Source organism: Corvus hawaiiensis, chromosome 5 (assembly GCF_020740725.1).
Source record: "Corvus hawaiiensis isolate bCorHaw1 chromosome 5, bCorHaw1.pri.cur, whole genome shotgun sequence".
NCBI classification, from domain to species: domain Eukaryota; kingdom Metazoa; phylum Chordata; class Aves; order Passeriformes; family Corvidae; genus Corvus; species Corvus hawaiiensis.
Window position 1 is genome coordinate 68,551,707 of NC_063217.1, and position 72,089 is coordinate 68,623,795.

The 72,089-nt window shown below is 37.0% G+C and overlaps 1 long non-coding RNA gene across 1 annotated transcript; it reads right to left on the reverse strand.

The window, feature by feature from the left end:
* Positions 1-8,353: 8,353 nt before the first annotated feature.
* On the reverse strand, positions 8,354-52,123 carry LOC125326722. The gene is made up of 2 exons (XR_007203962.1): positions 51,838-52,123; positions 8,354-15,872 (listed from the first exon to the last, which is right to left on the reverse strand). It is a non-coding gene; the product is annotated as an uncharacterized LOC125326722 (long non-coding RNA).
* Positions 52,124-72,089: the final 19,966 nt, after the last annotated feature.

Genomic DNA, 72,089 nt, shown 5'->3' on the forward strand with positions numbered 1-72,089 from the left:
CTAGTAATTTATGCATACTTCATATATGTGCATGCTTAGTAATTGCGGGAGAGTCATACATAAAGAGAACACAGAAAAGTCTATCCTAAATAAATATTGGTTTAGAAGACAAAAATCAGTGTTTTAAAAAGAAGAAAAAAACCCAGAAGAACAGGAAAAGAAAAAAAAAAAAAGAAGACATGGCTGTAATGACCTTTTTTCATAAATCACACCCTTTGCAAATGAAGTGATAACTGAACAATAATTGGTTTTGTAATATCTACACCTCAGCTGTAGGTAGCTGATCCATGCTGTGAATGAGACTGCAATTGTAAATCAGATTCTAGTTTCTAGCTACCAATAAATCAGATAATTTACAAACATTTAAGCCTCACGTTTTTGTTTTACACATGTACATGACCATATTCCACTTTTAGCTTCAGTAGATCATTTGCAAATGAATTTTAGGCTGATGATGGAGCTTCATAAGACAAACATTTGCAATAAATTAAATTACATTAAAGTATTTTTATTCATCCCCTTTGCCATCGTTTTTGTTTTACAAATTTTCTCAGTGCATTTGCATTCCTAAGATTAATAAAATTAATATTTTTTGAAAATTGCAGTGTCCCTGTAATTACCTTGGATACAAATTGCACACATTTCCTTACCTTCATTAAGCTGGTAGTCATATGTGGCTCAGAAGATTAGTAATTAAGTTGTTAATGGACAGTTTACTCTACTTTTCCAGTCTGCTTTTGAATTTTTTTTACCAGCCCCTCAGCTTGTTGAAGCAGTTGTAGCCTTGCATACTGATATATCCCTTCTTCCCTGGCTGAAGGAATCTCCTACATAGAGTTTCAGAAAACTCACAGACTTATAAATCAGCATCAAATTGCACAGAAATTAGTTTATTTCAAGGAAAAGCTTTCTTTATAACTAAATGTTGCTGCCTATAGTAACGAAAACTGTAAATCTGTAAATCATAGTGTAGCCATTAACAGTTAATGAACTACAAGAACACTTTTATTCCCTACTGTTTTAACGTAAAAGGATATGTAGAATAAGTAAAGATTCAGTCTAGATTCCTAGCAGGTAGTCCACAAGTTCTTAACTTTACCAGTAGTTTTGAGAGAGGGATGTGGGAAGTCAGAAAAAGGTAAAAGCAAATTGTAAATGCTACTTGTGTTCTTCCCTCAAACCAGGGATCAAAAATAATTTGTGTATTTCTCCAGTAGATCATATAACATAATAAGAGCCAAAGACACAGCAGGTTTTGACTTCACACTTTAGTGACCAAATCCAGATTTTTCCTGCTCAGTTCAAGGCTTCTTTTGAAGACAGCTAAATAAAAACATCTCCAAAGCATAGAAAGACAAAAGAAGAATACTGGTCTACTTATGGGAAATCTATCCATACATCCAGTGCCTTCAAATTGTTTTCTGGACCAACAAAGGAACAGAAAAAAAGCATGTCAGGATAAAAAAAATAAAAACAAAAACAAAACATGTCAGAACATTGTAAAAACTAATTTATGTATTGTACACTAATCCAGAAAGGAAAGCAAAACTTGGACTTTTTAAAGTCTCTGGTTAAATTTAAATTAAATATCTTATATGCAAGTCTGTAAAAATCCAAATGAAGTAGTCACTGTATCTGGCCATAAGAAGTCTTTCAGATATATCAGATTAATTGTTTGTAAGTGTGGATTATCTGGTGTATAGGCAACATGGAGGTCATTTTTACTGGATGACCTGTCAAGATGCTGAAACATTCGCTCTTCTCAGTGTGAGCTTCAGTTTGCTGCTTTTTCAGCCATTCTGAGGGTCTGCTCCTTCAACACCACGAGGATGCACTCCAGGAACAAGGATCTAGATGCCAAAGTGAACACTGAGGGAGTTAGAGGCTTTTTACTTCTTAAAAGCATTAGGCTTTCAAGCATTGATCTGAACCCAGGCTAGAGCTGAAACTACCAGAACATGACAACTGTTCCAGGGTGGTCTTGTTCCTTCAAACACATCCTGCCCAGCCATCAGAACAAACTCAGCACCAACAGAACAGACATATTTCTGTCTTCAGCTGTGTCTTCAGCAAAAAAGCTTCACAACAACTTATTTGTCGGTGCTCTCATTTATCATCCTCGCCTCAAACCAAAGGACATGGCACAATGCAAGAAGAGTGACCTCATTGCTTATGTGTTGGGCTTGTACAACCAAGAAGAGCAGGGGCCAGACAGGCCTCCAGCCTCTGCTTTAATGTGTGCATGCCAGAGATGGGGAGAAGAATGGGGCAGGACTTTCTGCTCACAAGTGATTATTGGATATCCCACTAGACATCACATATTTTCTCTCTACACCCTCTCTGACAGTGATTAGATGCATAAAACATTCTAAGTCATTTCAAATATCCTGCAAAATCATATTCTTTTGATCTCTAGTGAGCTATTAGTTAAGTATGCCCTGCCTACATCCCTGACAGATCAGTAAAGGATGCAAAGAGCCAAGCATTTTGAATGGTGTAAGGCTTTGCTTTTGTTTTGACAGTCGGGATCCAAAACAGCTAAAGCTATTGAAGCTTTAGAATTTTATCAAATGCAAATTGTCAGCTTTGGTACATAGAAGGTTAACACTGTACTTCTCAGCCCTGGAGTGATACATGAAAATATACAGTCAGTGACTTCAGGAAACCCATCTAAACCCTGCATGTACATTTTTCACTTCACCAACTACTCTGGTGGTAGCCAGTAGATCTAATTTCATCAAGCTTGTGCTCCTGACAGCAGTCACATCAAATTAAAGAATCTTCCAGACTTAGCTGGCACCTTCATCTAAGCCTTTATATCAAATAATATGCCTGTTGCCTTCATCATGCATTCCTTAATTATGTGAAAATCAGCAGACTGCGGCTTGTGCCAGCAAAGAAAACGAGGAAAGAAGAGTGTTCTTTCCAATGCACATGGCTGGACACCCTTCAGAGACATCTCATTTGATTGGTAGTAACAATATTCCACTGATGTTCTTTTTCTATATCTATAACTTAAGGCCCTTTTCCTAAAGAATTAGCTTAAGCATGCACATATTAAAACCTGCATAATTTTTTTTTTCTTGGTGACAGAGATGCTGTGAATTTTGGTTCTGGTTTTTAAACAGATGCTACTTGGTGGATAAGTATAATGTGCCCCTAGGCCGGCTATATTTTGCTGGTAAAAAAGATTAGGAGGATGGGTGAAGATTGCTTACTACTGAAGCATGCTGTGTGTAAATCTCATGGGAAACTCACAAAATATCCTATCCTAGTCCCAAACAAAGATGTTCTAATTCCTTGGAATCAAATACAAACCCCAAAGGGGATCAAGGCCCACACAGCAAACTAGGTGATCCATCAACAACCTAATTACATTCCATTGACCCAGAAGAATTTCTAGAAGCAACAGATACCTCTGGATGCTGGAACAGCATCTATCAATTGCTGGCCTCTGGGTCTTGTCATTACCTGACATCTCCACTGCTAAAACCATCCCTAGGAATCCTCTCCTTTCTATAACCTGATTATTAAATTGGATGCTGGTACCTAACAAACTTCTCCATGCTAAATTCCAGCAGAATGCATCATAAAAGGGGTTTTGTTCCTTGTAACATCCTGCCTCTCATTACCAATGCAAAATATTTTAAAATGAGCTTCTTTGGAAATCACATTCTGATACTAGCCATGCATTTCAGGAAACCTGGCCAGAGGGAATGTCTGAGGACTCTTGTCTGCCTTAGTTATGAAAGAACCAAACCTCAGTAACTTCACCAATAAGAAAGGACAATAATTAAATATTTTTTTAAAATGGAAAAAAAGAAAACTGTGAATAGACCAGTTGACTGGTCTATATTAAATGTATTATGGATCCTCTTCTTTTGTTTACCTGATATCTCAGTGGGACAGGGATCTGTTCTATGTGCCCACAATATACTATCAATTACAAAAAAAGTAATCAAATTCATGAATGAAAAACATGATTTACAAACGTCTCTTACTAACAGCTGAGCACAACTGCTCTTTTCAATGATGCCCACTGGTGCACTGAGAACAGCTGAAAAAGTAAACAAGAAAACTGCACTGGAAAAATAAAAAGAAACTACGATTGGGATTATCTGTTTCTCACAGTCTGATGGCTCTTCAGGAGGAGAGAAGCAGACGGTGTTACTGGCAAGAAATTAATATTAAAATATAAAATAAAAAGTATGTCAGGTCAAGTCCCTCATCTGTGAAGCCCTGTGAGTGTAAACTGCAAAAAGCATTCAATTGTTACAACTGTATTGAACTGTACTCTATGTATTTCTTTTTGTTTATTGCCTCATGCCACAAATATTCCCTGATTCCAAATCTCAGCCACATGCAGGAAAATATATTTCTGCTGCAATTTAAATGGACTAATAAAAAGCAACATTCAGCCACTTGGATCTGAAATATTCATGAGACACTCAGGGAACAATGAAACTGAAGTGCTTCAGCTCTCCTAAAGGAACGAGAGTCATGAACACACAGGAGTAACTAGGAAGTGTCCTACTGTGCCTTCAAACTTTGCTCTTTATTTTTCCTTCTACCTTCTACTGCTCTTGGTTCAAATCAAGCAGGTTCATTCCCATTTAGTAGACACCACTCCTGACTACCCAGGTGGCTCACATCCATTTACTGAAATTTTAGCCTGTGTTAAGTTACTATGAAAGCAAAATATCAGACTGCTCTGCCTACCTGAGTGAACTCCTTTGCTGCAGTATAGTCATACAGCCAGATGATGTAATTATGAGAGTGTGTGCATCTTCACGTGAGCCCAAATAAATATTGAAATTGATTTTAAAATTTCCTGAACTCGAATCCTCAGTCTCAGAGAAAACTTCATATCCCTTGCTTGTTATAATTACTAACTTTGCTGAGAACTTTGCTGAGACATTTGTATTAGATGACTGTTTCCTACTTCAATGAAACATATGACCCAAATAAGAAAAACAGTTTCCTAATTAAAATTTCAAGCAGCAAAACTAAATTATCTTACAACATTGTTTAGAAATCCGGGTCAGTGCTATTCTTGCCAGGAATTAAATGGGTCTAGAAATAATGTGCAATGGGGCCAGCTATTTTAAACCACTGCAGCTCTGTGCCTCAGACCCTTACGACTGACACCCATAGCTAAAGAGGATGTAATCTGTGCCTCTTCAGTATCTGCAGCTCTGGGCAAGCAGAAAGTAATTTTACATGATTCTGTTTATAATTCTTTATTCTTAGCAACTATCTAGCTATCTGTAGTGGCAAATATAACTGTCACCTTTCTCTTCAATAGCTGCCCTTTTTCAGAAGGGAAGATGGAGCATTCCAGCAACAGCACAGAACAGGTCTCTGTTTCGCCCATTTCACAGACGTCTTCATCTATCCCATAATTTTTCTCTCAGCCTTATAGACAGGAAGGTAACTAAAACCTGAATAAAAAATAAAGCAGGTAATCAGCCTGCTAAGTCTGGAAATAAGAAATATTTTAGAGAACTTTTCAAGGAGCCTTTGATCTATTCTGACCATTTCAGATGATGTTCAAACTGCCAGGATTACTTTTAATGTCTACACTACAACTTTCCCTTCCTTTTGGTGTAACAGCAAGCACTGCCTACCTGCAAATTTCCTTTACACATCCTGTAAGGGCAAAGGCTGCTCTGGCTTCAGCCAGCCTAGTCTCTTCCAGCTCCCCAAAGCTGTTTGTCAGCAGCTTTCTGCACCACCTCTGTGCATAACCATCCCTCTTGAAGTCCCAGTCAGGGCTTCTGCATCAACACCTAAACAATGTTTAAAGCCAGGAAATATTAACATATTTCAAAACCATATCTCTAAACCCAAGATTGACTTCAAATTGTTTAAATTCTTGCCCACTAAAAGATATTTCGATAAGAAGAATAAAAATATTTTATGTGAATTATGCTCAATTCAACTGTTCTTTTTTCTGAATACAAGAAAATAAATAGTCTTGGGTGGGGGAAATGTCGAAGCTTTTCCTCTAGAAAACTAATTTTTCTATTGACTTGTTAAATGACAATTTTTGACATGTTCTTTAATGCTGATGACCATTTTTTGACAGTGTAAAATATCTCTTTGCAATTTCCTACTGTTTTCAAACCTTAAGTAATCCTCACATAGTATGTACTTTTGAGAGAAGACCCATGGATGCAGGATACAAGTATCAACTGAGGATCCAGAAACTGAAGAACTAAACACTAGCTTCCCCAGATTTATGTGCAACTTACTTTTGTATCAAGCTGTCACATGCTTACAGCAGTACAGTTAACAGGATCTTAATGTTTTTGCACCAAAGAAGCTTCAGTAAATTCCTGGTTTTCATCCAGCTCACCCCACGAGCCCTCCATTTGCACAGCCTTAATGATGAACTTTTAAACCTCTTTAGGGGGCATCCAAATTTCCAGATTATAAGCTTTAAGATAGTTTTTGGCTGGTACATTGTTGCAATCTTTTGCTAGATTTATCCTGTCTATTTTCTGAAGTGTTTAGGAATACCTCTGAGATGCCGAGTTTTTCAAAGACATGAGAATATGCTGTCCTCTCCACTGAATGATGGCTTCAAGGTTAAGCCATACAATACTTTTTGTTCCCACTTCCACAAGTATTTGAGGCGTAATATGAGAGAAGAACCATCATCTGTTTACCTTCTAGTCATAAAAAACTGTAAGTATGTTTAGTGTCTTCATTCACATAAGCACTAACAAGAGTTTGCTTTTGTTTTTTAGCAAAACATTTACTGGAAAATAGTTTAAAAATGAAGAGGACTTCAAGTTATCATACAGCAAAAAAACAAAGAGCAACCTAAACAAGTTTTTATTTCTGTTTTCTGAAGGTATTCTATGTAACAGAAAAGTAAGATATATTGTTTTATCTTTGTAAATCAACCATTAGTTTTGTCTATTGAAGTTATTAAGCTGCAGTGTTGTTTGATTCCAAATGTGAAAAATAATTATTGTGTTTTCATGCCTATTAACAGAATTCTGAATCCAGCTCAGTTAAGTCTCCTCAACTTTGTGGTTACTATTAACAAACACAGGAATTTCTATCAGAATTTTTACTTAAGGAATGGCATAACTGAAACAAGACATATAATTGAAGTGTGAACTTTAAAAATCTTATAATTTATTTGAACTATGTAGAAACTGATAAAACACTATTTATAAAAATAGTGTAAGAAGGTACAAATAAATGAGAGAAAATTAAATCAAAATATAGTACTGTACTTTTGACAACTTTGATAATAATGCTTATCATCCTCTAAAATATCAACCTCTAAATATCTGTTCTGCAATGTAATTTTTTTAGTTTGTTATTTTGGTTGAAGAACTGCTCAAAGCATTGGATTGCAATGCATAAACCTCTTGCTATGAAGAAATTAATGACAAATTACTTTCTTAATCTCTCCTTTGAAGAACTGCCAGCCAGCAGCAGTTAAATATTAAGCATTTATCTATTGAGTTATTGGAGCTTTGGATTTGAATCTGTACTATAGATGGTACCTTTATCTTCTAAGGTACCTTTTTGCTATTTTCCTAAAGAGAAAGTCCATTCTTCACAGCATTTGTGGAATAGCAAAACAGCTGTTCTGTATGGAAGAAGACCTAGTTTTTCTGACTCATAATGGCAAATCAATTAAATCTTGATTAATGTTTGGCTCAGTGTCACATAAATTTGTCTAAGTGCTGATGCTACATAAGTTAAGATGGCTGGATGCCAAATCTCTCAAAACACGGCACTCAGTGCATCCCATGCATCCCTTTCAAAACACAGGTTTGCTTCCTCTCGATGCCAAAAATTGCTAACACAGAATGAAGACTTAGAAATCCTGTGTCTTTTGTTTATTATCAAACATAGCTAAAAATTCAACCAGAAATATGATCACAATGCAAATTGCACGTTTCAATAATATACTTTTGAGTTTACACTCTATTTTCTACCCCTTCTATTTGTGTGATAACAGAAAGAATACTAAACAAAGTGGAAGATTGATAAAGCTGTCACATTCTTTCAAAATAAGAATTCTTGATACATCTCAAATACTTTGATTAAAAATTCCATAAGTTTGAGTCATTCAGATCGATTGTCTGACTTAAGTCATCTCTGCAAGCAATCTATCTTTATACTCAGGCAAAGAATGGATAATGCTGTGGTGAGCTTCCTTTCAAGAAAGTAATAAACTGACTTCTGATTATTTGCAGTGCCAACCAGAAAGCGTGTAATCATATAAATATGTGGTTCTAAATAATTTGCATGAGTGCCAGACACGCAGGGGGAGACATTGTGCTAGACATGCAGAAAAAGAAAATAAATTACAGTACACAGCAAATTACATGTTAAGAATTTAATTGTCATCTTGATAATTCTGTGATAAGTAATCCTTCTTAACATGGACAAAGTATATACAACACCTTTAAATGTACACTTCCCATCTTCTGATCACAAGTGTGAAGTACCATCTCATATATTTAACTAACCATGGCTGCAGTAATATGTCCAAAAGCCCACTGATGTAGAAGAAGCATTTCTATAATTATGAAGTCATTAAAAAGCAACTAAATATAGTAAGCAATAAATACACAGGCAATTTGTGACGTTAAAACAAAACCAACCCAAACTAATTGACAAGGAGTCACCAGATCTCTTTTGATGTATTTAATCAATATTGATTGTGCAGTTTAATATCCATTGTGGTCAATAGCTCCACCCTGTGCTCTACAGAAATATGAAGCTCAGTATTTGATGTCACATGTACTATTCAGTATTTATGGCAAAGCCACCTGCGTCACCTCTATCATTTAGCCCTGGGCAAGATCCAGTTACAGACAAATGCAAACTGTAATTAGAATGGCAAGTCAAGCTTACACTTGCACAATGGCAGGTACCTATAAAGTGACCAGATTTCTCAATTATTTCAGATTACTTTTCTCAAAATGTCTAAGAATTTTCATCAGTGTCTGCATTTAGATTTTAATTAGATATGCAGCAGGCAATTAGACATTTATTTCAAATGCTGTTAGAATTGTTTGCTGGCTCTCTTCTCAAAAGGCCAAAATAGCTGACAATGGCTAATGACTACATATTTCACGTGAAAAAGGATATGCAGACATAATTACTGCTGCAATCTCATCAAGCAGCCAAGTCTAATTAAGTGTCAAACTAGAGTTACAGAAGGGTTATGAAACTTTCCCTCAAAAATGACAACTTTGAGGGAAAGTTGTGTCAGCTGTGGTGACACATAGACAATAAAACAACCTCAAGAGCAAGAGAAACATGACTTTTATGTAGGTTTTTGAGTAATGTTACAGAAAAGACCCTGTTCTTTCCATCATTCACAATGCATTAGTGAATTTAAAACAAAATTGCAATATTCAACCTGTAGCCAGGAAACAAAACTTATTGTAATATTCCCACTTTCATTAACAAGTACTTAAAGCTGTCAATAACTTTTTAAATTGTTTTTCACTCCAAATCAAATCTAGGAGGCTCTCATAAGCCTTATCTCTTTCCCACTTGTAATTATTTACATTTTTAATTATTAGTATATCCTACTAATGAGTATGTTAACTATTATTAAATTGATGCTTAAAATATTAATGTTCTGTATTCAGTTTGTAGGCACAAACAAACCATATGAAAGACAGTAGTGTGTTAAGACTTTCAAAAACAAAGATGGGAAGGAAATAATATTATTGGCCTATGAACCTGCTAGTTTTCAAACATCTTTTCTCATTCTACATTGCTCTCAGACAGAGCTTTCAATTTCTCATAAAATCTTGACAGACTAATAAGCCCAGTTTTTATCTAGCCGTAGTAAAGTCTGGTTCTTAAGAACAGAAGATGTAAAGATGACACATTTTATATTCTGTTTATCATCCTGCACATATACACAGATATTCTTCATAATTTCTTCTTTAATGCAGCAATGACTTTTCCTCATTTGAGACACATCCCCCAGAAATAAAAGGAAACCAGTATGGCTTTAGCACATCCCATTATTTCTAGAAGTGGCTGCCCAACTTAAGATAGAACAAGGATTCTTCTTTTACTTCTTCCACAGAGATCTGTCATTTTCTTGATATTTGTGTTGAATAATACTGATCCTGTTCTAATTTAAAAATGTAATTGTGTTTCAAGTCAATTCCTGCTACACTACTTATCATGTAGAGCAACACAGCTATGCTAATGCTTGCTGTGGTAACAATGCAGAATTTGCTCAGATTTTACTATTAGGAGACACTAAACTCTTCATGTGTGGCATGCTAATCTTGTTCTAATTCCTCAGCCATCTCTTTTGAACCTTCCTCCCTTCCTCACCCTAAATAAGGTGACAATCCCATGCCACTGAATGTTATTACAGTTCCTAGAAATGTTCAGTATATATTTTATCTTGCTCAAGGAGTCCTCCTAATAATATATGTACATGGAATATCTTAAAATGATTGGCAGCCAGTCACCTTTTCCTCAGTCAAGATAGCTATTTAGTATTTTAATATCTTCCATTAAAAATGCAAGAAAGAATGCAGAAGTTTAACACTGCCTCTAACCCAATCACAGTTCTGATTTTCCTTCCTATTCAAGCAGTGGTGTCTATGCTATGTTCTCATCAAACACCATTCAGGCAAGGGGATGAAATACCAGGCTTACTTAAAGGAATTACAAATAAAGCTTTTGGGTTTTTCAGTAAGATTGTTTGTTTATTGGTTTGTTTGGAGGGTTTGGTCATTTGCCATTAGTTTGTGATTTTTGCTTGGTCATGCCGTCAGTTGGAATGGGAAGACACGACAGAATCACTGGCATAAGGCAACCCACTCCTACTGGTGACTTGAATGCAGGTATTTGAGATTTGCACTTTTCACATAATAACTTTGCTGCCCTCACAGATTACTCCTTGCCTGCAAAAGAGGATAGGCTGTTAAGCTTTTTTATTTTTTTCCTTTTAAAAAAAACTTAAAATCACTTGGGCTTTTTATTCAAAACAGCTCATTCGAAGTACAGTCAGTGCTACACAGTATTGAAAACAATCCTTAATCACAGAGTCTGACTTGAAGAATCAATGTATGCATCCTACAATAGCCTGATTATCTGCTGAGATAAGGGCATGCATCATCTCATCCTCTCCACTTATTGAAAAGGGCATCCATGTGCTTGAGCTGAAGCAGGGAAGTCAGAGATGTGAGCCAGATGATGCCCCAAAATCTTGTATCAGCAAAGAGAGAGATTGAGTGAAGGACTTAAAAAGAGAAGAGTGCAAGGTGAGGTAATACTCACTGTTTATGCATGTATATTGAATAAATTTATTTGCTTTCCTAAAACTTTTATTCAAAAAAGAGAGTGTGAGCAGATTTTGAGAAAAATTCAGGAGAGGATGTGAAATTCCTGAGCTGATGTTGGGCTGTAAAATACACTACTTCACAGAAAAAGACAGTTTAGTTACCACTGAAATTAAACAATATCCAATAAAAGCCAAAGAAAACTTATCGCTAAGCATAAGTACTGTTTATATCCTGCATTATGGCTTCTCTTTTCCTGTATGCAATTTTATTTTACTATGGATGCCATTCATTTAATTTTGGGATATCACTCACCTGAGTAGACTAAATTCTAGGAGCTCTGGAGAATATGAGAGCACACGCACGCTCATTCTCACACATGAGAACAGAATTTGTCTGTAAAATCGCAAAACTGCAGCAAAGAATTTACTTTCTAAATGGTTTCTCAGGCCTTTGTCTCGGTGGAGCTTTCTCCATTCAAGCAAGCCTATAATGCTGGCCACAGAAATACTGTGAAATAGCTCTTTGAAATAAAAATAAATTGGAAAGAAAACAAGCTATTGAAGTGACACTCATATTTCAAAGGCATTGTCTTTGTGGATGAGAAAAAAATTTTGAGAATTTTCCAGTCATTTTAAAAACTCCAGTGATCTAAAAGAAAAATAAAATATTCCAGATAATTATATCTCTCAATTATCCTAAAAATCAATCTCTACATTTTCTAAAATGTTTATCATAATATAATTTTCAGAACCACACAGGTAACGTATGAAATTCACTTGCAGGAGGGGCTTTTAAAAGGACCATAAAAAAAAACAGGCAACTAATGTTTCTCATTGTCTCTGTATATGACAAATAGACTGCTTAAACTATATTGCAGTAAAAGTCTTGCTAGAGTGAAATTTTAATACTGTCAAATCATTGCAATTGTTCCTTATATTTGGTGCAACACTCAGCACCCTTGCTGTCACCGGCTGTTCCACAGGTATTTAAGAAAAACAAAATCCAAAATCATGAAGACTGTTTTTCCTATTATAGAGGGTATTATTAAAAAAAGTGAATCTCCAGTTTTAAATTCATATTTTAGGGGCTTTAAGTAGCAAAGTACAAAACTCAGATATAACTATGTTGTTTCAAAGACCAAAAGGCATCTCTACACAAATGCTATTTTGAGCAATGCATATTGGAATTGAGTTAAATATTAACCCACTACTAGTCTCTGAGAGTCAAAATTATTATCTGTAATACTTTGTAAGCAATGCAGGAATGTTAAGCATAAGAATCAACTATAATGCAGCCAGAAGACGGCCCTTTCAAATAATGTTAAAGAATGAAAGGTTTCAACATAAAATAGAAAAGATGTACTGAATATAAACATTTTGTACCTCATGGTCAGCAGATATTCATGGCAACTGTAAAAAGTAATAATGTTCAATATGCTATGAGAAGCAGACATCCTCAAAGAGACTGTTTTCCTCTTATGTGCCACGCCCGTATTCCATACACGTAATTTTTACACCTAGGAACCCCTTAGTTCAAAATTCCATGAAATCTTTTTTTAGAAACAAAATGATTTTTTTGTAAATTTAGGTTCTTGTTATGGCTATCAAATACTGTCAGTCAAATTTAGCTTACAAAGCACCAGACGGCTGCTGGTTGTACAAATTTGGATGTCAAATTTAAAATCTGCCTTGTCCTTGTTATCTATTTACAGCAGACAAAGGTCTCAATACAAAAGAGATTAATAAATTTGGGGGCTAGTGAGGGGATCAAGTGTCATAGTAGAAATACAATATTTATTTTAGAAAATTCAGCTACTATTCAGGGTCTCTGCAAATGTATTAAAAGTTTTGCTCCACTAATATGATACACTAGATGATAAAGTTTTCATCTTTCTTCATACACAGTCTCACACCTGTAGAGAAACTTCTCCAAGTTCACAATTAATAAACAAAAATTTACTTTAATAAATTTATTCTTAAGGATTCTGTGATAGAGTTCCATTTAGAGTGTCTCTTTCACAGAGAGGATTGCTTCATTTTTTATCTCACCTGAATACAAAGACAGTTATTCATGAAGGAAGGAATACCAGTGTCACTTGACTTTATTACAAAAAGAATTAAATAGATCAAAGCCTATGCTACTAATAAAAACCAGGTTTGCCAGATGTACTTTATAAAAAATTATTTTTTTCCTAAAGATGGGGGTTTGCCAATTTTATAAAATTACGGCCAGATGTGAGAAACTATATAAATGCAACAGACCTTGATTTAAAAAAGTAGAAAACATAGCAAAAAAACCTGAGGTCTCTGCTTGTCTGGTAGTATCTGGTGACATACTAAATCAATAAGAAATGTATACATCTGAGAGGTCTGGGATCAGAGGAATGAAGGGGGTTTAAAGGGAATTATTAAAATTTGTGACATTTATATTACTGCTAGGAATCTTAACTCAGCCTTTGAAAACATTTCAGTATTTGGCAAAAACCAGGCCCTGGAATAGAGCAATACATTCTCTTCTGTCATTTGGTGTCTCTCCAATTACCAAGCTTCAATCCACTTCTCAGAGGAGTAAGAAACATGAAAGACAGCTTTGTGAATGACTGATTAACACAGAAAAGATCATTTCTCCAAGATTATATTGTATTCCTAACAAGACCAAAAGTGTGCACTAAATTATTATTATGATAATTAACTTTGGCAGACTTTGTCTTATTGTTAAAAAGCAGTAATAAGGTACCTTAAAAGGCAGAATAATTACACTTAACTGCTGTAATTAGTAAGTTAATTTTCAGGTGAAGATTATTCATAACATAGGAATTATGCAACTGCTGCCATTTAAATTCTTACTGCAATGCCTTCATATAATTTAAATCAAGAATTGTTAGCATTTCTGAACCTTTACTTCAATAAGGTAAGAGAAAAAAAATCCATTCAGGAAGGAGACCATTTCATTTCTGTGTCAATGGACTGGAACGTCTGAAACTGAATATCAAAATATGCATATATAATCCAAATGAGAGAAAAGGAAGGAGAAGAGAACAAAGTTAATATTTTCACACACAACTTTAGTGATATTAGTTTTCTCCTTTTCTACCAGGTGCCATTCCAAAATCTTTCTTCGCTTTCACTAGTTTTTGTATTTCACTCCAGGATCAAAAAAAAAAAAAAACCAAAAAACCCCAAAATTTCACAGAGAAATTTCATCTTCTGTTCTGTTCATAGAGAATTTGTGCCAAAATCTGTGATTTCATATAATTTAAAGTGAATTTTGTTACTTTCCTTAAGATCTATTTTCCTGATGACCTACACTGCTGTTTCTGGGTGATCTTCAGAAAACGAAAAAATGAGTGATTTCAGTCATGTTTTCTAATAAATGGTTCATTGGAGTAATACATATATATTGTACAAAACACTCCTAGACTGCTTGCATTTTACTACCAATACTCCAAGATGACTCCTACATGACAGCACACAGCTCTCATGTCCTTATTACACAGGAAGTCATATAGGTCATCATTTTTACGAAGATGAATACACAAATCCCATAAAGCGGCAGTGAGAAACAGAAAAGGCCTTGACACCGTACGAGCACTGCTCAGCAACAGCTAAAACACTGGTGTGTTGTCAACACTGTTCTGGTCACAAATTCCACAGAGGAAAGTAAGGACATGGGCAACACTCAGAAGGTATTTTAAAGAGTTTGATATTGTCTGGTAGCTGATTGTACGATGGGGCTTCCTCAGCATATGTCACCTTTTCGTCCTCCTCCTCTGCTCATAGCCCAAAATTTTCTCCTTCACACCAGTTCTTGATGACTTCCAAGATCCCTGGGAGATTGAGGTTTCCTATTCAAGCTTGCTGTGTGAGCAGTATAACCCGCTTACCCCACACACCATCAGTGGCACGATGTGTGGAAGGGACTTCCCCTTTGAACACCCAGCCCAGCACTGGTAGCCAGGGTGCCAGAACCAGCTGTGCTTCAGTGCCAATCACTTCTGAAGCAACTTGAACCCTTCACAAGATGTCAGGATCTCTTTTTCAGTTGGGGTGTAACGGGCTTCAGATCCTTTGTATCCCCAAATTCAGAATCTCAGGGTCATCCTCAGGTTTCTCTGGGTACTCTTTGCCAGAGGCTCCAGGAAGGCCCGTTCTCACTGGCTGCAAGTAGAGCATATTTTTCACACCTTGTCATAACTCGACTGCTCCAAGGGCTACTCTACGAACAATCTCCCATTTAATTTATTCAAAAGCTTGTTGTTCAGGACCCCGCTTAAAATCATTTTTCTTCCAGGTCACTTGATAGAGGGGGCTTACAATATGACTGTAACCTGGAATACGCATCCTCCAAAATCCCACAGTGCCTAGGAAAGCCTGTGTTTCCTTCTTGCTGGTTGGCAGGCACATCAATGTATTGCAAGTGTTGTGGAGCCTCACCCTCTTCCAATGCAGTCTGGATCAGTCCATGGCAACCAGTGGGGTTGTTTCCACCCCTGGGGCAGTCCATTCCTGGTGTACTTCCAGGTGTACTGCCTACCCATCCAGGTAAAAGCAAACTGTGGCCTGAACTCTGCTGCTAAAAGAATGGAGAAAAAAACACATTAGCAATTGACCATGGTGCACCTCGTACAAACTTCCTCCACAGTACTTCTTTCACCTCTTTTATCACTTTATCAGGGCACTTTGGTCGTTCAGGGGTGAACTTCCAAACCACTGGAGCAGAATAATCCTTCAAAAACTGGCCCAATTTCTCCAGCCTTCCATGCCACTCATGGCTATCCAACCTCAGGGTAGACCTCTGAATAACCTCCCAAGAAACCTCTGTCTTGACTCTAAACCTGGCAGACTTAGCAACAAGAACATGCTTTGCTTAACATCCAAAGGGAATTCAAAATCCTCAAAAGCTGTTGTAACAGGCCTGAAGGAGGAAAAGGGAATAAAAAGCTGGGGAAAAGCATCCCCCTGTTTCCCCCACAGACTGGGTACTGCTATTAATGGACTCCTGAAAGCAGTGCCCCAGGTAAGGGTATGAGAGCAACACTGAATTCACATCCCAAATGACCCTCATTGCCCTTGATGTTATCATGTCATAAGGTGATATCTCACAGTGCAGCAACAAAGCAATCCTGATCCCTCTCCCTGCTTCGAAAAAGAGCACCAGAATGGGCACACAGCACTTATATGGAAACATACACTGGGCTGGTGCCACAACCATCTGACAGACCAAGTAACATTGTGATCAGTGGCTCTGGATATACTACAACAAATGCTCAGACAGAATTTGCTTCTGATGAGCCTGGGGTTTTAATGACGGACTTCTGTCCATCATAAAGAAGTCCATATTCTGGGACCTAACATGGAATCGCAGAAAGGTACAGGGAACATTTACTATACAAAGTTGCTCAGAGCCCCATCCAACCTGGCCTTGAACACCTTCAGTGATACTCTGATCTTGTTGTCAAGTCACCTCAACAACTGGACATAGGCAGTTTCCAGAAGAAATATAAAACTACCTCTGAGCCATAGGTACAGAATTTAATTCATGCAGAAAAAGACACTGCATTATTTTCCTGGAACACTTTTTGTGTGTGCAAACCATAATACTCAGCTGTATTGACTCAGGTATTCTAAGCTTACTGTCCTCATTATAACATTAGCACTTAATTATAACATGTTTCATCTCAGACTACATATGGACAGGTTTGCTAAAAACTTGCATTACTGGGGATTAGCCATGCAGAGAAGAAAAAGACAATATTGTGCAGATATGTGACAGAAGCTTGATTATCAAAGAAGGATTCAGGTTGTGTTTTCTGCTCTCTGCCTCAGCTGAAAGGCCAATTTTCTCAGTGGCCTGACCCCTTTCTAAGATTCATCGTCTATGCCTGGTATTCTATAATCCGTTTGTGTTATTTTTATTACTGAATTCCCCAGTTAAGGCTCTGACTCTTCAAGAACAAAATCTCAACATATATACCAGGAAATGAGTACTTATTCAGTTCCTACTTACAGGAGCAGACAAGGAGGCTTCACGCTAATGTCTCAGCACTCCTTTTGGCTTTAAAATGAACAGTTAAATTCTCAGTGTTCAACCCTAAAAAAATCTAGCTTCCAGATCTTGTGATCCCACCTGAATCTATCACTGATAAGCAGAGTTACTGATATGATAACTCCCTTTATTTAAACATTTCTTACTTCATTAAACATCCTTAAGAATCAATAAATACTTTGAGAGATAAAATAAACCGTTACATGATAAATGAAGCAGGTTCTTATAAATATGATAAAAGTTTAAAAGCCATAAAGGGTTCTCTACAGGTGCTAATTTTACTACTTGAATGAAATTAATAAGACTCTCCATAAAACAGCAGGAGATCTTTAGATTACATGAGTAATCAGCAAGAAAATTTACTGTGGATTCATGAAGCACTAAGTGTTTGTGTAATGTATGCAAAAGTGGTACTTTATTCTCTGCAGTGAACAATTCTGAGTCCTTATAATAGAAAAATATTTAATAGCTTGAAAACTCTTGAGGCATAGTTTTAAAAAGTTGTTCAACTGTGATTAATTCAACTCATGACAAACTAGTAATGAAAGGTCTGCCTTATTTTAATATTCAGTAGGAGCCATTATTTAAAAAACTCCTTAAGGTTAAACAATGGATATAGAGACAACTGGAAATCCAACCTGATGTGTAGGAATGGAAGAGATAGGAGAGTGAGATTTGCACATTCAGTAGTGCATTAATCTGAAAAGCTAAACTAACTTTTCACCTTGGCTGCTCTATGGATAATGTATTTATTTACATGACTACTTGTTCCTGCAAACTTCATGTTTTATGAACCATTTCAGATGAAGAATTTCCAGAAGTAGTCCCATAGAGGAAATTCTGTCGCATTTGTGCTATCAAATTCTCAGTAAATTATGCCCTCCAAGGAAGAATATAGCCAAGCTTTAGTAATTTTTTCAAAAATCTTTTATTACAATGTACCATGGAATCATAAGTTTGTATTCAATACCTTACATTTAATATTTACTGATTGCTGCAATTAATTGCTTTTGGTTTGTAGCTTTGGGCTTAATTAAGTGGACCAAAAGTGTCGATACACTGCAGCTGTTCAACTGACTGACAAATGAACTAAATAATGCTTTACCATGACTGGTTATTAATGTTCTATCAATGAAACAGGCAAGGGGAATGCATGGGTCAGGGAAGTAGTAATAATAATAAAATACAGAGCCTTTAATGTTTAGATCAGCTGCTCAGCACAGATTAACAGTAGCTAAAATGACTGTAATCTAAGGACCTCAATTCATTCATGTTTTATTATGTGTCGTGTGAAATGAGATTACTGATAAAAATACAGTGCTTAAAGACATCTCTTGTTCTGAACAGAGGTGAGCTAACTCTGCTCAATGTTGGAGCTGATTGAAAGGCACATGGCTGTGTCAGTACAGCGCTAAAACAAAGTAAACACATCCTGCAGACAAGGCCACAATACCAGCTGGAGTGTGAGAATGTGTTCCCCATGGCTTTTGAACTGAATCTGTGTTATATTCCACAGGCCTATAGTTTGGGCAATGGCAACATACAGTGTCGATACATCCACTGACAGTTCAGGAAAGGGTCTTTGCATCAACTAATTTGGGGACTGATCTACACTGTGACCTTCGTAACTGTTCACCTCTTTACAGGACTCTAACCCAATAATCTAAATAGGCTCATTTCTGCACTTGTCAAGTAGAAAGTATAAAAAATAGGAAAACATGTATTTTTAGAGCTTTGGCACTTCTCAGGAATATTATGTTAAAGCTTATGCAAAGAAAGATGCTATGTTTGTTGAGGTCAATTGGTACATCTTCTTTGATAGCAACATAGCTTTGGAGAAGTGAGAAAACCTGGTCCAGAATGTGACTTAAGATCCAGTTTCCCTGCTTAAAATAAAAGTTGCATGTTAACAGATGTTATCAATTCTAACTTAGTAACTTCTTGTATCTGTTATATGCAGATTCTTCTAGTCATCATTTAAAAGTCTGGACACATACAGTTTCTAAGATCTAAATGGTTAACTTACCCTAAACCACAGATGTTCACAAATGGTGCATCATTAACTAAAAGGCTTAGAGTGAAACTTGTCAGTATTGCAGGTTATCCATGAAGCTGCTGCCAATCTTTTTGGGCATCAATGTGCTACTAGACCATCTTTTCCCAGGCTTTCAAGGTTTACCCTTTCCTACGTGCAAGAGAATTTGCCATTTATCAGCTTCCTTTCAAACTTCCATGCCTCTGCCCTTATCAAAAGACAGTATTCAGCTACAAATGTTCCTAAAACACTTAATTTTGAAAAAGCTGATGGATTTGGCTCTCAAAGTATGACAATTTCACACAACCATAGAATATGCTGAGTTGGAAGGGACCCACAAGGACCATCGAGTCCAACTCCTGGCCCTGCACAGGACACCCCAGCATTCCCACCATGTACCCGAGAGTGTTGTCCAAATGCTTCTTGAACTCTGTCAGGCTTGGTGCTGTGACCACTTCCTTGGGGAGCCTGCTCCTGTAGCCAACCACCCACTGCGTATAAAACCTTTTCATGATATCCAATCTAAAACCCCCTTACACAACTTCAGGCCATTCCCTCGGGTGCTGTCACTGTCACCACAGAGAAGAGATCAGTGCCTGCCCCTGCACTTCCCCTCACAAGGAAGTTGTAACTGCAATGAGGTCTCCCCTCAGTCTCCTCCAGGCTGAACAGACACAGTGACCTCAGCCACTCCTCATACGGCTTCCCCTCAAGGCCCTTGCTCAGAACTTTATCAATCTTTTTTACCAAGGATTAGTGTTTCCATGACTCTTCCCTCCAAATACCTTACCAAGCTGAATATCTGCTCTTGTAATTACTTCAGCCTTTATTCCCCTCCCTCTACACACCAACACCCATGCATGTACCGATCTCTGTATTTATACATCTATAGGTATTTATACATCTATAGGTTTACTGGGTCTTATCTGATGCAGATCTCCTGTATGGAGATGGCCTTCGGCCATTTTCTCCCTGACTGGGGGCAAATCAGTCTCACTAACACTTCAGTTTACTATTTAATGACAAATAATAATCTTGTGCTCTGGGCAAATAAAAGCAGACCATCTTCAACAATAAAGCACCATGCATGCATTATATAACATGTATAAAAATGGGTTACAGAGAAAGAGACGATTTAATAATTTGAAAAATATTTGTATTTTGGAGGAATATTTATGTTTTTCATATTCTCTGCAAATACAAATACAAGACATGAATCATGCCCTTTAACATATTTCTCTGAGTGTTCTGAGATTAGATCAGATGGAACATTTCATCAGAATCCTTGAAATGATGCAAACAAATATGAACATCTGCATTTTAAATATTAACTGCTAAAGCACCATGAAAACCTCAGTGCTGGCAGATTTGCTCTGATTCCTCTGGCAAAGCATGGGCTCATATTTTTTACCTTAAAAGCATTCTGCACAAGAGATGAATGTGGAATTTAGCTTTCACAGCTGACATACATATAGCAAAAAGCCTTACCATAATTATATTTAATCCTGATAAAGAACACAGTAATTCCTATGCTACACTATTTATATATGATTTAAAGAGACTATTCAGTAGACCCAAATTCAAATAATTATATCCACCCTCTATCTTTGAATCCTATCAATGTTATTTCAGCATCTGCTCTCTGTAAATTCTAGCCAACTTGAACAACTATGGATCTAAGTTTCAAGGTACAGTATCCTATATCTACTTGTTTTTTCTGCAGAAATGACTTTACCTACAAACATACACAGAAACTTTTCATCCTGATGGGCTAGTTCCACCCTTTAGTAGCCTCTTGCTGTATGACCGATCTTTGTAATTTAACTTATTTGGTCACTTCTTTATTCAGGCATTTAGGAAAGAAAGAAAGAAAGAAAGAAAGAAACAAACAAACAAATAACACAGGATGTTGCATAATAAATAATCCCATTTAATCACAAAGTCCAAAATATTTATGTATAAGGCATGGCCAGCTGTCTGCATTTTTCTGCTTTGTAGACTACTCTCAAGTTTTCAGCAATGTCTACACTGGGCAACGTAGAACTAGCACAAGGATCCCTGTGTTTGGGTTGTCAGACTAGTAAATCTGGAAATGATATGCATACAGTGCTCTGCCTAAAGTGCTCACTCTGAAAAAATGCCTGGGACAATAAAAAAAAGAGACCGCCAAATGGTATGTACAGTGCCTCTGAGGAAGATAAAGACTTTAAAAGCAACAATAACCAGAAAAGTATGCAGACAAAATCTAAATAGTCACATAAAGTAAGATCTGGAACAGAATTTGTAGCTTGGCAGAGTTGCAACTTCAGTTTCTTCCTTTCTACATATAACAATGTATTCCTTCCATCATATATCATTCCCTACACTTGTCTAAATGATGTGGTCTAATTAAAAACAGCACAAGCCCTAAAGAAAAGAAAACAGGCCTAAGGACTGAGGGTTTTATAAGCAGCCCAAGATTCCAGTCTACAAAATCCCCAAGGCCACTTTGAAAATCTCAACCTAAATGTTTAGCTGAGTTACTATCTGCTTTTCTTTCAAACTGCAAATCCCAGTTGTTCTCACAATTTCCTACTGTGCACCATGCTTATCCATGAAACATAAGCTGTGGTTAGGATGAAACCTTTGCCCTGCATTTTCTCCATGGATACAAACTGTCTGTCAATATACTACAGCACTGCTACCATTCCCCTCACATTCCATTTACCAATACCTGCACTTCAGGATTTAGGAGGCTTCAGAAACCATCTTTCTTAAGGATTTTCAGCAATGTAAAAAGCATTGTTGGTCGATTTGAAGTTTTTAATATGATGCAAAAGGATGTGAGGTGAATGCAAATACAAAGCGCTGTGGAAAGGAAGCAGGCATTCCAGATAAAAGTACTTAAGATTAATTTAACATGCACAGGATTTCCCAATTAAAACTTTCACATTAGCACTGCATTTTAAACAGTTAATCTCCTAACGAGACATCCCCAGCAATAAGAAGTGAATTGCAGGACTGAATAAGGCCCTGAGGCCTGTATCTGGAAAAGGCTGCGCTTTGTAAATGCTGGATTTATGCTGCTGTCACAAATTCTGCAATGAAAGAGCTGCACTGCCACCTACTGCCAAGATGTCTTTTCCCAGAAACCGCCACTAAAAGTGAGAAACCCTCTGTGCTTCTGCACAAAAGGCTAACCAAAGAAAATTATGCAACTCAATTTTTCATGCAAACCAATTTTAGGCTTTTTTTTTTTAACTCCAGTAGCTGGAAAGGCAGATCGTTTACTTTTCTGTTCCTTTTCTTCATAATATGGTGAAAACCAAGGAATGCTGTGCTGAACAATGTGGGAGAGTCTATGCAAAAGTCTGGTTTTCCCTCTCCTATTCCCAGATCTCAACTGTCACACCTTTGAATCCTGCCTGAGCTGCAGTCATCTCAGCTAATGATACCCCGACTGATTCATGCAAAAGAGTTACACTGAGGTTGATTTCTTCCCTTCCTTTAGGAGCCAAAGACAATACCTCTGTGATGCACCCCATCTCCAAGAGCCTAGATGTGAAGGAGTCTCACACAGTATCTCACAGCACTGCTGTGGCAACAGTGCCTTAATTGAAAATGAAGTTTTACTGTGGTTTCCTTTCGGGGTCTTTTTTGACAGCTAAATTGCATATCAATTAACATTTCGAGAAGAGCTACTCTCTTTCCTAGTAGACATAGTCACTAACAATTGCTCATAAAATAAATTTTTAGAAGCAGCAGAAAAAAAAGGGAATTAATATTTCAGATCGCAATGAAAGATGCTTAACAAATAGCGAAGTAGGGAAGAGAGAACATCAGGATTAATGAATGTCAGCTGTGCTCTCTGTAAATTCTAGCCAACTTAAACAACCATGGATCTAGGATTCAAAAGATACAGTATCCTATAACTACGTGCTTTTTCTGCTCTTTGCCTTAATTGTATATGCAAATAACATTACAGGTGTACAGGTGAGAGAATCCCCATCCTTGTGTTTATAGTTGTTTGGTAACAGTAAAGCACAGATCGACTCGAGCTGCTGCTAGGAAAACCACAGCATCACATATCATCTGCAAGCACCCTGGAGGGAAAAATATCTTCAACTCCCTGTGTCAGTGGTGTCTCAGACTTAAATTGTATGCACACACTCAAGAAATATGTGCCCTTCCTACATTACCATCAAAATAAGTAAAAAACAAGCAAGATAGCTTAATTGCATTTTTTAAGACAAGACTTTTTCTTCTTTTAGACAGGAGCTCCTGCAAGTACAGATGTGGTGAGATTTACTTGTTTAATATCTGGGGAATAAAACTCCAGACATCCTGACACTATCTCCTCCTCTGCCTTCAGGCTTAGCAATACTTCACATTTCAAGTACAAATTCAACTACAAAATTTGTGTGTCTCCATTCTGTATCTTTTTAGGTACATAATATCTCACAGCACCAAAGGATTTCTATGTTTAGGGCCTAGAAGAGAGCTGCTTCTTTTTAAAAGCATGAATACAGCACAACAATCCTTGAGAAAGCATAAATTTTCACACATTTGCAGTTGAAAAGTGTCTTTACTTTTCATTTATCAAGAGAATAGTTCTGAAGAATCAATTCTGTTAGAAATTATATTTTATCTGTTGCCCTGAAATTAAAATCTTGTATTTATCTGTTCATTGTCTTACGTGCTTTAGGGTTTTTACTGCACATACATTCAGAATTTTTGTCTCCATTACAGAACAGTGGCAACAGGTAACAAAAAACAAAGAAATTTTTGTTCTGTCTTTATAGAAATGTTACCTTTTCTTCCCACTGGAAATGCTTAAAACATCTTCCTTCCAGCAAAAAGTCCACATGATAAGTTTTATACAGCATACTATGTAGTGTTACCAAAAGAAAGTTGTACTTTATCTATTCCTTCTGTCTACTGTGTTTAAATGCATCTAATGGAATAGTTTCCATGAGGAATAACAGACTTTTAAGCCATCGTATAAAGCCCTTCAGCCAGCAAAGTCAGTCTAACTAATGATATGTTTTCATCCTGTGTTTTTACACAAAAGCATAAGACAAGACAAATACATAGCAAGAGAAGTCCAGAAACAAATTTAGGAAGACTAATCTTCCCCTCTACACTTTCAGTATCTGCTGTCTGGGGTTTCATCACTAGTTGGCTACACCATCAAATACTTGGACAAAGGCAGTTGTCACTTTTACCTAGGTGTGGCAAGGTGTGTCCATTAAAAACTTCTGAGCAGAAGTGTAAAAGCCTAATGTATAACACAACCAGTATTTAGGTAGTGCTTAATCCAAAAGCATTTTGCAAATGCAAAGCCAAAAATATTGAACTCCTTTCTGTATTTAGTTTCATGGAGCTAGGGCTTTTTTAATTCTGCTCTTTTCTACTTCCTTTCCCCCAAACTGACTCTCTTGGTATCTTTTGTCTTTACGCAAAGAAACATCCAACAGTATTCAAGCTAAACCTTCACTGTTCAGCTGTATCCATGGTAGGAAAAATAGGCTATCCACTTTCAAAAGAAACTGCAGTAAATATGAGAATCGATGGAGAACTGAAAATAAAAATCTATAGGAAAATTATGAAGACGGTTTTGGCAGGCATATAATTTCTAACAAAATATACATATTCTTTTTCATTATTATTGTTTGTGAAGAATCAATCCTGCAATGCATTCCCTTTGGTAAGTTACCTTTTTTAGTACTGGAAAGGCAAAGACAAAAGGCCAGAGCCTCAGATCCTGTAAATTATGTGGCTTGCTGGCCCATAATAACACTGTTCTAATAGGAAGCATGATGACAGAAAATCCTGAGGTACTACAATGCAAACCCAGGATTTCTACTGTTAACAGAGAACTTGAGAATTCACTTAATAGGAAGCTTCATTAACACACAGCAGATATGTTGTTGTACAGGCTAACAGAACAAACCTCTGGCTCTCATGTAGAGAACAAACCTTTCAGAGCCCCAGTACCACTTTCTGACAGAGACTGAGTGCCCAGCTTCCTGCTGATGAATGACAGGATGTCCAAATGACAACACGGCAACTTCACTGAGCGAAATAAAGATACAACCCTTTGAGTGACAAAGGTTAACCACATACAGAGACATGTCCAGGCTAACAAGAATGCTACATTCCAAAGGCTTTAACTGTAATTTTTCTCAGTTTTGGTTCACTATTAATAACCTGATCCCTACTACAATAGTCAACACCATTGTCAACTGTTGTGACTGAATATGCTGGCTGACCAGCATGGCTCTTTCATTTTTCTCTGCTCACAAACTGCATTACCAATACTCTCAGGCAAAAGTTAATGAAATGTCTGCAAGATCTGCATATATAGTTAGATCTCTTCTAACTAAGAATTTAAAGTTCTCTTTTATAAATCTTAGTGGCAAGCCCAGGTCATTTTAAGGTATATCTTCCTAGAAAAAGTAGCATATCCAGCAAAAATGCAGGAAGAAATGAGACCTTTTATACAGCACTTCTGTTTACTTGGAGATTCAGGTTGGTGTAGGCTCTAACAGATCCTCCAGTTCTGCCCACCTCAAAGGCAATTATCTCACCTGAAGCTTAGTCCTTGGATAGAAGAAGGTTTGCAGCAGGACTTCTTACTCAGGAGCTGATATTTCTTGAGAGATTTAATCTTAATGTTCCTCGTTATCTAGGCTTCAGCTGAATAAGTAAATTAAATAGCCAAAATTCTTAGAAAATAGTGGTAGATTTATTACAGAGTACTTTCCCTCATTTTCTACTAGATGCTTTATTTTGCACATTCATATTTTTGATAAGGATCCTCAGGGAAAAAGAAGAATTTAAAAAAATACACATTCATCTTTCATTATCAGCTTTAAAATTCAGATCTGCATCCTAAAGGCTTTACAAACAGGCTTCTTTGGTTTTTATTCTCTGTGATGGTTAGGAAAGAAATAAGCACATTCAAGAGCTGGAAAATATTCCTGATATACAATCTAGTTTCAAAAGGAAGAACACAGCTCAATCCTAGACATAAAAATAGTTTTGCTAAAGCAGTGTCTTTAAGTAAAAGTGGTTAAGCTTAAACCACCACAGTTTAAGGAAAAACACTTTTCTTTGGTTTTTTTTTTTTTCACTGTATTATGCACAGGGAAAAAATATGCAATGAATTGTTCTTGACATTAAAGAGAAGATGATCAGTAAAATGTTCTGCACGTCTTCCAGATGCTGGCAAAAACAGCACAAAGCAATAAATACACTGTACATATTGATGTGGTTTTTGTGAATAGCTGGAAAGAGTGGAGCATACTTGAGATGAAGTCTCTCTGCTCCATGGTTCTTCCAACCACAAAGAAAGCAGAGTTTGAGATGAAGAAACAGAAATTCACATGGTAATCCTGCAGCTCAGAGACAGGACACTGTTGAGCTGAGTGATACTTAGGAGGTGAGACAAAGTTAAACTGGTATTACTTACCCACATGCAGTGACTTTATATACTGATTGCACCTTCAAAGTACCTGTGCCTGGCTTTCAAAGGTGATTCTTACACAGTCATCTATGAAGCACTTCTGCTGAATGTAAGTGACATTCAGAGATCCATCTAATCCTCAACTACATGAAAGAACAAGTTAGATTTGACTTTAATCCTCATTATTGTATATGATCAACTGTACTGTATTAAAACTGAATTTGTTTTAAGATTTACAGCTATATTTATGCGTAACAAAGTTTATGTGGCTCTTACTTAGATAAGCATTGGTGAAAGGTGTGTTGGTCAGACACAGGACACTCATTTGTTTCCACGTTAAACAATTTGGTATCAAGTCAGCCTCTTCATTTCTGAGTTGCCTTCTCCCACAGCTCGATCAAGCTGCAGTGACAATCAGGCTGGAATTCTGCTAAGGCTTTGCAATTGATGACACAGGCCTCCATAGCTTTGGCAGAATGCTTTACCAAGCATTTTCCCCAAGAAGGAAAGCTATCACTCTTCTTACTTGGCAGTTGAATTATTAAGCTCCTGGCTTAAAAATTTTCAGTTAAGTGAAGAGGTAATTTATGAACAATGAAAACTGAAAGAGCTTTCAGGTTAAAAGAAAAAGAAACAAAATACCTACAGTGTTTAAACAAGAAAAGAAAGGGATTCAGAAACTCCAAAGAGATTTCTCACCAGTTAAAATAAAACTTAATATTTCAGAATCCCCAACAAAATAAGGTTAAATAAGTTGAGAGCCCTCCTCCTCATGCTTGAGAAACCTCCATGTTAATATTGTTTCTCTTTAATGCACCAGTCTAGGATGACCCATCTTTCACCTAAAGTATTTGAATGCAAGCCCCTTTACCCTAGGAATCTTGTGTGGAGTACAGGCATGAGTACCTTTTGGAAAAGGGATTAACCATGGCCAGGACTGACAGAATACCTGAGAATGTAGGCAAAGTTCTTCATGTCTCCTTCCTCCATCTTAAAAATATTCTATTATTCTTGAAGGAATAAGGTTAATGTCAAGAAAACTTGTCAGAATTTCTTCTAGATAGTTCAGTCACTTTCTTTGATTTTAAGGCCTACAAGACCACTCTTTTCTGCTGTGCCACACAGATGAATAAAGATTAATGATGCCAAGCCACATTTTTGTATTACCCAAAACACATGCTTTGCAAGAATTCCAAGTGTTGTGTTCTGGCCCTAATACACAACAGGAAATTAAAGCAGAAATACCACCAAAAATAAGACAGTAGTAAGAAATGTACTGTCAAGACAAAAACACTTGCAATGTGAACCTGTCATTTTGTGCTTGACAATAGCAAAATGAGAGCTCAAGGTGAAGAGAAAAACATTATTTTGACAAAAATATCTTTGCTTCATCTCTTGTATTAAAATGCTCTTCAAGTTTTACTGAACTAAACAAAATTGAGAAAACAGTACATTATTTCTATAGCATCACACATCTGAGAAGCTGCTGCAGTGGCCAGAGTGAACCTAAAGTACTCTTATTCCAGAAGGCAGAGCAGCAGCCAGAAGGTCTCGATGGTACTAGGCCAGAAGAGAACACAGAACACATAGGTAGACCTGTGTCTAGAGAGCCTGAGCACAAATGAAGCTTCTTGGTCTTCTGGCAGGAACTTCTGGAACAAGTAGCCAGGGTATGACATAGCTCCCTGATGGACTGAATCCCCATCCTGCAGCTCTTGAAGGACGAGGCACTCTACCCTGGCCTTTGAACCCCACTTCTTTCATTTAACTCATGGTTTTCAGAATCTTCATACACACAACATTTTTAGCATCTCCTTGCTGTTCACAGGTTATACTTTAGTTGTGCATGTATGTCCAGGTCAGCAGCTGTTACAAGCAAGAAAACATATTCTGTGCTGGAAGAGCAGTGGAGTGTTTGTGCTCCAGCAAGACAAAGAGCGAGGCTCTGCATTAAGTCATCCAGGTGTCCATCACTCTAAAATATGAGCAGAGTTTCTAAGTAATTGTATAGAAAATAATTAAATATAATTTAAATCTCATCAGATCCTCATATAATTCTCTTTAGGATTAGTTTTAGACTTCTAAAAACATTAGATTAAGCACAAATAGTGAAAAGGCATTAATTACCTCCATTTGTTCATTTTATGAAGCTCTACAGTGCAGCGTTTTGCAAAAACAAGATACAATGAAGGATGTTGAAATGCATGAATTGGTATATTAAAGATATTCCCCTTGCTACCAACACACTTTAAACCAAAACTAAACTAAAAGCAGCTATCAGGAAAAAAACTCTCACATTGTAATAAGCCCTCATTTAAATTTCTGTTATTTTCCTTCTTCCCTTGCACACATTTATTCATTCACCTATCAAATTCATGGAAGTCGTAGCATTTTAGGATAAGTCAGACAGACTTAAGTGCTGAGAAATTCTTAAGAGAAAATCTGTCACAAATCTGCAGCTTCAAAAAAGTTCATTAATAATCTGGACATCAGAGTGCTATGGTAAATGTTATATTTCTTAATTAATAATATTCTATATGGCTTTGTTATCAATGTGGTAATCCTGTATCATATACCAGGATGGGCACTATAGCTCTGAAGTCTGTCTGAGACCTCCTTTGCACCAACAGGGTTAGCAGGAAGTAGCTGACCAGCTGAAATTGATACCTTGTCCCACTCTATCATACACAAGGTAAATTGTTTTCATATTCTGGTCTTTTGGAAGGGGCAAAAACTTTTCTCACGATACTGCATGCACACAGCAATGTGAGGAAAGAAAGCCATGGTGCTCTGCATCGAACATAATTAATGCACATTTAATATGGCAGTTACTATATAGTGACAATCAATTATTAAAAACACACATTAATTTCTGTCCCTTTCCACATGCTAATTAAATAACATCCTTCCAGAATTTGTGTTTCTATTAATGCTTCTCAGTTTGGAAATCAGAACCCCTCTTGGGAACACTTTGACTTCTGTACTGGTTTTCAGATGGTCATTTCCTGAAAGGTGGGAGGTGACAGTGCTACTGCAGAGTGCTTTTCTGTTGTCTCTTAACTTATTCTTTTGCATGTATTTATGTGTCCTGAATCATCATGTAGTGGCATTACAATTATGAAGAACTAAGATTCCACTGTTTATAGGCTCCCATTAATTAGTTCCCTTGTTTCTATGATTTCCTTGTTAACTTTGCAGAAGGCTCTAAAATACCACCGTCTTATTAGGCAATGCTAAAAGTGTACATAGAAGCCATCTCTTAATATAACTTCACAAATTAAATCAGTAGCACCACTAAGCATTTGCACATATGCATTCAGTTATAGATGCATCACGATGCATTTCTGACTTATTTCAGTCACTTTCCATAAACTCAAATGAACACATCTATTTTGATACAAATATGCATTGAAAAATACAAAAAGTGATGTGAGTAATGATATGGCCATGCAGCTGCCTAAGTCCTTATGTTAGATGTCTTTGTGTGTAGACTGAAAGCTTTTTGTAGGATTATGGTCCATCAGAATACAGTACAGAAAAAAAAAATAATATGCAATTTGCTATTCAATATATTACTGGAATTCAGACAGTCCAGAGATAATTGATTTGTATTAAAGGCAAAAAAAGCACAAAAGCATAGGTTGAAAGTGGAAGTAGAGAGGTGCTTTATGACTCAAATTCAGTTGTAGCGGAAACTTTAGATAGGCAGACTATAATTTGCTAAGTCAATTTGCACTGTGATCAGGATACTAGGATATGGAAGCTAATAATAATTTCAAACATTTTTTTCAATAATGCCTGGTTTTATTTAATCTACAAGCTTGTCTTTTCATGCCATACAATCTTCACATTTCAGATATGACCATTCTATTTAAAATAGCTTAATAAATATATTTATAGAAATTACGGACAAGTATTAGCTGTTACCATTCCTTTAAAATGTGTATACTTATTTGTAGGCTGATAAATTCAAAATTAACAACACATGCATTTCCCATCAAAACGATTTAAAACAATTTTATGAGTTGTTTAGATTAATTAATCCTGTAAATCTTTCATTGATTGTGTAGTAAATGTGTGCTGCATAATGGGTGCATTTAATTTAACTCCATTTTGCTCTGTTTTTTCAAACTAATCTAGTATCACCTAACATGAAGCTGATAATATTTTTGTCCAGTAATTACTATCAAATGAAAATCAAATAAGATGCAAGCTTAGACCTTTGTGCAGCAAAATACGTCAACATCCCTTTGAATTTAAGCATGAAGTGGTTTTTTTGTGTTAAAATCATTATGGATGTTCACATGATTAAATCTAAGCAGGCCACCAAGTGGTAAACTGGATTGCGGCCCAAATATTTAAAGGAAAAATCAATCCTTTGAAAGCCACCAAGAAATCCAAGTAGAGAAAGCCGGTGTTCTCACTTACCAAGATTTAGGAGAACAGTCAAAAATGATTAACTGGAATCAATTTGCACATATTGTATGCACTGTATTTAGATCACACAAATTACTTCATATTAGCAAATCAATACTTCCATTCATTGCAATCTCCAAGACTGATTATCCCTTGCAACTCTGAAAAGACCATGGAGCATTTTTAGCCGTTAATAATTCATATAAGGATAAAGGCATTCTCTAGGCATGTAGACTAAAATAGATACCTATAAATATACCTTTGATTAATATAAAAGCTAAACTAAAGAGCATTCAGGAACTTGTTTTGCAAACAGCCAAAGAAAAATTGCAGTATTGTATTTGTAGATTCCTATTCTGTTACTGAACTATTCAGTATTTTCCCTCATAGCAATCCCATCCCACTGTAAGCAGTGACTATTATAAATACACTAGGTGAGCAAAATTTGCTTATTTGGAAATGACCACCTGAGCTACATAAAAAAAAAAATTAAAACCCCAAAACTATCTGGTTTTTAGGCAAGTAATCCAGCTGGAATAAGACAGCAACAATTCCTGACATAAAAGTACATCCAAATGGGGCATGTAATATAATGACCAGTTGGCTGGAATGAAAACTGGAAAACACAGGTTTTAAACAGAATGCTCTCAGTGAGAATATGGCCCTCAGTACTACTATAGGTAGGTGCAAACTCATTCTGTTTGCTGGCAGATTTGTTCTCAGCTGAAAACTGTGAGACTGTATTACCAGAGAGCTGAGCTAACAAACCCATAGAGAGCTAAAGCAAATGCCTGCATGTTCAGGTCTCTGCCTGTGTGGCTACCCAGCTTCCAGCACAGACCCCCCTCATCTCTCACCTCCCGAGTGAACAGGGCAAGTCACTTCATCTTTTTTGTTTCCCCTCCCACTTCCACATCTTTCCCACTCAGAGCAAAAGCTCTGCAGAGCAATGCAGGCATGATTTCAGCTGGGACTTCTAGATGCTTCTGTAATATGAACACCAGCAATAAATCGGGAGAGGATAATAGAAGTGTCAAGCGAGTCCTAAGTGCAGCAGCAGAGCTGTAATGTACTGTACGACACCCTACATCTAACACCATTCTTCAAGGCCTTGCACAGTATGGTTTATTCCACTACAATAACAAATGTATCCATGATGCATCTCCAAGTATTACCCAGCGTTAAAAATGAATCACAGTAATGTTACCTTCACTTCTCTCCAACAAGAAGATAATACCTTTTTGTATGTGATACCACTCTGTATAGTTTTTGACAAACTGGAAATACTTTAGTGAAATAAGGCTGTACAGGGAGCACACGATTCATTTTGAGGCAGCAGCATATAAAAAGACAGTGCTGAAATAAGTGTGGAAGTTCAATTTGTCTCTGTTTAGTTATGCTTGTTTATATAGCTATTTCTAACAGTTCTAGATTCCAGCAAATACTTCCTTTGCAGCTCCTCCCATTCACCATGATCAATAGTTTCTAGATGTTCCTGAGATGCTGCAAACTAAGCAGGAAACACCAGCAAGTGTGTGTATCATTAGCACATAGAAAGACTGGAGAGTAATCAATGTGTAATTTTTAATTCTCCATTAAGCCAGTGGTGCTTTTTCAAAATTTGAGATACTACTGTTGATTCTCTTTTTCCTCTCACAAATCAGTAAACCTGGTTACGGGTAATCCTGTGAATGATACTGTGAAGAGCAAAAGCAAATCAGTTTTCATACTGATTTTCTGTTCATCATACATTTTCTAATCATGCTGTTGTTTACTATTGTATGTTTGCTCAGCCCACATTACTCTTCATTCTATTTCAGCAGCTTTGGCTGATATAATGTTTCATGGTTTTGTAAATTTATCTAAGTATCAAATGTTTTCCTAAAACCTCAGTCAGTTCTGCCATGTAGCTGTTTCAATGTTAGCTACTAATTTAGCAATGTTCGAAAACCACGTATTTGTCAGTCTCAGTGTCCTCTTTATAAATCAGTGCCAACAGACCTTGCAGTGGATGGCATGTTTTGTGTCTGACTATCCTGTAGTTTTACCAGTGCTTTCTGTATCTCCCCAAGAAAATGTGGGGTGTTCCTGTAGTTCCCACTATTCTACAAAAACATCTTTCCCTTCCATACTACTGATCACGTCTTTTAATCCTCTTGGTAGAAGACTTTTCTTTTCTATTGCTAATAATTTTTGAAGGCTAATACATGATTTTTCTGAGCGTGATTCTTCGTCTGCTTTTGATCACTCTAATTGCTTTATTATAATCTGCTCTCCTACAGTGATAAAGGCTTTTAATGTTTCATGTGCTGGGAACGAAAGGGGGAAAAACGTGAGCAAAAATCTCTTTTTGTTCCTGGAATATTACCACCTCCACAGTTCATAACTATTAGGGGGAAGAATTCATTTTGGCCCTCTGTTGTGTCAAAGTTTCATCCTGTCAGTGGCCCCACTGTCTCTTTGTGATTTTGTTCACTTCAGCAGCAAAGTGAATTGATCATTGCTGCTCATTTTGCCACCTATTTCGCATGCTACTTTAACATCCCAGAATAATGATTTGGACTCACTTCTTTAATTTCTCTATGAACTGTACATGTCATGCCTTTTTTAAATATAGCTTCTTGTGTAATAAAAAAAGCGTACCATCATTATGTTTGCCCAGGACCTGAATTTTATAATCTCAGTTTTAACATCCTTTTCTTCATTACAAGGAGACACTTTACAAAGTGGAGATTTAAAAACATGACTGAACTTGTGTAGATTTACCCACCATTTTGAGTTCTGTCCTTTGAGAAGTTAGAAATGGCTCCAAATAATACAGTCTCTACCACCCTCCAAGTTATGCTGCCTTTGAATTTCAGACTTCAGAAGCATACACCAGGAGCTTACAACTAGTACCACAAAATTCCTCATTAAAAAACTTTCTAGATTATCTTCCAATTATTTTGCAGCCCCTTTAATTCAAAAGCATATAAACTTAATCTTGCGATTTTTTAATCTCTTTTTTTTCTGTCAGTCAACCAAAACTGCTCATAGAAACATGCTGGCCTCAACAAATATTTTCTCCAGAAAGACTCCTCAGGTTCATAGTGAAATTAGTACTCAAAACAAAAGGAAAAGTTAAAAAAAAAGAACAGAGAGAAACAAAACCATTTCTGCCTAGGTATAGTCCAAATCCATTAATTCCCAGGAGATTACCCTAATTTAAATTAGAGAAATAGTCTGCCAATAGTCCCGTGAATATTTATTTTTAATAACTAACTCCAACAGTAGGAGGAAGAACAAGGTAACAGCACTGGCTTTACAGTACTGCAGCAGAAGTGTTCAGTGCTTGGCAGGAGACCTGGGTTCCAGTTATCCTTTCTGTTTGCAGTCTAGATCATATTTTAGAAGGTAATTGGGACAGTTCTTCCTTACTGACTGTCGCTGAAGTTTTACAAATCTGAAGAAGGGACATGACTCCAGGTCTTTTGAGTCCCAGGATAGGGAAGATATCTTCTGGATATTATCACCCCTTTGTAAAGCTCCTATTTTGGAAAATTGTCCTGCTGTTTAGAAGTAAATGTTTCATTTGGACAAGAGAGACCCAAGTGCTACACGATCTGGTGGCTACAGCGTCTGCCTAGGAGACTTGTAGTCAGTTATCAGTTTCAGAAAAAAGAGTGAGAAGAAATTCTTCTTATATTGAGGCGCAGTTGTCTTAGAGAATTAGCTAGCTACTGAGTACAGTGGCATAACAAGGCTATGCTGTTCTGGGGAAAAGGAAGGTCTCCTAACAAGGTCTACTTCCAAAGATTGTAATCTCACATCTTTTCTTGTAGAACAAAACCAGTGAACACACTTAGAAGGTTTTTATTTTTTAATTTGTGTAAATTTTTCAGTCACATAATTATGCTCAGCCTAAAAATTCCAGTGCATTTTGAAATTTTGTCATAGTATTGCCATTTTAATTCTTGTTTCATCATGTGAAAGAGCTTTCTTTACATATAATTGTATAATAATGAATTATTATTATTATGAGCAAAAGGAAAGTAAATGCACATTGACTTTGGCAGTCTAAATACAAACATTGCATTTTTCTCACTAAAACTATTTTTGTAGGTCTATTTAATTAAATAGTACAGATCTGTATAAACACTTTTAAACTGGCCTGCAACAAGTTTCTTGTGATTTAGCTTAAATCAGTAAGAAATCTACTTAAGGTAAATCAATATAAGCCTTTTGTAAAGCCATTTAGGTTTATATGAGGGCTTCAGGATTGTAACTAAATTGATTAATTTAAATGTGAGTTCAGTTAAACAGATGCTGCTTTTCTATGGAAAAAAGGCCTAGAGGTGTGACATAGTGTCTTGTCTGCACTGACTCCATACCAATTTTCATTGTTTATTAGATTTTTAATCTTGTCAATGTTATGGTATTCTTCTGAAAGGGCAAAACACCAAACTTATTTATACATTCTGTGATCTATCCCTTGGTCAAAAAAATTATGCCTATTGGTAACCCCTTAACTACCTCAGGTCGAACCCCAAAATAAACTTTACTGATAATAAACTTCAGTGATTAAGGTGGCAAGTAAACTGCTTAGTCCCCTTACCCCTTAGGATAATGAGTAACATATTGTTCAAAGAATATTTTTCTTCAAGGCTAAAAGTAGAACACAAACACCCTGACTATTAATAGTAGGCCTAGTGACAGCTCCGAGTACCACTGGTCACAATCAGGTGTTCTCTGGGGTGGACCAGCAGAGCTGTGATTGGATTACAAACCAGAAGCTGTTCACATTTACAGAGAATCACACCTGTTGCATTCTTCAGGGCACAACACAAAAATGAACACATAAATGGTAGAGTCATGATATCGTGGTATAATCAGAATGGTGATGGACCTCAGCTAGCACAGGCAGCCAACAGACTGTTTCATACATCTAATTGCACTCTTTTTTAGTGTTCAGTCCCCCCAAAACCAGAGAAGGGTATGTTACGATCTACCTACTAATTAATAGAACAATGGGGTTCTTCTGGTGCCAAAGATTCTGGATTCTAGTTGTCTCTAAGTTTTCTTACTGGATTGTTCTCTAGCTTAACATTTTCCCAACACAAAGGGGAATCAGTCTTTTGTAATTTTACAAGGTACAAGGTATGACATTAAAAGCTTAAAAAATAACAACCTCTGCAAAGAAAGCCTAGCTACTAGTGCATTTCTGGGGAGTTTCCTTCCCTCACTTCTCATGCGCATGTGGAGGGATTTAGAATTTTCAGTGAAAGTAATACAGTATCAGAATAACTTGCAAACCATTCCATTTTGATTTGTCCCTTTAGAAAAGACAGTGATTATGAAACCACGACCTTCAAAACCCTGAGACCTCAAATCTGTGGAACAAACTTCAACCAAAATGAACTGAATGCCTCTAGGCACATTTGCCTGAAATTAAATGACTTTGTCGTGACATATAAGCAGATTTATTGAAAGACTGCTGTGATATTTCCAGGTATGTCATCATTATCATCACATTTTTCTGTGCAACAGCGTGGAATAATGCATAGGAATAAACATTCTTCTAACACTAAGTTAAATTCAGAGAATAAATATAAGGATATATTTCTAGTATGGCAGCTTTGGTTTTGTGAGAAAACTAAAATGTTCCTCTCTTACATCTTTAATAATAGATAGCCACGGAGCCAGCTATGCAGCCAGAGGGAGAAAAAAAGAAAAAAAAATTAAAAAAACAAAGAAAGAAAGAAGAAAAAGGCAAGGTAATAACTGATCCACAGCTATGCCATATATTGCGCATTAACAAATACCTTCATATTTTAAGGAATGCATTCTAAATAATAACTATTTTTACACAACTGTAAATGTATGCAATACATTACAAAAGCCTAAAGACATGTTCTTTTGTCTGGATCGCTTACAAGCTACCAGTTATAAATATTCTAATGAGGCTTTTATACCTCTAATGTCTCTAATGTCAGTGTGGTACTGGAGTGCCTTTCTATTAGTGCATTAAGCTACATGACTAGCATTTTTCTGTCTTTCTGTCCCCAGGTGGAAAATTGCGTGTATTTAAAAGTAATTAATATTTTATTTTTTTATCTATGATGTGCACGCATTTTCACCAGCAAATGCAGACAGAATAATATCTATCACATTTTACTGCATTGAATTTAAAGTACTAGACAAGCCTGTTGTATTAAAATAAGTATACTTATATGCTGAACTGGTGGACAACAACAGCTAGAAATGTCTTGAGGAATATATTTCATGCCCTTAGCAGCAAATAGTTTTCATTATCCATGTTCCAGAGTAACCACTGATGAACATTTTGGATGGATTTTCAGATATGCACAGTATTGGCTTAACTTTGCTTCAACTGGGAGTTTTATCACATACTGTAACGGGAGCAGAGTCTGGCCATTGCTTCGTGCATCTGCAAACTCCAGGCTCTGAAGAGAGTGTGAGAGCACAGCAGAGAGCCCAGAAGTCCCTGACTGGCTGCTCAGGGACCTAATTAATCTGCCCCAGTTCCATCCCGATCTGATGGAGTTCTTTGTTTGCCTCCGCATGTGCGAACGGCAAATTTCTTCCTGCTACACCAAATGTAGTCACCAATAAAAGTCAGGTGTTTCTCACTGGAAGTTAAAGTTAACCTCACCACTTGCCAGTTAATGGATGAAAACTGGAACATTCTAAATGAGAAAACATTTACATTACTTCCCACTAAGGTTACACCAGAACATCTGCAAGTTGCCCAAAGAAATTCTGTGGCTGTATTTTATTGTGCTGTTCTGCGTATTACACTCACTATTCATGATGCTTCTTTCCTGTTAAAATCCCTTACTCCCCCTTTCATTTCCAAGGCGTAACCATCCAGAGATTTCAAATCTCAAATGTAGAATACATATTTTAGTCAAGTTTAATAGGAAAATTTTGATACTCAAAAATGCCTTTTCTGCTAGGGACATGATATAAACAGCATTTTACTAAAGATGTTTATAACTTAAATTTGGATTAGATCTGTACAACTTTTTTGACATTGCAAGGAAAGCATGGAAACACATATTTGAAAGATCAGTGCAGTTTGAAAGGTCAGTGCAGTTGTCAAAACCATGGGTTCCTTCCAGTGTGCTTCCAGCATTTGCTTGGAAACTAGACTCCCAAGAACAGACTATACAACTCAGTGGCCAGGGGAATGCTAGCTATACTGTTACATAGGAAACTACTACTCAGCTAACCCACCTAGATTCCTATAAATAGTAAATACAAAATTTATTCCTGCTTAATTTTATGCAGATATCTCCCTTTTCCTCTTTTTAAAAAAATAGAGGGAAAATGTTTTTTACAGCAAACTATAACAAACTCTGCAGCAGGAAGATGTGAAGAGCTCCATTAACAAGTTTTAAAAAGAGTGATCTGAATTATGCAGCAGCCCAACATTCAGAGTGCCTTGCATTACTGCAGTGGCATACACAACACCTTACTGCACTGGAGTACACATTCTCACAGCCTCATCCCCAAAAACCCAGCAGTCATTTCAAAATGATCTCTCTAGAATCTAACTTCACTAATTTAGGTTTCTACAGTCTAGAATGACATAAGTTCTGAACTGCATTTCTCCTTCCCACACCAAGACCCGTTCACAGCACTATATTTTTCTTTTTTAATATCAAGAAGTATGCTATTGTCATTCAAATAGCTTCATTGTTACAATACTACCATGACTAGCACTTCCAGAGAACTTCTGAGCTCAGAAAGATGATGAGGCAGATTTTCTTATTGATGTTTGTCTTCCCTTCCCCTTATACCTCTACTACCATAGAGCCATCTATTGTCTCATGGCTTCCTTTTTTACCCCGCTGTACTCCACACCACCTTTACAAGCATCCCTGTGACTTTTCCAGTTGCTAACAGACGGTGCATGCAGTCACCAGACAATTTACTTTCATGCTGACTGACCTGCTGCCTGCAACCAACCAGAGTATGTAACAGCTGAGTTGTTTCTGGACTTCTCTTAGAGCACGGGGAGGACAAACATTTTTGCTCTTTCTTCACAGCTTTGGGTTTTCATGAAACTTGCACTTTCAAGATTCCTACCTTCGTTCCAAACCAGATGAAGCCAAACAGCTGGTTCAAAAGCTACTGGGGAGGGATTAGCAGACAAGCAATCAGACAGCTTTCACCTCTGCCCTCAAAAAGAGAAGAAATACCAGGATCGTTCAATGGTTCACCAGCAAGGAAAGGCAGCAATCAGGTAGCATCTTTCTAGCAGAGGAAATCAGAAGAATCTCACCGTTATTCATAATGAGGTCAAAATTTTGTCAGAGTAACCTGAGTATATGCAGAATTACCTCTGTTTCAAAGATCAGAGGTCACCCAGTCCTGTCATTTTCCCAGTACTTAATAGTGCAGATATTTAATAGCAGAGAACTGGAACAGCAAACCCCTCAGTGTTAAATTATTATCTTTCTGAGTCAGCTATACTTGCAAGCTTTAAAATTTAGGATATCTATTCTGGATTACAAGGTAATCAAGAAATGAAAGGGTACATCCAACCACAGTCTTATGTTTTATTTCTAATCTCAGAAATGGGTTTAAGTCTAAACATGTCTTGTTTATGTACTCAACTGAGCCAGCTAGCCTATGACAATAATCACATCTCTTACATCAAGGTTAGGTCCAGCACAACAGCAGGAGTGACATGGTGGTTAAGGAGGCTGACCTAGGATGCAGAAACAGCCAAGTTCAGTTGGGGGCTTTTGATTAATTTCTCTCATGTGCCCAAAGGCAAATCACTGTGGCACAGGCACACCAAGACATTTACATGTGTAAACTCTGCTCACTCAAGAAAGCTTGAGAGACAGACAAACAGTACCTGAATAAAGGTACTCTCCAAGTGTCATTGTTCATACAGCTTTTAAAACGTTTATGCCTCCCTAAAATGTGTAGCCTGACATATAGAGGTTTTGAGAAGAAAAATAGACTCAGATAGTTTAAGTACGCAAAGTACAATCATATTTTGGCAGAATCCACAGCAAGTAAGAATAAAAGTAACAAACTCCTCAAGAGTATGTTTTAGGCTGCTTGTATGGTACAAAGATGTTCTAACTGTGTTAATATCACTGGACCTGATCCAAGTCCTGATGAAGAAAAAGGACTTTTAACTGAAGTTAAATAAATCTGAACATGATCAATCCTCAGTTAGCTGTGTATAGGTCCCTACCACACAGTTTTAACAAGGCTGTAGAGATCACCTCTGTACTACCAGCGCAGCAAGAACACATCAAAAAGACCATGCCCTAATGTTGTTTAATCACTTCACAATCAACTTAAATATTATTTTCTCTCATATATTGACCATCCTTAACTAAAAGACAAATCTGTGCAAATACTTCAACCATACAACATCAGCAAATTAAACTGACACTAGGTTAAAAATGTGTTTGAATTCCAAAGTTATTTAAATCTGGTGGCAAATTAGGATGATATTCTAGGAATATCATGTCATAAAAATGTATGAAGACAATTCATTTGGTTACACTTCAGAGAAAATATTAAGACTTGGTTTCTTATATTTTTTACTTACATTCACTAACCCAAAAATTCCAAGTTAATAAAAGTAGCAAGGAAAAAAAAAAAAAGAGATTGCTTATATGGCTACAATATGATCCTTTGATGATCAGTTTGGTGCTCGAATAGCTAAAAAACAATTTTATTATTTTGCCAATATGGTAAAAATAAAAATGCAAATATACATAAGAAATTTTAAAATCCATATTTTTATTAATAAGAAATCTCAAAAGCTCCTATTCAATAAACAGTTCCCAATATAATTTTTAAACAGCAGATTATTTAAACCATGTTTGGACCAGAATACTTCCATTTCAAAAGATAAAGCAGATTTTTTAACATTGGTTCTATTCCTTAGTGTATTTTTTTGAATTCTAGTGTATTTTTTTTTAATTAGACTCCAAAAGCGACAATAATTAAAACCATACGTAGAGCAGGAAGGTCCCATTTTTCATGTTATATTACTTCAGCATTATTATAAGTCCAGCCTGTCTGATGTGAGTCTAATTCTTTGCTCAATCTTAGGCTAAGTCCCACTGGAAAAGTGGGATATTGTGATTATTAAAAAAAGCAGAGAAAGAGGAGACTAAAGAACTCCCTGCTAATGAGTAGGAAAGAAATGTGCCAATCTACAGTGTAGCATGTCTAAATTGAACTGCCAAACAATAAACAACAATTCTTCATTACAGAGAGATACATTTTTTGATGTTCATCGATAAGAAGTGAAGAAAGAACAAAAATAATGATAAAACATAATAAAAATAATAATAATATACAATTTGGAATTTATAATGTTTGACTACTTCCCCTACAGCCTTTGACAGAACAAATATAATTCAGACACCTGGTATATTCATAAAATATTTAAAAAGATAGATGAATAATGAAGGTCCAGTAAGATATTGCTAATATTATTAATTTTATATCTACTCATCTGAGCTGATCAAAATAACAACACAATTCAGCTTCAGTGAGAAGGACGGCTGTGTGCTGTAGAGTGGGACCCAACAACAAGAGTATTGAACTGATTAAAAAGATTAGCAATTGTGCAGACAAAATGTTTAGAAATGACAGTTTTCCAAAGTTATTTGGGGTACTTGGGGTTTTCTAACCTCAAGGAACTCTCACTTACACTGCCTGTACTCCCAGAATCTTCATCCCATGCAATTTAGAAAAAGCACAATGATGACAGAGGAAAATGTCTTTGAAGATTATCTACAATTCAAATTCTCTAAAGACTGGTGCTACAGCATCAGGTAAAATATTTCTGCTTGCAATATTATTGAACAGACACCATCTCATCAGCAGATCTCAATACATTTTACCAAGGAGGAAAAATTTTTAAATGGAGGAAGTCATGGTGAAAGAACAAATAGAATGCCTGTAATTAACCAGGATATTCATATGGCAGAGGTAATAATAGTAAATATTATTTTAAAATTCACATTTTTGCAAAGCATTCTTTCTAAATTGCCAAGAGGGAATTGGTGTTACTTGACAGAATTACCACAGGGATTGGTGGAACTTTAGACACACCTGTATTTATTAGAGGACTGCAAAATATCCCTTAAGTACTTGAGAACCTGGGGAAAACAAGAGCATTTTTACCTTGCTCATACAAATACAGACAGACTCATCGGTGATTCAAGGAAGGTCCTTGCATCATCTGCACATTGATGGTGTTTATTCCAGGCCACTGGCAAGCCCTGGAATACTGTCTGGCCACCCCTGACTAAGACCACAAGACCTGTGACTGCTTGATGATTACTCATCACTCATTTAGCCACTCCTCATGCATACAGTATGTACTGAGATGACTTTGTACTCTTCTAGCTGCTTAATCAAAATTCTTTGCCCTCCCAAGTCCCCTTTTCCCATAAAAAAGCCTCCCTTACTTCAACTGCTCTCTTAGACCTATCAACCCAAACTGTAATCTCATCAAAAAGGTGTCATATCAACTTTACAGTATCTGTCTTCCACAAGTCTAACAGTTATTATTACCCTTATTTCATCCTTTATAATTGAGTCCTATATCAGCCATGCCATTATTTTGCCTAAGATGCATGTCAGTCTGACAGGCCTATAATTACCATTGTAACCTCTTTCACCCTTTCAAAGTATTGGCTCAACAATAGATTTCCTCTCATCTTCTGGATTTTTCCAGTGTCAGTTTTATTGAAAAGCAATGGCAGTGGTCCTCTGGGACAATTTTTCTGTAACATTTGGACATACTATAAAGAAATGCTGATTTTAAGAGGTCCAAGGTTAGGCCCATTGTCATCCTCATTAATTGTTGAAACAAGGTATTTCAGCTTCAGCATCATCATATGCCCATCATCCTGTTCCTTTTCCACAGAGAACCAAGAGGAGCATTCTGGATCAGCACTAACTTTGAATTTTATGCATTAACCTGTAGCAAGCTTCACTTCGGAAAGCCAGCAAGTTAGACAATAAGGTAGCAACAGATGGGATGCCTGCTTGGGGAGTAAAAAGGGTTGTAAGAAGAGAACATCTGTCTTCTAAAACACAAAAAAAGCCAAGTTGTTTGTTTCCCATTATGAAGACTACTGAGAAACCCTAGGTATTTGAAGGGACAGCTGCAATTTGGCAGATTAAGGAGAAAAGTATCTAGATACAAATGAAAATCTGTTCAAAATGAAACCTTGAAAATCCCAAATCTTTACTTAAGTAATTTTTGTCCCACTCATTTCTTATTATTTACCACCTTACAACTTCTCTGCTACTGCTGACCCCTACCTACTTGTGCTTAATCAACAATTTCCCGGGCAGCACTTTTCTGTGCTTCCCAAATCCACCCAGGGGAGATCACTGAACAGACTTGAGCTGGGAAACTTGGTATCTTCACTAAGAAAAAGTGGACAGGTTAACACATAATTCAGAAACGTGGTTGGTAAACCACGTAACAGAAATATTTGTTGACTACCTCTGTTTTTCCTGTATTATTACATACCTTTCTGCCTTTTACGCATAGTGGCAAGCTAGCACCAGGTTTACTAGATTTTTCCACTTTAAAAATTTTTTCTAAGTCCTTAATTAAATGGCCATTTCTTCTCGTGTCTTTCTGCTTCCTTTACAAATGTCTTCAATTCCTAACTTCTCATTTATATTCATTTATTCTTTGCTATCAACTTTCTTTTCTTCCCATTTGTTTTGTTATGTATTACAGCTGCTTTCTCTCCCCCTATAAGCCAGGCTGAAAAATTTTCATTAAAAATGCCAAAGAACTGACCCTGAAACATTTCACTCAAGACATCCCTAGTTTGATAAAACTTTTGTCAAAACCAGCAGAGGATTCAGGAAAAAGAAGTGGGATTCCTTGTGACTGCCACAGGGCCATGCACTCTCTCTGTGTTCATAGCTCTGGGCAAGATACAACAACAAAACAAAAAAAAAGCAAACCCAAAAACTTTCTAGTTACCGAAACAGAAGGGAAAAAAAAGAAAACAAAACCAAAACCCACACACACCAAACAAAACTCAAATCATACCATACCACATTTTAAATTCTCAGTCCTTAAAACAGTGCTTAAAAACAAAGGAATGTATTTCTCAAATACTTTCAAAACAGAGACACTTGAATAGGGACTACAAAAATACAAAATCAGAGAACAAAGAGTCTAGAGCTTAGTACATGCTTCTCTACATTACCAGAGCTTTCTTAGTTATCCATAACTCACACAATTCCAACATTCTGTATTTTTAAATTTGTTCAGCTAACTCACTGAACGTCTCAGGAAGTGATGGTTGTCTCTCTAGCTGAGAGTGACTGACAGGTGCTGTGCAGGCACATGTGTAATGAATGTCACAGATAAAACGGAGGCCTCCTCAGAGAATGCCACGGGGAGAGACAGCTTGTCTTCTGGCAGTTTGTAAATAGCAATCCACTGGGAGTTACACGGATTTGAGTTACAAGCCACTTTACTCCTGCCTGGTCTCTGTGGGAGTCAGGAGAATAAACAAGTGCTTTTCATCATGGCACTTCCCATCCAGTGGAAGACAGTGTCTGTTCACAGCAGACCCTTTCAAGGAACAAGCTGTATTTTGCTTTATCAACACCCCAATCATGTAGCTAAGGCTGCAGTTGTAGCCAAATAGTCATCACAGACCTAGATTTCCACAAGCTGCATTTCTACCACGCACCTATTCTCTCCTTTTAAACAGAGCACACATGCCATGCTCAAATGGTGGATGGGATTCTGAAGGTAAAGTCCTTTAGAGATTTATTAGCATGACTTTTACTGCCTATTTTACTGAGTTATGCCTGGACACAAGAACAGATAGTTCAACAAGAGCGCTCTCACACATTTATGCAGGCAGCATGTTTTCAAGATAAACTCTTCCTATTCAGAATAATAAGCATTTCTCATCTTTTTTTTTCTCCTTTGTTTCCTTACTGCCTTTCTGTCATGAGAAGAGCAGAGCAAAGATGAGCAGCAATACCTAGAGTTTCATCCAGTAAAACATGGACACTAGGAAAGCCTTGGAGTGCATACACAGTTGCTGTCTTTTGGTCTGGATATCCCAGAGACAGCTGACAGGCAGACAGAATCGTATTCTCTAAAGATGTACCCAGGAAATGGCACTGCACACACACTTTCAGATAAATCCCTGCATACTGAGGTTGTGTGAGAGGCCAAAGCCAGCAGGTGGCACTCAGAAACATGTGCCAGAGCCTGGATGAGAGCAGGATTTTCTGCACTACACAACTACTGTTTTCTCAGCAGTGCCTTGTCTCCATAACCAGACACAAACATGGAAAATAAATTTGTTATGCAGAGTCTGATTTTTAACCCAATATCAGAGAAACATCTATGAACTCTTAGTCTCAAGGGAAATAATTGTCAATGCCATCTCTAAAGCCACACTCCGACAACCCAACCACAAAAATTCATGTACTCGCGTTCCATTTTCTTCTTCCCTTCACGCCAGTGTGATTTGCCTGCACGAAGAGCATTTCCATGCTTGATTACATTTCTTCAGTCTCAAGAGAGGGAATAAATTTTATCAGTCTTCTGTAACACATGGGATTGGAAGCTTTTTTCCACTGCCTTCAGTGTTCAGAAGTGAAATATCTGAACACCTGCAGGCAATTGTACTTATTCACTGAAGATGATGACTAGTTTTCCAACATTTTTGCTGCTTCCCCCTGCTTCTTCCTTCAACATGTAGCCATTTGCTCAAATTAGCACATGTCCAAGCCCAAACCTAAAGCTTGTTTTAAAGTTTGTCTGTGTTGGCAGAAATTTACCACCGCTTTATTAATGATTAAACCAAGGTTGCTTCGGTTTGCGATAAGGCATCTCCAGCCTCATCTGTCACTGAATAACAAGAAGTCAGTGCTGCCTGTCATTCCTAGAAAGACACTGAATCTAAGGCTGCCACTTTAAGCACAGCTCTCATTATTTATTCTCTTTCTTCTACACAGCCTGTCATCAAAATAGACTTTTTTTCATATTTCACTTTTTTATAAATTTTAAAACTCGACATTTACAGGTTGGGGGTTTTTTTCTCCCCTATTAAACTTTCTGTGCGAAGAAGAATGCAAACCTAAAGAATTTGCAAGGTTGGATCATATTGCTAAAATTTGTTCCCACACTTCTATAATTTCTTTCTAAGGCTGTGTCTGACAATTTAAAGAGGGCCCTATATGTGGGTCTTTAAGAACAAAGCCCATAATTAATACACTTTCTAAAAGACTGGCCGTATGACTGATTCAAGCAGACTCTCTAACGTGGCAAGACAGACAAGCCAGCCAGAAAAGTCACAATAGAAATAAAGAAATCCTTACTCCTCTTTTATCCTTTTGTTTTTCTTTTTTAAATATGACCCTTATTTTTCATCCAGTACAAGGGCATAATCAGCACAAAAAGCCCGAAATAACCTTATTTCTTCCCACCACCAAGAAATCCAATATGAACAAAACTCTTCATTCCGATTTACACAGTAAATAGTTTGTGAGATAAAACTATAAGCTCAGAAGTACTTCAAGACATAATGCAGTGCTTTATGACCCCTTATACTCCCAACCACAAAGTCAGCATTGTTGAATGTGTCTCCTGATAAGAGGGAGAAACGCTCCATGCTCAGATTTAATTTTTTAAGAGATACAAACCCATATTTTGTTCCCTCTAAATGACCAGATAGGATGTTTCTGAGGTGCTTCTTCTCTTCCTTCCAACAGGAGGGATAAATACAGCAAACATGGTCCAATTGACTCTGTTCTCTTGCTTTTACTAAAACAATTACACTGTGTATTTACCCAGAGAAGCCTAGGGGATTCTTTCCTTTTTTTTAATTTTCTCTCCCTCTTTTTATTATTATTATTATTATTATTATTATTATTAATTCCAGTTCAAAACTCATATGAATAATCAAATTAATCTAATTCTAGTTAAGGAATTTTTTAGCTTGCCTTACAAAGTGCAGACTAGTTTTGGATGAGACAGACCCAAATTTTACAGTCCTGATTAAATTAGTCTCAACAGTGAGGAGATCATTTTCTTCATCATCAAGTCAGAGATCTGGCACAACAGTTGGATTTCAAAGGCAATACTCAAAAATTGTCAGCTTGCATGGAGTTGTCACGTACTTCAGACTTTATGTTTTGCAAGTTTTGTCTTAAAAAATATTACTGCCCCATTTACTCTGCTGCTCTCATCTCACATAAAATTTTAGTTTAGTTAAAGATGAAACAAATAAGCTTTTGAAATATTTATTTTTATTATAGGAGAGAACAAAACCACCTTTGTATTTCCTCTTTCACATACTTTTAAGGTGGCATATTGTTTAATGGAGATTTATTCATGTTACTGTTAGATTACATACTTCGCTTATAGCTATGAATTAAATATTAAGTAAAAGCGAACTGCATTTTAAACATTAATTAGAAATTACATACCTACAGTACAGTGGATGGGAGGAAGGACTACACATTGATCTGACTATTTTAATTTATTCCAGCTGACTCAGTTACACAACTTAATTTTTTTTTTGCTTGTTTTTTTGCAACCGGATGGTAAATCTTCAAAAATTCTGCCTTTTTCCTAAGATTGAAAACAACCCACTATACATCAGAGAATTCAGAATGGCACATTATTAGTGATTTACAGAGAACATATTGTAGCTAGTTAAGAATTTTTCCATTGGTGATCAGGCCATTTCTGTGCAAAAAAAACCCCAACCCTCAGAATCAATTTTATTGTCCTTTCCTGGTTTCCTGCATTTAAAGAAAATTCAAGTTTCAAAAATACTAATATTTGACACCTTTTAAAATACAAACACATAGAATTATTAGTATAGCTATCTAGATTAAACACACTTGCACATGAAAATAGAACTATTTGCATGTGTCCGTCCTCCTTCCTTACTGTCTGGAACACAGAGTGACAGGAATGCATCCTGTTTCTTAACTGTCCTACGAGTTAAGTGCCCAGGATCCATCCATGGGTCCCCAAAGAAAAAACCTTTGAACAGACACTTACTAAGGCACATGGGTATTTTCAGACTTTGCTAAGCAACAAATTTTCACTGTTGCCAGTGACAGTAGCTGGAACTCTGGCTTCGTCATTTTTATAATAACTGTCTTGATTAGAGAAATAGAAAAGCAGCATAATCAAAATGTTAGCATAGTAACTTGTATTAGAAGGTTGGGATGCATAATGAGGGAGAATTTTTTTCCACAATTGGAAATAGTTACAAGTGCTTATATGTAGGCTTATGGAACTCTAAATGGAAAGCATTTTTAAGAGTTACAGAAGGTTTAAGGCAGTTTGTCTTCCCTAAGTTGTGAGTTTGGGGTTTTTTTTCAACAGAAAGTTTTACAAGCCTTAGACAGACTCAGGAAATGACACGGGTGTCAGAATATATTTGCACAGGCTGCAACGGTATATAACATGTTGACATTTGGAAAAATATTGTTTCTTTTAATCAGATTTTTATCAAAGGAGTGAAGTCCTTCATTCTAAGATGAGTGACTATAATTAGATGGTTCCCCAACCAAATCCTTCTACTCTCCCAGCTTTTGATACAACAGTAAGTTATTTACTCATAGAATAAGCCCTGCACCAAGCTAATGAGATGAACAATAAATGCATCATTAATTTATGCTAGATACTATTCTGTTCCTTTCATATCTATTGTCGTTATCCTCCCACAGCACTCAAGCTAATTCTAATTGACGGTTTTCATCAGCAAATTAAAAAACAATATACTCCAGACTATACTGATGAAAAATATACAGAGTAAAACAATATGTTCTAAGAGAACAGCACACTTTGTTATCTTTATGGTGCAGAATGAAAGACAAATTAGCTAAAGAATGCTGTGCAAGTCTTTTTATTGCTTTTATGATAATAAGAAGATACTCTTTATTTGTTTTGATTGGATGGTACAAATTCATTGTCCTGTTACAAATTATTGATATGGTTGAAAGTCAGCACTGTCTGGTTTAATACTTACAGGTGTTTCCTTCTGATAGTTTACATTTACAATTTAAATTGCATTTGGAAAGCTTAAATGACTAATCCTCAACTTAGAGGCACTCTCCTATGTAGGCACTCTCCTATTATGGAAAATATAAATCCAGTGTCAAACACCCTTTTTTTTGTTAAATACACTATTGGTAAAGAATTTTTTACTTGTCCTGTGGAGAGAGAATTACAAAGTTTTAAGGGGAAACTGAGGCAGGGCCAGCCTGAGGGCCACGCTGGGCCTGTAACAACATCTATGTAACAGTAAGAGTATAACATGTCTTATTTCTAACATGTCTTATTTTTTACCTGCTGAAAAGCAGTTGGCTTTTAGAGGAAATAACCACCACCTCTCCAAAGAAAACCACAGCTTCAGCATGTATTGATTGTGCAGCTCTAGGGCAGGATATAGAAAATCTTTCACATGAGCCACTCCACCCTCCCCATCCTTCTGAAACTGGACTGCACCAGCAGCTCAAACTCATTTTACACACAACTTTTAAGATGCCTTCTTTAAAAGATCATGGTCCCTTTCTTCTGCTCACATGCCCTTCTAAACCCCATGCCAGGCAACCTGGACCTCTGGCACTGCTCAGGCTCTGAACTCAACACATGTAGTGGTACATTTGCTATCCTTAGGGAGCTGCTTGCCCTCTCTATAGCTCAGTCTCATCTCAAACTGTAACTGTGGCAGTAATACATCTGTACAGTGCTTTCATGTTACAAATATTGCTTGGACTCTGAGTCCAAGCAGCCATCACTATTTTCAACTGGTTCTCAGTTGATAAAAAAGATTAACTGCATTAATATTTGGGTTATGGCTTCAAACTGAAAGAGAGTAGGTTTAGAACAGATATTAGGAAAACATTATTTAATGTTAGGGTGTGAGGTCCTGGAACAGGTTTCCCAGAGAAGATGTAGATGTCCCGTCCCTGGAACTGTTCAGCTGTTCAGGCTGGACAGGGCTCTGAGCAACCTGGTCTAGCAGAAGGTATCCCTGCCATGGCAGGTGGTTGGAAATAAATGGTCTTTAAGGTCTCGTCCAACCCAAATCACTCTATGATTCTGTGATGTTACTTTTGTTTTATTTAATTGTCTCCTACAAGCCATACACTTACAAGACAATTTTAATGTTCCTCCCCCTTTTCTCTCCTGCCTTGTCAGTAGTAACCAGTTCTCTCACTTAGGTTTCTATTCCACATCTATATTTGTGAAAGTTCCCCTTCCTCAGGCACATGTTAGTCAAAGATAAACAGTGTAGTTTTATGACTATCATGGTATTTTGCTAATGTTTTTCTAACTCAGTAGTCCATAAATAAGCAATATCAACATGGTTTTCACAGTTGACAGTATCTGACATTTCATAAAATGCTGTTCATTTATTATCATTATTAACCCTGCCTCTGACCAACAAAAGAAGTTATACTGGCACATGAACCTATAGTACTCCAGCAGATTAACTACACAACACCAGCAGGATGCCATTCAGAGGAAAAATGCCATGTCTTAAAAAATAGATCATAAACTGATGAGGAGCCTACAGCTCCCAAGCCACACTTCGAGCAGCCACAGGCCTTGTGATTCTTCTGCCAAAGTGTATCAAAGGAAAGGAGCTGCAAAGGGGGCAAGCACTCTGAAAGCTTGCAGAGACAGCAGGTGGTCATTTCAGGTTACTGCTGTTAAAAGGAAGTATTGCGCATGTGTATTCACTTTTAGCACCCAATTAATGTTTTAAAGAGATTCTTGAACACTTCTTATAATTTTATTATTTTTCACTTTTATTGTTTTAATGCCCTCTGAGAACCCTAAAAATCCAATGTCTTTTCCTTTCAATTTTGTCCTTTTCTATTTGACACACTCATTTATCTTTCTTAGCAAGCGTGCAATTAACATCTTTTTCTTTCCCTGTCCCTTCCTTATTTGGAAAATGTCTTACTTCACATGTGCAAGATACAGTGTCTTACAGCAAACAGCACAGCACACCACAAAACTCAAAAACTTCATCCCAACTTCCCAGAGCAAGACAAGGACCTAAAGAATAAATTTAAAATATCGACAGCAACGATGTAACAGCAGCCATGAAGTAAATGATAAGGGAATAAATTCTGGTTTCAGATAGCTTGGGTCCAGACATTCTACCACTAAAATTTAGATTGCCAACTTAAAACATCAGAGCACACAATCAGTAGAGGCAACCTTGGACTCCAACTACAGAACTAAGGTAGAAATACCAAATCCAGAGCTCCAGTCCCGAAATACCTGACTCAGCACCTGCTTAACTTGAAGGCCCCTAAAGCCAGAGTGTATGCCGTGTAGGATTACCAAGCTATATTCTTTTACAAGTTACTACTCTTTCCTAATTTGACGGAAGTTTTCTGTGCCCTCAGAACTACCTCACTTAAAAGGAATTGACACTTCTAAGGCAAACCAGCATGTAAGCAATCCCACCTTTGCCTACGAGGGGGCAAATCAAATAGTCATTCACTGTGCAGTTAAAACATACCAGGTTGGATACTTGGTGCGAGGGTCTTCAGGTACCTACTTTGGCAAATATGTCACCTGGCAAAGTCCATCCTGTCCCGGGGTGACGTTCCGAAGCCGCTTTACTCCCGAGCCGCCGCTCGCTGCCCAAGGGCGCTGGGCCTTTGAGGCGGGCCCGGGGCCGGGCCGAGCGCGGGGCAGTTCAGCGGCCGGGCCCAGCGGCCCGGGGGCTCTGGGGCTGGCGAGGGAGCGCGCCGGGAGCGCTGGGCTGCTCCTTGGGTTTCTTTGTGTTCCGGATAGCTGGGAAAAGCTCCTGGTGCGTTCTTCTTGTTCTTTTTGCCTTTCCCTCCCCCTTGCCTCACTGCCTCCCTTCCCTCCTCGCCGGTGCGGGGAGCCTGCGGGGGTGGCCCCGGCTGGTCCGAGCCCGGGTGTCTGTTCCCTCCCCGGGAACTTTTTGTATTTTGAGGTTTGGGGGTTTTTTTCCTGTTCTACCCTGTTTTGTTTGTGTGTTAATAAACAGTTTGTTTTTTCCACATTCACTTGCTGTGACCCATTTGTCTCATTGGTGGAGGAAAAGGGGAGGCCCTTTTCCCTTCGGAGGGGACACTCATTCCGGAGTGTTTCCTCCTGAAGTGTTGTCTCCAAAACCGAAACAGTTCCTCCAGCAGTCAGTGAAAAGGCAATTCAAAGCAAAAAGCAAAGAGGCTCTGAATTGTAATCAGGAAAAGACTCTGCTGACAACTACAGAAGCTTAGCTAAGTAATTTTCCTGGCTAAATTAAATGTCTGCAGTAAAGAGCTAATGTCAAATGATACAAACTGGTGTCCTTGGTCCTAAAATACAAAGAGAGGGTGAAAATAGCATTCAGTAATCTTTCATTCAAGTCAGGTCCTCTTTTCTGGGCTGTCACTGACAGCTGAATGTAAATTGCACAAATGCTGCTGCATGCAGAGAGTAGATGCCAGCAGTCCTTCTGCAGGCATGCTTAAGCTCTGCGAGTCATTGTGTCACTTGTGCTATCTCTTTTCTTGTGACTATTGCACCCCTTTCTACATAGTGGATCAGCTTCAAGGGCAAAGTTAAGATGGCTACTGAGATTGCAGCCCCAGCCAGATTACTTCATGTTTCACATCTCTTTCCTGGGGCTAAAGAAAATACAAATGAGGCAAAGCAAACAGCTCTATGACTATCACTCCTGTCCAGCTCTGCTTTAGGAAGAAACACGACACATGCTCAATTCTTAGAAAAGCTAGTTAGAAACGCTTACCATTAGGAAATAGTTCTTTAGAGTGGAGGTGGTGGAAATGGACATGCCCACTTAGAGGTGTGAGTAGTATGGTAAAGGGTAAGAGGATATGATTTCAGGCAGAGGATTTATTTGCTGTTTTCTGCTTACTGGTTAAGGCAGTTTGCCATTCTCCTTGCATGATTTCAAATGACTTTTGAGCAATTTAAGTCACTGCACACAATGCACAGGACTACAGATTAGTTACTCAAGGAACTGTTTTGCAGCACGTACCTTGCAGATACTTACACTGTTTATCAGAACTACCCACAGCGGAAGCACTTGCTGCAAGCAATTATGTTGTCAATAACACATGACTGTAAGAGAGCTAATATGTGCATAAGTGTGAGAAAGCAAGTTTGGCCAAAAAATGAAAGTGAGAAAGGTGCTGTTAAAGATTGCTGAGTTGCCTAAAAACAAATATTTTCTTCTGAAGAGGGTGCGGATTTGTTAATCCCAGGTGGTCAAGAGAAACATGAGATTCATTTTTGTTCATTTAATGCAGCAGCAACACCACACTTTGTCTAATCCAGTACAGGTGATAAAGTAACCGAGCATCAACAGAAAGACCCACAAAAGGGTTAAATTTAGACTCACAGAATCATTAAGATTGAAATAGACCTCTAGGGCCAGCAAGTCCAACCATTAACCCAGGCTCTCCACTGTGTTCACCACTAAACCATGTCCCTAAGTGCTACCTCCACAGGATTTTTGAACACTTTCAGGGATAGTGATTCTACAACTTCCCTGGACAGCTGTTTGCAATGCCTAATCGCTCTTTCAATGAAGACATTTTTCCTAATATCCAGTCTAAACCTCCCCTGGTGCAATTTGAGGCCATTTCTTCCTGTCTTGTCAGTTTTTACCTGGGAGAAGAGACCAAGACTGTTTTTGTATATTACTGTTTCCCTTGGAGCATGAGGTCTAAGTAAATTATAAAACTTCAGATTCCATAAACACTTAGAAAAGCATGTGGCTTCCCAGCATTCAGATAAAGATCATCTTCCTTCCATGTAACCTTTGAGCTCCTCTAGATGCTAAGATTCAGGAATAACTGTCCTGGTATCATATAAATAGATTTTTTCTACGATTTGACATACCTCAAGGAAGTGGCAGATTTATAGCTTATCTTCCAGTGAAGTGAGGAAAGAATCCTTCACACCTTTATTTTCTTTACCTTTCCTATTTTAATGGGAAAAAAAACCCTGTCTGCTTACCTTTGTTTAATATGCAGGTAAGAAAATATCATACACTTTTACCATAGTAAAACCGCTTCATTATCTTTCAAAAGTAAAACTCACAAATAAAGTAATTGTCATTAGTCTATGTGTTTAATAAACAAAGAAGGTGTTGATACAATCATCCAACAATCTTCTTCCTAATGCCTGCCTCAGAGAATGATTCAAAAATGTGTCACAGCTTTAAATGTAAACCAACAAAAATGATTTTTAATATATTTTCTATAATAGACTTTGGTACTGAAACTTTTAAAAATAAAACTGCTACAACCCTGCTATTACTTTCTTTTCCCTAAGATATTTCTCAGTAATTAACTCTTGTCTAGATCCCTTATCTATATCCTACTATTAAAAGCCATTATAAACCATTAAATGTTGTTAAAATAGTTGTCTCAATTTTCCATAACTTTTCCTTATTTGGTGTATTCTTCTTCTATGCAGAAAATGCACCAGCTGCTATTTTTGGAAAATATCTGTATGCAGCATATTGTACAGAACTTTATTTTTACCCTTCTACTTGTAAAAAAGAAACCGAAGCTGCAGAAATGTGTTGGCCTTTAGGAATAACCCACCCTCCCAAAAAGTGAAGATTGGACTGACACTTTCATACAAAATTAAGCTAGTAGAATTCAAATAGAAACATATGGGCAAAGAAGCCAGAATTGTTGGCATTACCCAATATCAGAAACTGAATTTTAGCCCATGGCCCTCACTCACCACTGCTTGCTTTCTTTGCTGATATTTTTCAAATGATGGTTATCCAATCCTAAATGGATTACTTCCAAAATTCTGCTTACAGTGGCAGTTTGTTTTCTGTGATAAATGCACAGGTTAGTTTCTATCTTTCTTTTCCTTTCATGAATAGAATTGAAAAGTCACTTTCCTAACCTCATTAACACTCTGATAGTTGTACAAGAGGGTTCACGATGTCCCTTGGAAACAGCCCATATTAAAGCATCATGTGAGAAGTGGAATAGTAAAGGATGAGCATCAGCAGTGAGGACATGCCCATACATCTGAGCACTATCTCTCGGGTGTCCTGTGTTTCCCTTGGCCTCTGGAGTCATATTCCATTAGCCAACATACTTACTTCGCCCACCTTACTTGAAATCACAACTGTGAGAGTAGTGGTATTAGTAGGAATTAGTTTCTATCATGAAACATGCAAAAGAACCAAGATTTTTCTTTGTCTCTCTAGTCAAATGGACGCTTGAGAATACTGACTTTCATTTAAAAAATGGAACAAAACCTTCATCAAGGATGGAGCTAGTGAAGCCTAGTCTGATACAACTCAGTGCCCTCACAGCCTTCTCAGAACACCACAATGAATTCTGACTCTTATATTCATCACATAAAACACCACAGCTGCTACCACAAAGGGTGTGCAACATGCCAGTCTTGCCAAGCTTTCTTTCACTGGAGATGGTAACCTTTTTTTTTTTTCTCTTTGCATTCCATTTACCAGTTACTTCTGATCTGATTGAAATTGGCTATTTAGGTTCAAAACTTATTGGAAAAAGTGATGAACAGAGACAGAGGGGTCTTAAATCATCCTTTCCTTAAGAAACTAAGTAAAAAAACTTTTACAGATATGAAGAAAATAGTTTGAAATATGACTACATGTACGCTCGCTTAAAAGAGAGCAACAACTTAGGTCTTTTGAAGCTGTTTTGTGTTTGGATTCTAAATTTAGGCAAAAGAAAGCTTACTAAAGAGATTTTGGAAAGGACAATACAAAATATAAAACAAGGACTCTGTAAAATGTGACTGACCATTTTGCCTCACAAGCAGCTTTACCAAGCTCAGAGAAGGATTCCAAAGCAGCTGTTGCTTGCAGGGGCTAGATAGTAAGAAGGTTTCTCATAAATCTAGCTTATGCCTTTTTACTCACAAAAGAGTTTGTATTTCTACTGCAGATGGTATTCTGCTGTGTATGATGCTCTTTCAGTACAAAGGAGTACAAAAACCGGACTGTAAAGGCTTTAAGATTCACAACACTTGCTTTTCTTCTTAACTAGTACCCTGTTTACAAAGATCCAATTACTCCAGTCATCTCGTTTGCAGACATTAGGTCAACGAATAGCAGGATGGATACACTTTCTTGTGACTTGGGTAACCAACATGAATAACTCATTCTGAAAATTATTCTCGGAGGAGCACTTACAAGGTTCCACAAGCCTAATGTGGTTGTAAGATTATTTGATGAACTACATACAACACACACAGTCATATAAAAAAATCATTAGCAGGTCATGGATAATTCACAGATAGACAAAGTTATTAAATCCCAAAGTGTTTATATACAGTGAATGTCTATGACCTACTCTATTCGGTACATGTGTATTGCAGAAGTATATTGGTTCTTTTCTGACACTTCATAGATATTTACATATACTATTCTACAGTCTAGAGTAGGAAAAAGATGTTAGGTTAACAAGCTGCTTCTGAAAAATCCAGCAATCACAGTGATTCATAAACCAAGACCTGGTAATCCCTCAGATTTACTTTAAATATTTTCTTGAGTAAGCTATAGAACACACAAAACCTGTATGTTCTATATTCATATTAGAAAAATGCCTTCAGTGTTTCAGAAAAACAGTTTACAGGAGCTCATTAAATTATTATAGGGTTGTTTGGAATCCTGTTCCAGCAGAGTTACTCCATGTGTGAATGCCTATTGATTTCAGTGGAACTCCTACTGCACTATCTGCTCTGAAGTCTTATTTCTTTCTCATTTAAAGTCCTCACTACTGTGTTTGCTCATTTCATTTTATTATTGATTCAAATCCTGGTGATATTAGAGCTAACATATCCAGAGCAAATCTATGAAATGAGAGAGACTACATATCAGAATGCTAATGATAAAGATGGTCATTCACAAAGAGAAGACTTAACTATTTTTTTAAAGACTGCTAGGTATAAAGAAATCTAATAAATAAATGACACTTAATCTTTCTTAGCTCTAATATACCATGTATAATCTTATTTGTCTCCATTGTTTTTTACAGAAACCTCCCTGCAATGTAAGATTAATTCTATTTAATAATTAAAATTACTTAAAAGCAAAATTGACTACTTACAGGTACAAGCACTGATTATGTTAATTTAAATTATAAATGCTTTTTCTTCAGTGCAATCATGTATTTTTAAGTCTTTTAGACAATCATGCTTCAAGCACATTTGCTATGTGAATAGATAACTTGCATATGGTACTAAGTTTCCAATTTAATGTAAACCTTTTTTAATTTTCTTTCTTCTCTTCTTTTTTAACTGAAAACATTTTTTATTCCTTATCTATTCCTCTTTATATACAATGGCTATTAAAAAAAATTACCTGTTTTATCGTTTTGATTGTTTAACAATTTCATGCAGAACAATTTTTTTTTTCAGCACAGATTTCCATATTTTGCTTGGTTCCTCTGTTGCTTACATCCAAATAGGGAAACTCTGATGTAAATACATGCAGACCTGATTCTGCAAAAATACTTACTTAAAGCACCTGTAAGATGGCCGTGGCATAAAAGTACCTGCTTGAGTGTTTAAAGCTAGGCAAGGGCTTATGTGCTTTGCTACACCTTAAAAAACTTAATTTTATATTCAAGGGGTTATAGCCAGCCATACAACTGTATGCTCAGATCATACCTTGTTGATAATCAAGCAGATTCCAGGTATATGAAAACAGCTCACTGAAGAATCAGCTCTTGATAGATCATTTGCAGGCTATTTACAATCAAATCTCCTTTTAACCCTTCATAGGAGCACCTCTAGCTACTGTTTAATATATTCAGAATAACCCTAATTGCAATGTGCTGGATGCTCTAACAGTTCAAATGAATGCCTGAGGGGCAGTGGAGCCTCAGTAATGACAGGAGAAATGGGATTTAACTCATCTCCCTGTAGACATACATATCGAAGCCAATCGATTATTTTTGCTTTGTAGTTACTGGAAACATGTAAGGAGGGTTGTATTTGGGAACATAACAGAGCAAATACACTGCTAACTTGTCTTAAAAGAGCCAGTGCATTAAGTATAAAAAACAATGCTGATTCACAAGACAAAAAACCCCCCAGAGCCCCAAACAAAAACAGCAACAAAAACAACAAAAAGAAACAACAAACAAAACCACACAAAACAAAACCAACAAAAACGCAAACGCTTTTGGCCAAGTATTGCTGAAGAGAAAAATGGTAAAAAAGCAATAATCTAAATAAATAAGCCCAATAACTCCACTAGAGTATACAGATGTGTGATGCAAATTCAGAAGGTTATACTTCTAGGGAGGTGTTCATTAGTCCAGGACTTTATGAGAGTTCTTGAATGTTCCAGAATCTCTAGTGCTGAGGGAAAAAGCATAATCTATAATGCAGAAAAAGCATAGAAATATTATCATTAGTCCAGCTGTTGTAACCCTGTCTAGTTCATCATTCAGTAGCCTATCAACAGTTCTTCACAAAAGATTCCAAACAGCATCTTTTAACTTTTCAGTGAAAAGCAGAATTTCACTGTGTACAAAGTAGGTTTTCTGGATGTGAGCTGGACATGCAAGCACACCAAAGGTTTCCTAATTGTCTGCCAGGTGGATTGTAATTTGTCTGACAGACACTTCTAAAGGAATGATCACAGTTTTTGCACTCCATTTTCGGGCAGAAACAGTTCACAAAGGTCACTCTCCAAAACTGAAATGTCAGACAAATTACCATCCAGGCTGCAAACTCTGCCTCTGAAGGGTACTCAGTGTGATTTGCAGCTTCAGGGTTTCAGGTTTTTATTGTTCATTCTCCTGAGAAAATCACTGTGGAGCTCATTTGCTCCTGCAGAACTCCAGCATAGGGAACTCACAGAAGGCATGACCACCAAACGTTGTTCTTTTGTTCACAGAACAGCATCTTATAGAGGTCAAAGGAAAATAAGTGGTAAGCTGATGCATCTCATCACTGCAGAGATGGCTGACTGAAAGGGGCAAAATCAAAGTTCTGTTTCAAACTTGTATCATGCAGTACATCCTCCGCAGCCAATTTCTCAGGAACAATAGAGCAAGAGAAAAATCACAGCACCTGCAAATAGCTTAAGAGATTGAAAGGAAGTCTATAGCTGTGTGTTTAAAATACGAATGTTTAGATGAAGGTTCAGTTAATAGTTTGCATGTGATTTTTTTATTTTTTTTAAACATCCCAAAGTAATTTTTTATCATGTTCCCTTGAAATTAAAATTATTACCAATATGGATATATTTTATTAAAGAGACCATTATGCATCTTCCATCACATACTAAAAATTCATATAAAACCGGACTAAAATCTAAATTTTTATAGGAACTTAGGTGAAACTATACCAGTTGTCCTACTTTTTAATTCTCTTTAACCTATAGGAATGAGGCGTAGGTTAGGGACTCTGAGTTCTGCAAAAATATCATTACATAATTTATGTACATGTGGATATAGAGACTTGACAACCTGCACTGCCTCATTTTGCCTGTCATAAGTGGTTTACCAAAAAAAAATCAAAATATTCCTGTGAAGGATCTTCTGTTCAAGTTAACGATGACAAAAATCTACTTTGAAATAAGAAGGAGGCACATTTGCTCAAAATTCTAGGTTGGAGTCTTTTGTAAAGAGTGGGCTCTGGACAGGTCATTAGCACTTAAACATTATCACGACTTCTGATTTTAAGAGCATGCCCACAGGCAGAAACTGCAGGGCTCAGGAACTGCAGGGCTCAGGAACTGCAGAGCAAGAGCTTAGTGGCTGCCTGCAGTGTTTATTTCATGTTCCCAAATGCATTTATGGTTGGTATTTATGGCTAAAGAATAAATAAAATCATTCTTTTCTTTCCTGGCATTTAGAAACGTTATAAGAAAACATACTGTAGAAAATATTTCTTACCTGAATCTGGCCTAATTCTGTCTATTCACCAGCCAGAAAAAAAAAAGGCTAGTTGTGCATTTAAATCTGGTACTGACGTTACCAGGCAGTGTTCACTTAATTAGGTCGCACACAGCTGTACTGAGTGACCAAGAAAAGTTGATGGTTTTGGTGGTGATTGTTCTGATTTTCCCCTATTATACTTGAAGTGGATATTTTGGTAAAGATCTTTACTTTATTGCACAATTACTAGGTGCATCAGTACCTCCGTTAAGTGATGTGGTTAATGTTATCTGGTGGATTCTTTCTCAAATCACCTGACTATAATATCTGTCTTTGTAGGCAGATACTTGATATTCCATCACACTATCCAAATCTGTAGAACCTATGAGCAGTTCTTTAGACTTACGAAGCTCTGGGAGGGAAATAAAATTTTTACATTAGAGATGGAGAACAAGGGCAGGGGCAAATGGAGATGACCAACCCTGTACCACAAAGGATATCTGTGCCTTAACTGAAAACTGACCCTGGATTTTTGCATTCAAGCTAAGTACCTCAGCCTCTAGACCATCCTCCCAAGTGCAAAGATAACTGCATATTAATTAAAAACTATTAGACGTGCAAGACTTCCATATGCACTCATCACAGAGATTAGTAGGTTTAAAATATTGTGCGTCACTCTAATCTTCCGAGAAAAGGGATTTAAATATATTACCTCATCCCATCCACAGACATCTTTTCCATTATCATTTTAGGGACCTTTAACAAGTGGAGGACAGATGGGAGAAAGTGTGTTAACATTAAAAATGCTTTTTTGAGGCTCTAGAAAATACTGACTGAGGATCACTTTCATACATTCAGTGTTGATGTTCTATTAAAATGGTTTCTTCCCTTTCTTTTATACTCTGGCACTTGCAGCAGTTAATAAGTTAGCACTTTTCAATTCCACCAAAGTTATGTCATGTGGTCTGAGTAATTTAATTATTTCCAGTGTAAGTTAAATAGTCACATTTAAATGTAGCTCTTACAAAAAAAAAAATTGATATTATCAGTTCAATTCTACTCTAGCAAAATCAAGCAGAAGCCTCTTGAATCTGAATAAAAATCTGAAGCCACATGAACTATTAAAATACACAAAAGTAAAAAAAAAAAATTTGTAAAGTAAATACTAAGAAGATAAATCTCAAAAATTCCAATCATGCATATATTTCACTGATATAAAATTAACAGTTCAGCCTCAGAACAGAACTGATTAAAAAGTATTTAAGATGGATGTTCTTAAAGATGGAAGAATTTTGACAATGTCTCCTAAACTTTGGTCTTGAATTTGCAGATATTGTGAAAGATATTCAAACATGACAATGATGAAGTAACAAACTTAAAATTATAAATCAAACAGTAAGGGCCCAAGTCAAAGATATCTCACCACTAAAAAAATGTTTCATAATGAGTCTTGACACTTCCTTCCTTGACTATACAGTTCCCAGCATATCAATTTGGAAGTGTCAATCAATAGATCAATCCCCAACCACTGTTTTAACATTTGGGGGAAGTAATTCAGCTTATTAGAGCTATTTATGTGTATTTTTAAAGTCCTGATGCTTTGCTTTAGGAGTTAGTGCAGTCTAACAGCAATTACTGTGTGCATCTAAATACTGTCCGTGTTGTATAAAAATGTTTGCTACCTTAAAAAACAAGAACTGCAAGAAAATGTCAAATTACAGAAGGAATCCCACCTCACTGTTAGCTGTGGAAAAAGTGGTTTTTGCACTAGTTGCATTCTGGTTTTAATCTGTCTGTAAGACAGTATAACATAATTGAAAAGAAAATAAAAGCCATGGTGTAACCAAAAGCAACCTTACTTTGAATAATTGTCTTGAATTTCCGTCCAGTCTCATTAATGGGTATCCTCAGCAAAAGTTACGAACATTTCATTTTTAAATATTTATTGCAATTTTTAAAGGTGGATTGGTAAAGATCACTCCAGCTCTCCACATTCCTTCTCTAATGCTCACACTTTAATTAAGCTAGTCCATCAATGTCATACACTGTTTGGAGAATGGATGCAGGGCTAGGACTGTTAGCACTGCATATGGAAAGGACTTTGATTTAATTAACAATAATATCTCCATAGAGAAATTAAAGGCTATCATCATTCTGTTCTAATAAATTGGATTCGGGCTTTTTGTTTGAACAGGGAGTGGTGAATGATGTTCAGGTCTACTTCTTAGAAGTGGCAGGACATGAAATAGAGATAGGTTGCAGAATGTCGGTAAGTTCAAACCACTTAAAAAATAAATTATTACTTCACTTTATTGGAAATGTACCAGGAGCACTGCTCTGCAAACCAGTCCATGAAACACTACAGCTTCCTCCTTCTGTGGGTTTTTTTTAGCTGCTGGGATGAAAATTCAATTTCAATAACAATACTAAAAATAACCAGTCTGTAGTTCCATCTTGAATGCACAAGACATTCCTTGTTGATTTTGCCTTGGCAGTTAACTCACTGAAAAGGCTGAGTTAAGGTAATTACTCACATGAGGCAATATTCAAAGGAGACCAAGATACTCTGAATATATGTTGATATTGGCAAATGAATCCCATTCAGCTTCATGGGTTTCCATACACCTTAATTTGTTTTTCATTTTGTACACTCCACTGAACGTCTTTAAAATAATAGCCAAATATATTTGTTAAAAAAAAATCATTCTGGCTAATGCATGAAGCATAGAGTTGAACTTGGACCGTGAAATAGAGAGAAGATAATGCTCACTTAAATTCTCCCTAAATGCAGTTAAACACCAGCACTGGCACAACTGCTTTCCAATATTTGATTAAGGTACAGAATGCAGCATTAAACAGGCACATGATGGAATTTATCCCCTGTTTTTTATAGTAGCTTCTAACTTGGTGTGTCAGAGGCAATAACAACACATGAGAGAGGTAGAAGTAACAGTGGTTGTTATCATTTTAATCCAAAAAACATGTATTTTAATGTCAAACAACCAAGAGTGAGAACCTTGCAGAAAGATAAATGGAGCACTCTGTTTCTGAAGTAGAAGTACACTAATCAGTACCAAAAGGGAGGACTGATGATGCTAAACAGAACAGGGGGCCTGAGAAAAGAGCAAGAATTGCTCATAAATGCTTTAGCAACAGCTGATAGGAGACTCTAAAGTATTGATTGTATTTTTTATTTTCCTAGGCTGTGTGAGCAAGTAAATAAACAGCAGGACAACATCAAAACCAAGACTATTCAGATAGAGATGAGAAAGATCAAAGTAATCATGAATATGTTTTATCATTGTTTCCTGCTGGCAAATATTGTTAAGTGGAAACATAATAGGAATCCATGAAAGCAGAAGAAGAGTTATGCATTTTGTCCTAGAAGACAATACATAATAAATAATTAGAGCAACAATACACCAGTTTAAGTTTAAAGACAAGAAAAATGTGCTATTATTACACACAGAAATTGAATCCAACAATAAGCAATTCTAGAGTATTTTAGAACACTTCAGTTGGACCTTCTGTGTGTGGCTTGTTTAGCTTTGCTGTGGTTTTGTTTGCTTGCTTGTTGAAAGAAAAAGCTGTCACCATCAATAAACAAGGATGATTAGATGCCTTTTATCAAAGATAACATTTCCTCTAGCAGAAAAACATTTTTGAATTGAGAAGTCCTATGAATAATCCTAAAATCTTGCTGAGGCTGTACTCGATTCAAGGTAGCTTCAATGAAGGAACAAGCACCACCTAAGAATTGTACCTTTATGGCAAAATAAAGCAAGTTCAGTCTCCAAAAAAAAAAAAATTAAGCAAACTCTATACTGCATTTAGCTGCCATGACACTTAAAACAGGGAAGAATAAATAATATTTTATGTAATCTTCCGGTAGCTCACTTCTCTATGAGGAAGGCATAATCAAAAATTATGACTCTATTGAATTATCTGAAACCAAGCAATGTTAAATATCTCAAGCATATCATAGAATGCTCTTGATATGCTACATATGCAAATTTAATAATAGGACATAAATTACTATGAATAAATTGTAAGTATCTCTTAATGCCAAAGTTTGTTTACCTTACTGTTTGCACAAATCTTCCCACTTTTTGAAGATTTTCTATGGAGCATTTCTTCTGATAAGAAAAATAAATATAAGAACATCAGAAACATTCATCTATTTAGAGAAACATTCCATGGTTCAGGAAGGAAGAAAGGACTAAAATCATTAACACAATTTTAGGGAATATAAATTGTCAAAAGTAATTAAAGGTTCTGTAATCATTAAGAACCACCAGATATCTTTCTTTCCTCACATCTTTGAAGTTCAGTGGTTTTCAACTTTTAAAATTTTGAAGTCTACTAGATTTTCCAGAGAAGATGCAGCTTACTTCAAAAACTATTCATATATATAGAATGTTGTGGAACATATATTAACTTTTCTTCTGCCTTTCCTATTTTGAAATTTTCTTAGAAACAATCACAGACCCTCAGCCCATGAATTACTGATCACAGTCATAAAACCTTCCAATGTCCCAATTATAAGCTCCTGGGGGGAGAAACCTATGGTAACCAGTCTAGAGGTACTGTTTGGAAAGATTTTATTTCAGTTCATTCCTTTATTACCTTCCCGAATGTGTACTGCAGCTGCTTTAAAGTTTTGGTATTCTACTTAATATATAGTTTTCACACAAAATCTGGTTAGAAAGAATTAGCTTCCAGAAGATTCAAATAATTATTATTTTTCTTAATGAATGTGTTGGACAATTCTGGACATTCAGCAACTGTTCACATTTCAATCATAATTTTCTAGTGATCTTTAATCTTCCTAGCTTTACCCATTATATTTGTGTGGTCCCATTGCCATACTATCATAAATTCACCCAACCCAAATTTTGTTCAGAATAGCTGCCATGTTAACTGCTCTTCTGGACTAGATTTGTTTCAAGCAACTCCTATATTTATAGTGGGCCAGCATTAAAATTCAATGTCAGTGTAGGTTATAGACACCAAACTAGGTAATCATTCAATAACTGAAAATAGTGGGAATTCTAAGAGGTCAACGTAGCTGCCCAGAAAACAAAGTGTGTTTCCTGAGGGAAGAAGGATTTTGGCTTCTTTCTTTATAGCTCTGTTCAAATTCTTAAGGTAGCACAAGGAGGACATTGAACAGCTCACAAAAACTTCCAGAAAATAGTCCTAGAAACAGGAAATGAAGTTAATGCGATGCCAATGAAGCTTGTAAATACATAACTCTAAGCTCAAAACTACATAAATTTAATGCACACAGTGCACTACATTAATCTACACCAGTATCACCTTGTTTACAGTCCAGATACTCCTTAGGCATGGCAGCCACCCGACAGCAGCTGCTTGACTTTGTACATTAATTTAAGAATTTCGGGGGGTTGCTTTTTTGTTTGTTTGGGGGGTTTTTTGGGGGGTGTGCTGTGTTGTTTTGTTTGGTTGGGGGGGTTAGGGTGGTTTGTTATTGGGGGTTTTTTGCATGCAGTTGTATAATATTGAGGTGAGTAATTCTACCACTCAAGAAACAATGTGATGTAAGGTTGACTTGTCCTTGAGCACTCATGGACAACCACCATGGCCAGTCATTGCTTCTGGGCAGAGAAGAACAGCCTGAACCTCAGCAAAGGCAAATGCAGGGTCCTGGTGAAGAATATAGGTGCATGACAAAAGTCCACCATGTCTGCACCCCACCTTCATGAATCTCAATATTGTTCTGCTGTCAGCAAGTAGTACAGCTTGAAATCCTATGGCTTCTCTATAGTAGATAGTCTACCTGAAAAACAGCTTATCAGCTTGCTGAGTTACATCAAGCAGAGCTATATAATTCAAAGTCCCATGTGGAGACCAGTGCAGTTTCACATAATGGAATTTTTCATTTTTTTACTCTTCACTCCAAAAAAGTAAAAAACTTCACATGAAATCATGTTAAAGGTTAAGACTGGAAAGTAAAGCATTCCAAAAGGAAGGAAATAAAATAAAGGTGTACTGTGCAACATAGCTCAGAAACATTGCAATTTCTATGTTGCCTTATACGACACATACATGCCAACACGTTCCTTTTCCTTTTCTTCTCCCTGCCCTGTTCCTTCTGGCCAAAATGACCCACAGTCTTTCATTAGAAAAAGACCAAGCACTGTGAATGAGTCGGTTTTGTCCTTTGGAAAAGAAGAATGGTGATACCAAATCAGGTGGATCTTCTCTCTGGTGACCCTAATACTGACCCATAACAGATGTCTCAGCTCCAGTATAAGAATAAAATAAGCATATGGCGCAAAAAACTCTCTGGAGTCCAGTGATTTGCAGCTCAAATGTTTATAAAACTGTTATGATGAATATTCAAATCAACATGAACTGAGCTTTGCATTCAGGAAGTACTGTAGTAATACTGAAACTGATGGAAAACCAGTTTGACACTCAAAATTAGTGAAAACTTTTGTTTTTAAATTCTGCACTGAATAGAGATAAGAAGGGAGAAACACGGAAAATCTTGACATTGCTGTGAAGAGAAATTCGTTGGGTTTTGTTGAAGTAGTTTAAGACTACATCTAAAGCATATAACAAAGGGGAACACAAGGAAATCAGTAATTTTGTATTCTGCAGAGTCTGGATGGCAAAGTAAATAAGGCTTGGGGATATGTACCCTATGATTCAGAACAAGCAAATGTTGAACAATTATCCTCATGGTGACCACTGAACAATTGTGTATAAGTGCATGTATGAACCACATATATACACATATGGTGTAGGGGGAAACTATGTCAAGTGTTAATCCAACTATAGATTCATTGAGGAGCTGAATAAAATTTCCATATATTTCCCACATTCTGACATTTGAAAACATGATTTTCTGTTTTTCTTAATCTGTGTCTCTGGGGTGCAAAAGGCATATATTTATACTTACACAAAGTCTACTGATTGACAGAATTTCTTTTAAATGTCCTTTGAGACACAGGAAGTACTTTCCCTTTGGTTATGTTGTTTTTTAAAGATATACATGGAATATACATGCACTTGAAATATTTCATTACAGTATTTTAAATAATCACAATAATTCAACTTGATTTGTATTTTTTAAGTCCTTTTTTCCCTGTGTACTGAAGTTGACTTCATTAAGGAGTCAGATGATGTCTACTTCCCACAAGAAAAAGTAAAAAAAAGGGCTATTGAGAACATATTCTCCTCCTTCTCTTGTAGGTCATTTTGATATATAACTTAATTCCTCACTAACGTTTTTAGAGGCATACTGAAGCCTCCAGACTACTTAAATGTAGTAAGCATTTAAGCACTGCTGAGCCTTGACCTATCCTGTCCCAGCTATGGGACTTACTACGGGCAAGATCAGTTTATAGACACTTGCCTTGGGGCCTCCAATCAGTAACAGAGCAAACCATACAAGTCACAGAATCTCTACAGCTTATCTGCACAAAACCCCAAGTGATGTGGAATTTTGGTACTGAGTACCCTGGATTTTGGTACTGAGATGAATTTCACTCCAAGAGGAAACATTGCTGTGAGCAGTGACAAGAAGAAAGATAGCTATCAAAACAATTTTATATAAAGGATATTAAATCCTTATTTTATTTACAGTTCTTCTGAAATTTCTATCTTTGGACTCACTTGTATGTATACACTTCCCCTTACATCACTGCAGAGTTTTTCACAGGTTTTACTTGACAAATTTACCTCTTCCAAAGTCTTGCTTCATCCCTCAAGAGTACACCAAAAGCTCATAAAAGCATATTGCAAACTTTTAAAACCATTATTTAGATTCTTTGCAAGAAAAGTCTGGGTTATAGGAAACCTGATGATTAGGAAGCCTTTGGGTGCTTTCTGATTCTAGACTTGTTCCTGTAAAGTCCACGTTTCACTCCCAGGGAATGCAATAAGCCAGAAACATCAGAGTATACAAGGAAGCAGCATCTTGCCAATCAGCATCAACACAAAAAGAAAAATGAAAAGTAGTCTTCAGTACATGAAGGAGATAAGAAGAGCTGTCTGTGTCTCACTCTTATTCTCATACAGCTTCTGCTTCCAACATTTCTTAAATATTTGCTTTTACTTCCATGCTGTGGTCAAGAAAAAGCTCAGGTTGTTACTAAAATGTCACTAGGCAGTGTATCTGAGGATATACATTTGAAATCTATGTATAAAGGTACAATTGATTCAGCTGACCTTTCCATGTTAATGTGAATACAGATATTCTAATGGCTAATGCAGGATGCTACTGCATGTGCACACCATACTTCCACTTGCTTCAGCTTTCCACTGTACATTTGTTTACAAGTACCAAAATGTCAATACCAAAAAAAAAAGCACTCAAAAACTTTAACTATAATGAAACCTGTGAGATTTTTCATTTGCTTTTGTCTGAAGAGCACAAGATTAAACTGAAACTGTTCAGTAAGCTGCTTGTAAAGAGCCAAGGAAGACCTTAGAAAATAGGCACATCAGCACTCCTAGAAGACATCTACATCAAAGAGTGCAGAACAAGTTACAGACAGCAGCTACCCCAACTTTAAAGGAGTTAGCCCAGGCTCCCATGTCTCAGTAGCCTGAAGCTCAGGCAGACATATCGATCCTGATGGAATGCAATTTACCTTGTCCTGGTGTACTCCCAATGAATAAAAGGTGCACCTTGTTAAGGAAAATGGTGTTCAGTGTGCCAGGGGCACATACTTTCCTTCTGTTCATGAATTGCCACAACTGTGTTTCAACTGAGACATCACCTCTCTGTTAGTTGCCCTATTTGATGCCGAAGCTAACCCTGACTACTGTATGCAGAAAGCCAGGACAGTTATTAAGAAATAAACCATAAACCCCTTCTAACCATAAAATGCTTCTTGTTTGACTCAGAAATCAGTGCTTAGGAACACACACATTTCAAAGGCAGTGGCACTGAAACCTTATCGATCCACCAACACACTTCTGTGTATGGCTGTGGCTATGTTCTGGTTTGCCTGTGGGGAAGCATTTTCTGTGTAAATGAATTGCTGCTTCTTCAGGTGTCAAATGTATAAAGCACACAAAACAGCTAGAAACCATCCAATAATATCATATTATCTCATAAACCTGATCATTATTAGAAATAACTCAAGAAAGCATTACAGTGGGTGTAGAGCAATTTAAATTGTGATGTTTTGGATAGAATGATAGAGATTTGTCACCTTTAGAACACGTAGGTGACAAAAAAGCTTTCAGTCCTAAAATGTGCCTTAGATAATTTAAATGTATATAAATTTTACAATAACAAACTAAATCTTGGACACTTAGGGAACAAGTTTAATAGTTTGTGTAGATGGAGAGGGATTATGTGTCAGGCAAGAAAGAAGAGGTTGGCAGCTTTAAACCACCTTCATATTCTTAGAATTTTAAAGCTGGTCCTGATCCAACTCAGGCTTCTGCTTTATGCTATAATGTTTTATCTTCTATTGCCAAGAATATCTGGAAAGCAGCAGGCAAACCAATAACAGACAGCAAGACAATGGTCAGATCAACCTTTTACAAGAGAATTATCCAATGGAATATCCAGTTCTTAAGTGAGATTTCTGCTTGCTTTCTTTCTTTGAAGAAGTAGAGAAAATGCAGGGTTAAGCATGAACCAGCACCAACTGTTGCACTCACAGTTTGGAGATCAGAATAGGGTTCTTAAGTTTTGTCCATAGCTTTGTTCACTGGATCACAGAAATATTTCCTTAAAATAATTTAAGACTCTGATCCTGCTTTCAAATAACTCAGCAGCAGTATCATTGTTTTCCCATATGGAATAACCAATCAGAATTTTAGGTATTATTTCCCTCCATTTACGCAACTCCAAAGCAGTGTTTACCAAGGAAGAATCCCCATGTGGTTCTTCACTGAATACTTCAGTGACTCGCATCAGTTTTCTCCATAGTCTGAGTTTTACAGCTTCAAAATCCTGCAATGATACTTTCCTACCTCAATGTGCATCAGTCCTGAGTACACCCACAACTGGGAGACACATGAGAAATTTAATCTTTGCCATGTACTATTCATTCCACTGTGCCAAGAACAGCAGCAGAGCATTGATTCTGCCAGACCATTATCATATATTTAGTGCTGGTTGGTAGCCAGTGCCTTGCAGGAAGATCCAAAACGCTGCTCAGTGAAAAATGCATCAATCTCAGAATGTTAGATGAACAACTTCAGAAGGGAAGCACTTGAAAATGTTTCTGAGAGGCAAGACAACCCTCCTTCTCCCAGAACTGAAATTCCAGACTGAAAAATACACCAGATTATTCTTCCCTGTATATAAGGTACGATCAGTTAGGTTTTAGTCTCTACATCTGACATACAAGAAATTAATCTTTTTGGCAAACAGCAAGAGTGAGAAAGGTTCCAAGATGAAGGAAAACCAGACTGCTATCTAAAACTGTCTACAGCTTCTGTGGACCTGCCCAAGCCCAGTGTCCAAGGGATCCTCATGGAACTGTGGCTGGGGCACCCCAGCTTCCCTCAAAGGCTGACCCCGAGTGATAGCCTAGCTTATACAGCACAAGGTTAAAACCATACCAGAGCTCACGCTTTATAAGCCATGCTATCTTTCTTAATTAATGTTCAAGCACAGGTGGCCCCAAATACCTGATCTTACTGTTATATACTGATAATTGTTAGACTGTTGTTCACAGAAGTGTCTTGTTCAGAGTATTTCAAAGGTTCTCTTGAATTTAGTAAATCAAATTTGTTTTCACCTTCTGAGACTAGAACGAATAGATTCATGTTACTAAGATGACCTGCCTCTGTGCAATTTCCTAGATAGCAAAATAGCAAAAACAACAATCTCTAAATCCATGGTTAATAAGGTTCTTTTCTCTAATAATATTTGTGGCACAGGCCAAAAGCATGACTATATTGTTACAAAGGCTTGGATGACCTACATAGCTTGTTCATGTCCTTGCTGATTATCAATCTTTGATACATCTATCTAAAAGAGATGTCAGTAAACATTTACACCACACCTTTTTATCCAGTGTTCTGTTTCTATGATAAATGGAAGTCGCACCTTAAAGTAGCCGAAATTTCAGTACATGAACTTTTCAATGCTGAATTAAATTTCTGCTTCTATCTTCTTATAGAAGCAAACTGCAAGATCCTAAAACAGGGACAGACCATAAAAAATCTCAAATATTCCTTAGGCAAATGTATAAGTATGTAATGGGGATCAAAGCTGAATATCTAAATCCAGGATGTGAAAGAGAAAAAAACACTCTCAAAATGTCTAAAATCACTGGCAGATAATCTATCTGCCTAATGTTAGACCACCAACTAAAAGATAAGGAAAGCATAAAAGGGGAAAAATAATCCCTTCATACTATAGGGGAGAAAATAATTAAGCCAAAAATCCACTGAACAAAACCCCACATGTACAATGCTCATAATATGCCCGAGCTTATTCGTGCATCCCTCAATCAATGTGTGTGTAAGGAAGTATGAACCAAGAACCAAGATATAAAGACAAAATATTACAGAAGCATGGAATATGCTGAGTTGGAAGGGACCCATCAGGTCCAGCTCCTGGCCGTGCACAGGGCATCCCAGGAGTCCCACCATGTGCCTAAGAGCATTTTCCTAATGCTTCCTGAACTCAAGATATTGTTGCAACCACTTCCCTGGGGAGCCTGTTCCAGTGCCCCACCACCCTCTGGCTAAAAAACCATTTCCTGATACCAAACCTAAACCTTCCCTGACTCAGCTTCATGCTGTTTTCTCAAGTCCTGTCCCTGTCATGAGAGTGAAGAGATCAGTGCCTGCCCCTCCTCTTCCCCTCATGAAGATATTGAAGACCACAATAAGGTCTCCCCTCAGTCTCCTCCAGGCTCAACAAACCAAAAACCTCAGCTGCTCCTCATACGGCTTCTCTTCCAGACCCTCCACCATCTTC